Raw genomic sequence first — 72,089 nt, 5'->3', positions numbered from 1 at the left:
ACATTGATTTGTTAGGAAATATATAAGAAAGGAGGAAGGAAATTTGGTATTCCAAACTTGGAGCCAATGGGTTGTCTTCCATCGGCAAAAGCAGTAAATCCAAGCAACACAAGTGCATGCTTCCAGGCACTAAATGACCTAACACAATTACACAATAAAGCACTTTCAGAAGTCCTCCAGAAGCTAGCGAACGAGCTCGACGGGTTCAAGTATTCATTAGCCGATGCTTACACTGCTCTTAGTGACAAAATAAATAACCCTTTAAAATATGGTATGTCATAGCCATTTTCATAGCATACATTATACTTAATTATTCTTACAATTAATTTGTTTGTTATTTCTATCATAAACTGATAGGATTTTCGTTGTGATTATGTTATGAATAGGGTTCAAGGAAGCGAATATTGCATGCTGTGGAAGTGGTCCATTCAGGGGAACTAATAGTTGTGGAGGGAAGAGATTATCTAATAAGTATGAATTATGTGAAAATGTTAGTGAATATGTGTTTTTTGACGGTGGTCATACCACCGAAAAGGCTAATGAGCATTTCGCAAATCTAATGTGGAGTGGAACTCCCGATATTACTGGACCTTACAATCTCAAAGCATTGTTTGAACTTTGAACACAAATAAATGTAAAATTTAAAGAATTGAGTGAATAATATATGTTATTATTAAAATTAAAAAAAAAAAAAAAAAAAAAGTAAGCATAGATCTTATTTTTATAGAATGAATTTATGAACATATTTCATATTGTTGTATTATACTCCCCACACTCTCGAGTAAATTAAACGATTTCCCAAACTGAATATTTTGTACTTACTGGTTTAGAATTTCATATCTTCTTACAATGCATAGAAATTTTACTTCTAAAGATGTTTCCAATTTTATGATGATCCCTAAGGAGCGTTTAGATTGAAGTTGTAATTTATGATCAGAATTATTATCTCAAATGGATGCATCCATTTCAACTTGAGGTGCCATCTTTGTGTGTAAAGTTGCTCTAAACGACACATAAATAATTTAAAAAGTGTCTAGTTTATTAAACTACTGAATTCTTTAAGACATGATTGAATTGGTTTTTTTTTTTTTTTGGAATTTCAGTGTGTCAAAAAGCTCGTGAAAGACAATTTAAAAGGATCAAAATCTTAATAGTAAAATTATTACATACTTGGAAAGTATTGCTCTCTCCTTTAACGTGAAAGGAGCATTGCATCCTCCTCTCACGTGAGCTTTGTGAGTCTCACCTGTCAGGTGTGTGGCACATGTGGGTTCTAGCCCACATGTTGGACACAATGTGAAAGCTCATTTAATGAGCTTGTCCCTTGAGTGTTCAGGCTTCAAGCCAACCTAACGAGACTTGACATTAATTGCATGGGACACGTTGAAGTAAAGAAGAAAGTTGGCTAAAGCAAAGGGTACGACAATTTGGCCACAGTGAAAAAGCTGAAGAAAAAAGAGACACACACACAAGAAGAAAAAGCTTGAGAGCTTCAGTGAGTGAGTCTGAAACTGTGAGACAAACACAGCAAGAGGAGCAGTCTGAAATTGAGAGAGATACACAGTGAGAGAACGAGAGAGTGAAAAAGAAAAGGAGAAATTTTTCTTTACTTAAGTTACACAAGGAAGATAAATCGTAATTGTTTTTGAATGTCAATAAGTTTGAAATAATTTTGGGAAGGTCATTAATTGAGAGCTCAAAAGTGAAATGTTTAATTGGAAAGATTGGATTTCTAGCACAAAATCACCTTGAGGTGCCATCTTTGTGAGTACAGTTGCTCTAAACGGCACATAAATAATCTAAAAAGTATCTAGTTTATTAAACCACTGAATTCTCTAAGACATGATTGAACTGGTTTTATATTTTTTCATTCTTTATTTTTTTTGGATTTTAGTGTGTCAGAAAGCTCATGAAAGACCATTTTACAATGGTCAAAACCTTAATAGTAAAATTATTACGTACTCGGAGAGTATTGCTCTCTCCTTTAATGTGAGAGGAGCATTGCATCCTCCTCTCACGTGAGCTCTATACGTGAGTCTAGAGATGGCAATTTAAGCTCGATCTGCAGGTATTCGATCCAGCCCAACCCTAACGGATTGAATTTTACCTGGCCCAATAAATAATAGGGTCGAGTATGGGGTAAAAAAAAAAAAAAAAAACCCGAAACGGGTCTGGGTCAGATCCGGGTTTTAGTCATACCCGGCCCGAACCCGACCCGTATACATATAATATTAAAAAAAAAAATTAAAACCCTACTACCCTAATATAAATACTCTCTTTCATTGTTTTAGACTTCATTTTTTTTAAAAAAAATTCCTAGTCACCTCCTCTCTCTCTTTCTCAATCTCTCAAGATCTCTGCCACCCTCTCTCTCTCTCTCTCTCTCTCTCTCTCTCTCTCTCTCTCAAGTTCTCACCGCTGCCCACCCTTTCTCTCTCTCTCAAGCTCTCACCGCTGGCCACCCTCTCAGCCTTAGACGCTCCCCTCACGGCCTTGTTCAGCCTCACGCTCCTCACCTCGTTCAGCCCCATAGTCTCACACAGCCTCGCCACCTTTTACCTCTTGTCTCGGTCCTCTATCATTTTCTCTCAACCGACCCTCACCTAGTCACAGAGGAGCACAGATCTCGTGGTGGCAGCTGTTTGTCAAGGAGGAGTACGGGATTATTAAATCAAATCTGAGAGAGATGAGATGATCAGAGGACGAGATTGTGTTTTCTGTTTGTGATTTGTGTTTATTTTTTTTTTTGAGTAAAAAATTTGTATTAACAGAGAAGAGTAAAAAAAAAGAAAAAGAAGATGATTTGTGTTTCTGTTTATGTTTGGGATTGTGATTTGTATCTGTATTTTTTTTATGAGGGAAAAATTTGTATTAACAAAGAAGAGCCAAAAAAAGAAAAGAAAAAAAGAAGAAGCTAATTTGTGTTTCTATATATGTTTGACAATCCAGTATAAGTATATGTATCATGGGTTCTTAATTATGCCACAGTGTAAGTTTTTTTTTTTTTTTTCATATTTTAAGCTGATTGGGCCTATTTTTGGCATTTAGGCCTTAAAAAAAATAGATTGTGATTGGGCCATGATTGAGGCCGAGAATTAGGCCTAGATGGATGGGGCCCGTGGGGTCCACGGGGCTTGGTTGGGCAAATCTAGAGCCTGGATGAAAAATTCGTTTAATAAACGGACTAGGTTTAGGTCATAGGTTTCAGCCCACGGGTCAGGTCCGAATATAGTAAAACTCGGTCTGAACTCGACCCGTTGTCATTCCTACGTGAGTCTCACCTATTGGGTGTGTGGCACACGTGGGTTCTAGCCCACATGTTGGACATAATGTGAAAGCTCATTTAATGAGCATGTCCCTTGAGTCTTCAAGCCAACCTAATGAGACTTGACATTAAGAGCGTGGGACACGTTGAAGTAAAGAAGAATGTTGGCTGAAGCAAAGGGTAAGGCAATTTGGCCTAAGTGAAAAAGCTAAAGAAAAAGGAGACACACTGTGAGAGACCGCATAAGTGCCTCTCAAAAAAGAGAGATTTTTGAGTGCTTTTTAAGACACATCTCTTTTTGAGTAAGTGGTGTAAAGTCGCCACTTATTTTTTTTTATACAAAAAATAAGAAAAACTAAAAATACATGACTAAATTGTTTCTTTCATTGATTGAATAAAAAAATACATGTTTGAAAAATTGAAAATTACATGACTTTGGGTCCTAGTTACAATCTACCAAATAATTATATGACTTTTTGTCCAAGTTACAATCTACCCAAAATAAAACAACAATAAGGCTAGATCTACCTATCCAAAAGACTTAAATTTGGAGGTTAGGTTATGGAATGGGAAAGTGTTAAGCACCCATTCCACCCAGATAGAGTCTGGTCTTCTAGACTCTTGTAACCACTATACCCCTTTTATGCATGAGATGAATGATACGTTGCACATGTGAAATAAACTAATTCACACAAATTTATTTATGAATGTGTCCTCTTCTTTGTTAAAAAAAAAAAAAAAATCAAATTTGTTGTTGTGAGTAAAAAAAAAGTGATTTTGGTTTAGAAGAAAAATTAGATCTATTTTTGTTGTGTAAAAAAAAAAAAAAAAGTTTTTTTTGGAGAGAAATAAAAAAAAAAAAAAAAAAAAAAAAAAAAAGAAAGATTTGTATATTAAAAAAATCAGATCTATTTTTATATGTTCAAAAAATATGAAAGAGATTTTTGGGAAGAGGATTTCATTCATGAAATAAATTTATGCTACATGAATTAAATAAAACAAACACAAACATTCATGATCTTTTTGTTTATTTTAAAATCTGCTATGTTAAAAAAAAAAAAAAAAAAAAGATCTGTATCTAAGGAAGATAAAAATCAATTTTTCTTTAAGAAAAATTCAGATATGCATCTAATGAAGATACATATCCATTTTTATTTGAAGAAAAATTTAGATTTGCATCTAATGAAGATTCAGATCCGTTCTTATTTGAAGAAAAATTCAGACATGCAACTAATGAAGATGTAGATCCGTTCTTATTTGAGGAAAAATTCAGATTTGCATCTAATGATCGAAGATGCAGATCCTTTTTTTTTTTGAGAAAAAAAAAAAGATTACATGCAGATTTTTGGGTATATTTGGGTGATACAATCATAGAGTGTCGGAGTGTTTAGAGGAAGATCTTGATACTGGGTTTTGTGGTAATATTTTATTTACTCGAGATATATTTGTTGTATATCCAATTTATCGTGGACTCAAGTTTGACATAAACTTAAGAGTTGTAATCATTATTTTCACAATGGATATTTTTGGGAGTTGCCCTGTGGTTTTTTCCTTACATTGAAGGGTTTTCCAAGTAAGATTTGATATTCTTGTGTGGTTGTGTTTCTGTGGTGGTCGTTGATTTTTTTTTTTTTTTTCCATAATATTGTTATTGCCTGGTAGTCATTTATTTTAATTCACACATAGACATTGCTTAGGGCCACCCCTCATGTGAAAGGAGGGAGCAATGCTCCTAGAATATGTAATAATTTTCCACCAATCTGAGGTAGACCTGGCAAATGGTCGGGTTCGAGTCAGATCAATTGGGTTGCAGATTAAAAAAGGTCATTTTAAGCGGGTTAGAAAATAGGTTGGGTCAATCGGGTTGTGGGTTGATTTGTGTCGAGTTGACCCATATTTTTCACATGAATTTTTTTTTTTTTTTAAAGAAAACAACATGTATTTGCCATTCGAAAAATCACGCAACAAATTACTTGATGTAAAATACATTACTTTGAATTCCCCACTCATATCAAGAATGAGCTTAGAGAATAAGTAAAACAAATACACAAGTTTCATTTCTACACAATATCAACATCCTAAAACATAAAAAAAAATTACAAATGCATTATTGGATAACTAATTTGGCAAAGAATAAAATCATATGAGAAATTTATAATCTTGAAAATTAATTTTATAATCTATTATCAATTGTGGTTGACATTCTCTTTCAATTTAAGAGTATACATTAAAGTTTGATTACTTATTTATACATGGTCTCTTTTATGAATATCATGTCATTATTAAAAAACATACACTCTAGAAAATATCATAATTTATTTTGATGAAAAGCCATTTATTTTAGACATGAATTGTTAAAAAAAATAGGCCTAAGCATTCATAATTTATGCTAATTTCATCGATACTTTAGCTTCAGTCTTTTCACACTTATTAATGTTTATTATACATGTCTATAATTTTAAATATATGTTTTTAACTCTACCATAATTAGATTATCTCAGCCTCTGTTTTGTTATTTGATATATAAAAATCTGTACTCATTACAGAATGTCTCAACCATTCATTTTTCAATTCATTTGTATGCAGTTATGTAAAATGTCTTAATTGTTTACTTAAAACTCACAACAAACAATTAAACCAATATTGTCTTTTTTTTCTTTTTTTTTTTTACCAAAAACAAAAAAATTTTAAAACATTGTTCAAGTCACAGGCCAGGTTAAATTGACCTGCAAAAATCGAATTGAAGTCACGGGTCACCCCGTATTAAGTCAAAAAAATTGAGTTCAAGTTAAATATTTTTCGGGACAAGTCGGGTCAGGAAATCTTGACCCATTTTGCCATGTCTAATCTGAGGTACGAATTCTACATGTGAAGTTGCCACAACCATGCATTGATGGATGGTCAATAAAACATGTATTTTAAGAATGCATATTTTTATTACCAAAAATAAATAAAGAGTAATACATTTTTTTTATGGCACAGTAGTACATATGTATTAAATAAATAATTTTGAGAGATAATATCCTCAAAATAGGAAGTCTCTATGTTATTTAAAGTTTAAACTCTTAAATGATGTTGTCAATCGTATATGATAATTTCCTCTACCTTATCATTTGTTAATTTGAAAATAACGATCGAACAATATCCCACACAAGTTCAAAAAAAAAAAAAAAAAAAAATCCCACACAAGTTCTTATTGTAGTTACATTCAGAGGATTCAGTATCCTACACACAATTTTTTTGTCCGTAGCTTAGGAAATGACGGTTTGCACATTAGCTTGACGATAAGCGTGCATCCTGGTAAATGTCTGCATCAATTGCATTGTATGTTTATTCTTTGGCGGTACGATGGGAATAAAAAATAAAGCCGATGCCGTCGCTCCGTGCATGTGAGTGAGAGATCCCCCTAATTATGCACCACTGTCGTGGTAAGGAAAATAATGTTATACATAATACAAATTTTATGACGGTATATATTCACACACTGATTATGATAAATGTGAATTGATGTCATGAAAATTTGAAAAAAACATACACGATACTCTTTTAATGTAACAAAAACTAAATTGTTAGTTTCTGGATAGTAAACTTTGATTTCATGAGGGTTTTCCTGAATCCACAAGGTGATAAACTTGAATTCACCAGAGAAAGAATTCGACAAAAGTCTGTATTTTATTAATAATAATCTGATTTGCCTTTGACAGCTACAAAACATATAAATATTGAAAAAGTAAAATCCTAAGACAATTAGGAAACGTCTAAAACTTTAATTCACACTAATTACGCAATTAGGTGATAAAATACCGAAATTTATAAAAAAATGAAAAATTAAGTTAAATGCAGAATCATAAAATAATGACCTTAAGGGTCGTCCCAAAATAAGTGGGATCGTATTTTGACTTTTAAGTAAAAAGTTATTAAGGAAACAAAAATTACTATAAATGGCAAAATTGCATTTTTTAGGGCCTAAATGGAGGAATTCACCATTTTCAGGGGTACCTTATGGCAAAGCAACGACTATTGCTTAGAAGATTGTTTCGCTTCAACCTATCAAATTTCATGCGATTTTGACTCCGAGGCCCATGATTTCTTCTAGTGTCTTTTTGCCTTGCGTGATAATTTCAAGCGCGCGTGAGAGTCCAAAAAGGCCATGGCGATCTATTCTACATCATTGGTAACAATTCATAAGATGATTTACATGTATTAATTAAACAAGTCAAATGCATGACTCATTAAGAAGGTCACGTGATTGATTAAAAGAACATATAGATGGTTCTCTCAATGGTCACATGGTAAATTAGAGAAATTTTCTTTTAAACCCATGTGGAGGAATTAAATTTTTGTCTTACTTTTTTATGATTGGTAATACATCGGTTAATAAAAGTTATATAGTAAAAAACCTCATTAAAAAGAATATTATGTAGTAAAATGTGTGGTATTTAGGGGTGCGCATGGTTTAGGTTGGGTGGGTAAATGGCAATGTTTCAACCAATCTATAAATTCGACAGATTGGTTGAAAATATTAGCAATGTCAACTTGTCAAATTAAGTGGGTTGGCAAATTCATTTGATTAAATGAAATTATTTCAATTAAATTAAAATAGCTGAAATTTTATAACACTGAAAAGAAAAGCATATCAAACTCTAAAATTAGACGTGTACATAAAGTAAGAATAATAATAAAATCTTTGAGAAAGCAACTGGAGTTTATTAGCTAGGGAAGAGAAATGTGAAAATGAAAAAATAAAAATAAAAAGAAAGAGAAAGAGATGAGAGAAATAAAGTAGGTGTGTATGTGAGGCAGAGTTTTACAACATGACAAAGTATACTAGCCATTGAACATGCGCTACACACGTGTTTAAAGGATATTTTTTCATTAAAAAATTGTATTTCTATATGAAATATACACCAATTCTAGTGTAGAAGAGTGTTTCAAGTTTGAACACCTAAAGAATTAAAGTTAAAGAAAATCAATTCTGAACTATAAAGTTTTGTAAAATAAAGACAGACATTTATTTATGTTTTATTTTGGGCACTAGGTTGCAATTCAGAAAAAATGAAGATATATAGTAGTACCTAAATTGATGGATATTATGAAGTTATAATAATACAGTTTTATAGTTGAAGTATTTTTTTTTTTAATTCAAAATAAGGAAGAAGAGATTGATAAAATAAAAACAAAACACAAAAAAATAAAAACGAAAAAAACGTGAGACTAAGTAAGGAAACCGCACACAAAAAATAAAAAAATAAAAAGAAGAAAAAGAAAATGTGAGCTTAGTGATTGAAGGAATATGGGAAGTTAAAGTAGTTTAAATTTATGAACAAAGAATTGTCCTATTTTGTAAGCAACATTTTAGTAGGAGTTAAAAATGTACTTTCATTAGATTATTCTTTAGTTTTGTCTTTACTTAAACTTAGGAGAGTAGGAATATTTTTGAACCAACAAAATGTTCATCTCAAACAAGAGAAACCCCTTAAATAGTAATAATATATGTGTGTGTGTGTGTGTGTGTGTCGCACGCGCGTGTGGGGGGGGGGGGAGGGGAGAGGGGTGTGGATTGGGTTTAAGTTATAGTTTGTGTAATTCTAAGTAATCTTATATCACCAAATAACCTGTTATTGAATTCATATTTTGAAAATCTAACAATTGAATTACATATTCTATATGTTCTTAACATGCATGTCAATTTTCATATCAATCTGATGTAATTTATCATTCAATTCATAAACTCATTTTTAATGCATTATTTTAAACTACAAAAACTTGAATTTAAAAATCGATTGATGACATGACTATTGATCTTTATTCATCTTTAAATTTTGTAAGTATGAAGAATATACAAAGATAATGTAATCTAAAGATAGATTTATCAAAATTTACATCTAATTAAAAAATATTTGGTGATATAATATTACTTAAAGTTACATCAGGTGAAACTTAAATTAAACTAGAGAGAGATAGAGAGGTGAGCAGGTCGAACTGGGGCAGATTAGAAATATCCCAATATTCTAGTCAACCTGACCTACTATATAAAATTATTTATCTATCAACTTAACCCGACCTATCAACTTAACCCGACCGGCCTCACTTAATACACTTGCATGGATTGGATTGGGTCGGTTTGGACCGGGCAAGTTGGCGAGTAAGACGGTTTTTTCACAGCCCACTGGTATCATTAAAACCATTGGGTAAGAAAAATATCTGCACTAATTGCATGCTATCTTTAGAATGACAGGGAATCAAAAAAAGCCGAAACGAATGCCAGGTGCATAAAATCCTGTCTCTACAAAATATATAGGTAGTCATTTCCTCTGTTAAATCTCTCAATTTCCGACATGGGTGGGATTCGATATGAGATTTCTAGATAAGATGTTAAAAGACTATCAAGTTAAGATCTCCTCTGGTATTCACAGAATTTCCTTTGGCAACACATACATACTTTCTCCTCTGGCTCGATATTACCCTCAGAATATCAAAAAGAGCCCTTAATTAACACACTCTAAAGGTTGCAGATATCATGAAATGCCTGAGCTAAGCTGGGGCCAAGGCCTCCACTGCAATTAGCTAGCTATCAATCAAAGGCGAGCTCTAGTATGTTACGTGCACCACAAGCTTTTTGAAAGTTGGTCATGAACAAAGTGAGTTGACGTGCTTTTTGTAAAGGCAGCAATAATTAAAGCCAATAATAACAATCTTAAGTTATAATATATGCAAATACAGAAGTGTGTACACAAGTTGTGATCTTATGTGACAGCCAAAAAAGATTTAGATATTCAGGCATAAAGGTGTAGCTTTGTTGCGCTGGTCACTAAGTTTTTATATTGGTGAATCAGTGAGCAAAGCATATATAGTAGCACACCCTACTAGCTAGCTAGAGAGTTAGAGAGAATAAATATTATAAATTGTACTTCAATTCCCAGAAGTTTATACAATTCATTAGTCGAACTTCTAAAGTGTAAATCCATTAAATATCGTTTTCATGTTCACGAAGGGGTAGTGGTTTAGAGTTTAGACAATAAAAACAATAAATTAAAACGTAAAGATCAAGTGTAGAAAGTAGCTCCAAGTCAAAAAAGAAGGAAGAGAGTAACCTTAGGTTATTGTTGATTTGTAGAACGTTATTGTTGTTTTGTTTCTGCAACGCAAGTAGGGTTGTCCTTTCTTCTTTTTGGTCGAATATAAAAAGTCCTAATAACTCCAACATTAAACTGAGCTTATTAACACTGTGATTAAAGATTAATGGCAAGAACTGTGAATCATCATCGATGACTCATCCTTTTCTTTATAATAATAGAGTGAATGGTGAGGTCATCAGTTTAACATGTATTAAATAGAATAAAATGAATATCAGAATTACTTTTTTTGTTATTGGTTTATATTTTTTTTAAAATATATAATTCAATAATTGTAATTGGAAAAAAGAGATTTGAATCTTATATGTCTCTTTTGAAAAAAATAGAATGTGTTAATTAATTGAACTAGAAGGCTCATAAAACTGTACAAATCAATTTGCATAGGTTTTTGGAGTTATTAATTTGTTAAAAAAAAATAATGAATGAATTATATATATATATATGTATATATATTTATATTTATATAATTTAATTGTTACAATAAATAAGGGAAGAGGAAATTTGAATCTTAGTTCTCCTCATGTAGATAAAGCATCACATTAAATTATATAAAAAAAATAACAAGATCCATAACTTTGATATAATGATAGAAAGGAAAGACAAGATATAATGGTAATTAGGGATATGAAAAACATATATTATATATATAGAAAAATAAAACGCATGCAAAGAAAGAAAGAATTTAGGGAGATAAAATGGCTTGGCTTGGCTTAGTGGTCTACATTCAAAGTAGAAAGTTCTTGAAGATTATTATTTTACTCTTACTCTCTATTTTTTACAATGCAGTTGGATGGTATTTATAATATGCTAAATCCTAAACTAACCATTGACTAATAAGAAATTACGATATTTGCACTTCAAGTAAGATTATGATTATTTTTCTTGCATAATTTCGATACAACAAACGTATACTAGACTTATATCATAAACTTGAGTCTTCGCTAAGGTTGTACTTTGATATTTCAAATTTAATTAATATAGAATCTTGAAGACAACTTAAGTTTGGACAAAATGTGAGACTTTGAAGGAATGCGTAACTAAATTGGACGTAGAGTGGATCAAGCAAAACCATATTAAATGAAGCACAAATAACAAGTTGGAACGAAGGTCAGATGTTCGCAATGATTGTGGCTTGAATGTTGAGCATAGTGCATATCATTCTTGTGGAGCTACTAATCATAGACATGGTATGAAAAATTACGTTTGAAGACATCAGAGATGCATACCTAAAAGAAAGAAGAAAAAAAAGCTACCAATAAGAGATGCAATAGGATTAACGCAGCATAAAGATGATAAAGATACATGACTAAAAATTGGTTTTTAGAGGAGATCGATTAGTGTGGCTTGTGATACTCAATCAAGATGTTTGCAGATGCGTGATCAAAAGGAAATTTGAGGACGAGGTTTAGAAGAAATACGTCTTTCTTCAAAATGCGGTTTCATCACCATATGTTTTCAACGACAAAATAAGGACATATTGTGACAAAAAGTTTTGTCACCGTAGCCTACTTTCGTTGTAGTGGACGCATGCCTTGAATGTTGTTGAAATCAAAAAAATCATTTTGTCATGAAATATAATATTTGAGAAATACATTTATGAAGATTTTAGGATGCTATCCGCGACTGCAGGGATAAATCAAGACCGGGCCAATAAGTGTGGCTCACAACAAGGGTGAGAGAGGAAGAAACATCTACCATCTGCTCTCGGTGGTTTGACACTTGGCACACCTTGGTGAATATTGGACTGTAATTGTGATAGGCATACTAATGGAAGAGAGAATCTAGACATTATTCACCAAAAAAAGAAAAGAAAAAAGAAGACTATGATGAGCCCTACAAAATGGCTAGCAGCAATGGCAAGAAAAGAATCCCTAGATGTAACTATTAGAGATATGGATTAATAGAGACCACATAAACATAGATTTGATATCATATTATAAAAAGATAAAATATACCTCTAACACCGTGTTGATTAGAAAAAAGGTAAGTCACAGTTTTAATATGTTTGAAACAAAAGGAGGGATTTTGTTTGAATATGATGATAAAGTATATAAGAAAATATGGAAAAAAAGAAGAAGTAAAAAAGCAAACATAGAATTAGCGTGGTTCAACCTTAGAGCATATGTTTGCAGTAAATGAAAAATCCTTTATGGATAATTTTTTACTAATAAGCTCTAGACTTTACAACAAATTAGTTGAAGTATATTTTTAGTATATAGGCTAAATCTTAGAGAAACCCTAAACTAACTCAATTATATAATATTTGCACTACAAGTTGAATTTTAATCACTTCACTTGCATTCCAAGAACAATTATGATTATTTACCTTGCACTCTAAGTAGGATTAAATACAATGAACATATACTAAAGTTATATAATAACTTTCAACCTTGACTAGGATTGGACCTTAATATCTCAAACATATTTATTAAAAATTGTTCTAACATATGACCAAGCTCCAAGTGTCATCTTTTTGAGCTTTCTTAAATTAAAATACTTGTGTGACATTCACTTGAAATACTCTTTAGTTACCAAGTAGATCTCAAGCTTAGTTTAGGTAGGTTTCCGCTAATTTTAGTTATTGAAACCCATGGTTTGAAAGTGAGAATATTTCTTTTTAAAAGTTTTAATGAATTAATTTTATATATTTGTTAAACAGGCTTAGGTATGATCTTAGGTCTCCATACTTTCATTGTTGTGAAATGTTGTGTGAAGAGAGAATATATTCTTCACTGTAGTGTTTGTTATACACACCCTATTACGCGCACACACATTTTTGAATTAGTATCATGAGTTAAAAACATAATTTTAGTTTTGAAATTGTGTCTTTGGCTCACAATTTCAATTCAAAAAATGGGTGTGTAACAGTTTTTACTGTTTTCCTCACTTTCATCAAGCTCCTATTTATTAAATAGGCTTAGGTATGATCTTAGTTTTCCTCACTTTCATTGTCATGAAATGTTGTGTGAAGAGAGAATGTATTCTTTATGTTTGTTATATACACCCTATTACACACACAATTACACATATTTATTGAATTGATATCATGAGTTAAAAATACAATTTTAGTTTTGAAATTGTCTTTAACTCAAGATTTCACTTATATAAAATAAAATAAAAAAGATTGTGTAACAGTTTTTATTCAATTGTTCGCTTTCTTCTAGCTCCTATTTGTAATTGTAGTTATTTACCTTTGTTGGTAAAATCAACTTAGTGGGAACATGAGTCATCTATTTGTTAAATGGAATAGTGTAGGTGGAGCTATGAGCCTAATCAAAGAATCAACTTCGGTGGGAGCATACATTTTAGAAGCACAACACAAGCCCACAACCGTTAGTGTGTGTGTCAGTTTTTTCTTTTCTATATTTTTTGTAAGCATATTTAATTATAAAGAAGAAGTCATTCAAAAGCAATGAGTCAAGGTCTAAAACGAGGATTAAATTCCTCCAAACGATTGGCACACCAAAAGCCCAAAAAGCAAAGTAACACAAAGAATTCCCCCAAAAAGCGATCGATCCCTGAATTCTAATGGAAACCACCTTTTAGATTCGTTATCTTGTGTGTAACGGGAATCAATACTTTTACTTTTCCCTCATGCTCGCAAAGATTTGTACGATATTTTTCCACTAGTTCTCAACTTTATTTTTTTAAGTCATTTATAAACAGGAGATTTAAACTCTCTTCCTATCATCTAATTGATTTTGGATTAAAGTTGATGGAAATGATGGAGTTTCAATTTATGCTATTCGTTTCTGATGATTATTCTTTATCATTAAGCAAAAACAATTTATTTATAATGTAGTTAGGCCGGTGATTAAACTCTCAATATCTTATTTGAGAACAAAAATTTTTACCAATTGAGTTAATTGAAATTTATAATTGTATTGTTATCTAAACTTAAAAACTAACAATGTTCTATTAACTTTTAGTATTACTCAATTTCTATTGCATGTTTCAAGTTTTGTGCTCTCAATCTAAATAGAAACTGAAGCTCTTATTGATTGAAAGAATGAAATGAATACCACTTAATACATACAAGTTCTGATTCTATACTTATATACAGAGGTTAAGGCAGTTAGCAAAACTATCAAATAACTAACTCCCTAAAATAAAGGAAAATCTGTTACAGCAACATTCCAGCTCATGCTCACGTGTTCAATCACCTCCCAATATCCTTGCATACGTGGCATCATCTACTGCATTGAGTACAATACCTGATCATAGTGAGGCATTGCTTCAATCATGATCATAGCAGCTGTTTGATCGATGCCTTGGTTATCTTGGAGTTGTGAACTGATTTGATTAGCAGAATGAACTTCTCCTTGATGCAGGGAAGCATTTTGCTGAGCTGTTTTAACANCAATCAAATAGAAGATCAATGGATGAATGATTGTTTAACTGTGTGCATTGAAAAAGATGTAGTTCATAGGATTGATATTAATGAAGATATCATGCAACAATTTTATAATATGAAATATCGTAGAAAACAATTGTAAAACTTTACGTATTTCAGTTTTAGTTTTTAGTTTTTATATTATTTTTTCTAATGTATTCAAGTTCTCTTTTTTTAAATTTTGTATAATTTATGTTTCTTATTGACCCATCTAAAAAAAACCCTAGAGCGGCACTAATTTTAACAATTCAGAGTCCTACTCCACTATGTCCATTTGATTTAACTTGAAGCATCTTGAATCTTAGCATATTTCTATTCTTTGATTCAAGCGTGAAAAAAAAAAAAAAAAAAAAAGAAAAGAAAAAGAAGGAAGAAGAAGTTTCCTTTCCATGCTATATACAAGTAGAAATAAAATGGTATTGAATATGAAGGAGTGTGAAAGACACACGCCTCAGGGTTTTCTATTTATAGGAAGGAATGGCGCATTAGGGATATGGTGAAATTCACTTGGACATGTACGGAAAGATGGTGTCGTTGGAATCTAATGCATTCACACCTACATTTCAAACTCAAGATGCCGTTTTCTCCTTCTTCTTTTTATTTATTTATTTTATTTAATTTTTTTTATAATTGCAAAGTTAAATTTCGTACTTATTTTATAAATCAATTATCGATTTTTGTACAGCTATTACTCAAAGAAAGTCATGATACTAAGGTTAGATGTAAATAACAATCAAAATATTAAAATGTTCGCTAAAAAAAGAAATTTACATCTAACTTTTTTTAATTTGTAATTTTGAGACGACATATAATAAGAAGAAACCTTTTTTCCTATCAAAAAAAAAAGAAAAAAAAAGAAGAAGAAACCTTTGAAGAAAAAAAAAAATTAGAAGAAACTTAACAAAAAGGAAAAACGAACAACGCAAGCACAAAGATGATCACATTCATCTTATTCCATTTTGTTTCTTCAATTTAACTTTTTAATTCTTCATAAAAACTATGTTTATTTTATGCAACAAATATATTTGTTAGAGTTGGAAAAAAAGGTTAGAGATATTCCAGGTATTATACATGTTTTAACTGGCAGCAATATATAGTAATATGTACGACGCAAACAAGAACAACAACTTCATATCCAACATGCATGTAGATCGAATATCTCATTAGAAACCTTTAATCTTTTTTTTTTTTTTAATAAAAAAAATCTTTTAATCCTATAGTTATACAGATTTATCGTTGTGAGCTTTGACCATTCTTTTTAATTAGAAGTTTTCCAAGAAAATAGGTTGCTCACTCAATATGTGAATTTTTTTCAATGCACACAGTTAAACAATCATTCATCCATTGATCTTCTATTTGATTGGTTTATTTCAAATTTATTAAGATATAACTGGGTTTTTTCTAAGGTTTAAGATAAAAAAATTTCTACTTTTGTTGTTGGGCTTATTAATTTTTTTTTTCCAAATTTTAGATCAAATTGGTTTGTTACTGAGCATTTTTTGTGTTTAAAAAAACTAAGATATTGTTAACATGATTATATTCAAACTTATTTCAGCCGGGCTTAAAAAATATCTAGAGTTAGGGGTGTTCAAATTTTTATTTTAGGGGGTTAAAATGAAAAAAAAGAAAAAAAAAAAAGAGTAAAACATATTACTATTTTTTTTGGGCCAGTTCAGGGGTTCATTTGAACCCCCTAGGCTCCAAGTAGAGCCACCTTAAAATTGTTATGTAATTGTGTGTGATGATTGAATGATGAGTGGAAGCATAAAAGAGAAAATACACACAAAAGTTTAAGTCAAGCCTGCTCAACAAATTTTGAAGCCTAAGGCGAAAACTTTAAGTGGGCTTTTTATTTTATTTATTATATTTAAATATTAATTAATTAAATACTATTTATTTAATTAAAACTATATTCATTATTATCTTCTAAAAATTTTTAATGGATTTCTTGTTCATTTGTTATAGTTTCACCCAAAAAAAATTTTGTGTATTGTTTAATATTAATAACAAATTTATCTATAGATTCCTTTTGAGATTCAATTTGTTTTTCTATTTTTCTCTTCTTCTTTAAATATTTTCATATCTAAATGGATATTTTCTAGTAATCATTTATAATTTTAAAAAATATTTATAAATATATAAACATGATTTATAATTGAAAATTATAGTTTAACTAAAATAAAATTTTTAAGTATAAAACTGAACAGTTTTTAGACCCCTTAGCACAACCAGATTAACCTAGTTAATTAGCCAAGTGATTAACTTGGTCAAATTATGCAAATCTAGGTTATCACAATCAAACAATCATATCAAGTATATACCAGCGAAAATATAAATAACACAAAAATATGATGACCTAGGAAAACCAAATCGGTAAAAAACCTGGGGAGGATTTAACCTAGCTATCATCAAGGTAAACTTGAATCCACTATCTTGAAAGAATCAAAGTTCATACAATAAGACTTACAAGCCCCCACGCTCGACTTCTTATTACTACCCACCGGTAGAACTTACTGATACGATTTTTCAATAAAACATTCATTAAAAATGGACCCCACGACACTATTCACATATTTAAAAATTATTTTACTACAGTGTTTTCAGTTTTCAGCAAAATAAGCAATATCCAAACGCACACTTAAAATAATGAAGGGCTAGAGCTAAATCAAGCAATAGAGATCAAAAATACTTATGCGGGAAAAGCACAAAGGATGTGAAAGCAGCAAGAAATGCTGGAGTATAGAGTATGAGCATGCCTGTTCTACTAGAAAGTTTAATTTGCTTTATTGCAAATTTGGAAGAATCTACATTCCAAAATTTGGAGTAATTCAAGTGTTGTCCTGTAACTTCCGAGAACCTAAGATAAGCCAATGATGTTAAGCTCAAAAACTGACATGGCCATGATGAAAAGTGATGGAGGTGGTGAGTAAATAAATCTCAGCAACAGAGAGACCGCCATACTAACCCAAATTTGAGGCTTGTGCTCTCTAGCTCACTTCACTCCCTCTCCTATAGCCACATTTTGAAAATGCAATTGAAATATGTCCTATAGCCGTGTTTTCTAAAACGCAACTATAGGTCCCAACCTATAGTCGTATTTGAAAAAATGCGGCTACAGACCTGTCAAACCTATAGTTACAAGTTTTAGGCAATGGCTAAAAACGTGGCTATAAAAAACGCAATTGGAGACCAAATTGACCTATAGCCACATTTTTAGGAACTATAGCCACATTTTAAAAACACGGCTATAACTTGATTTTTTTTTACCCACACAAAAAAGGAAGAATTGCCCTTTCATTTTCTGTATGTCTGTCTACGTATTATATATAGTCTAATAACTTCCGAGAACCCATGATAAGCCAATGATGTTGAGCTCAAAACTGACATGGCCATTACGAAAAGTGATGGAGGTGGTGAGTAAATAAATCTCAACAATAGAGAGACCACCATACTAGCCCAAATTTGAGGCTTGTGCTCTCTAGCTCACTTCACTCCCTCTCCTATAGCCACATTTTGAAAACGTGGCTGAAATATGTCCTATGGCCACATTTTCTAAAACGCAACTATAGGTCCCAACCTATAGTCGTATTTGAAAAAACGCGGCTATAGACCTGTTAGACCTATAGTTATAGGTTTTAGGCAACGGATAAAAATGCAGCTATAAACCTATAGTTACAGGTTTTAGGCAATGGCTAAAAACGTGGCTATAAAAAACGCAATTGGAGACCAAATTGACCTATAGCCACATTTTTAGAAACTATAGCCACGTTTTAAAAACATGGCTATAGCCTGCTTTTTTTTTTTTACCCACACAAAAAAGGAAGAACTACCCTTTCATTTTCTGTATGTCTGTCTATGTATTATATATAGTCTAATAACTTCCGAGAACCCATGATAAGCCAATGATGTTGAGCTCAAAACTGACATGGCCATTACGAAAAGTGATGGAGGTGGTGAGTAAATAAATCTCAGCAACAGAGAGACCACCATACTGACCCAAATTTGAGGCTTGTGCTCTCTAACTCACTTCACTCCCTCTCTTGATTTCTGCAATGTTGAGGAGAATGTGGTTGGGGAGCTTAGCTTAATTAGTGCCAAATAAATGCCACGTATGATGCATTGCATTCACACACAAAAAAGGAAGAACTACCCCTTACATTTTCTGTATGTCTGTCTATATATTATATATAGTCTAATCACTTCACGGACATCTTCTTTCTGAAAAACAAAAGGTTTGGAACACATTACCATCATCTTCAATTTATATCTGCAGCCAAAATCAAAATCAAAATCAACATCTACCCTTTATTGTGTATTGATTCTATCACATATACTCTTTATCACATATAATCTTATATTATATTAATTAAAATCAAATAAGAAACTTTTTTTTTTTATTACATGGAGATTTATAAAATAAAACAAAGCAAAGGAGTGAATACAAAATAGCCATAAAAAAAGGAGAAAGAAATATTGTTTATAGGTGACGTTATTTGGTGGAAAGAGAAAAAAAGAAATAATTCGGTAAAACAATGTAATTGTTGAGTTATATTTGAGATGACAAAAGCAAAAATGATAGTGCAATTCGGCCTTATAAAAACCGAATTGACAATGTAATTCAATAGCAACTACTGCTTAAAAGAAAAGGCTAAATACCTAACGAGCCATTTTCTTTGAAGACAACTTAAGTTTGGACAAAATGTGAGACTTTGAAGGAATGCGTAACTAAATTGGACGTAGAGTGGATCAAGCAAAACCATATTAAATGAAGCACAAATAACAAGTTGGAACGAAGGTCAGATGTTCGCAATGATTGTGGCTTGAATGTTGAGCATAGTGCATATCATTCTTGTGGAGCTACTAATCATAGACATGGTATGAAAAATTACGTTTGAAGACATCAGAGATGCATACCTAAAAGAAAGAAGAAAAAAAAGCTACCAATAAGAGATGCAATAGGATTAACGCAGCATAAAGATGATAAAGATACATGACTAAAAATTGGTTTTTAGAGGAGATCGATTAGTGTGGCTTGTGATACTCAATCAAGATGTTTGCAGATGCGTGATCAAAAGGAAATTTGAGGACGAGGTTTAGAAGAAATACGTCTTTCTTCAAAATGCGGTTTCATCACCATATGTTTTCAACGACAAAATAAGGACATATTGTGACAAAAAGTTTTGTCACCGTAGCCTACTTTCGTTGTAGTGGACGCATGCCTTGAATGTTGTTGAAATCAAAAAAATCATTTTGTCATGAAATATAATATTTGAGAAATACATTTATGAAGATTTTAGGATGCTATCCGCGACTGCAGGGATAAATCAAGACCGGGCCAATAAGTGTGGCTCACAACAAGGGTGAGAGAGGAAGAAACATCTACCATCTGCTCTCGGTGGTTTGACACTTGGCACACCTTGGTGAATATTGGACTGTAATTGTGATAGGCATACTAATGGAAGAGAGAATCTAGACATTATTCACCAAAAAAAGAAAAGAAAAAAGAAGACTATGATGAGCCCTACAAAATGGCTAGCAGCAATGGCAAGAAAAGAATCCCTAGATGTAACTATTAGAGATATGGATTAATAGAGACCACATAAACATAGATTTGATATCATATTATAAAAAGATAAAATATACCTCTAACACCGTGTTGATTAGAAAAAAGGTAAGTCACAGTTTTAATATGTTTGAAACAAAAGGAGGGATTTTGTTTGAATATGATGATAAAGTATATAAGAAAATATGGAAAAAAAGAAGAAGTAAAAAAGCAAACATAGAATTAGCGTGGTTCAACCTTAGAGCATATGTTTGCAGTAAATGAAAAATCCTTTATGGATAATTTTTTACTAATAAGCTCTAGACTTTACAACAAATTAGTTGAAGTATATTTTTAGTATATAGGCTAAATCTTAGAGAAACCCTAAACTAACTCAATTATATAATATTTGCACTACAAGTTGAATTTTAATCACTTCACTTGCATTCCAAGAACAATTATGATTATTTACCTTGCACTCTAAGTAGGATTAAATACAATGAACATATACTAAAGTTATATAATAACTTTCAACCTTGACTAGGATTGGACCTTAATATCTCAAACATATTTATTAAAAATTGTTCTAACATATGACCAAGCTCCAAGTGTCATCTTTTTGAGCTTTCTTAAATTAAAATACTTGTGTGACATTCACTTGAAATACTCTTTAGTTACCAAGTAGATCTCAAGCTTAGTTTAGGTAGGTTTCCGCTAATTTTAGTTATTGAAACCCATGGTTTGAAAGTGAGAATATTTCTTTTTAAAAGTTTTAATGAATTAATTTTATATATTTGTTAAACAGGCTTAGGTATGATCTTAGGTCTCCATACTTTCATTGTTGTGAAATGTTGTGTGAAGAGAGAATATATTCTTCGCGGTAGTGTTTGTTATACACACCCTATTACGAACACACACATTTTTGAATTAGTATCATGAGTTAAAAACATAATTTTAGTTTTGAAATTGTGTCTTTGGCTCACAATTTCAGTTCAAAAAATGGGTGTGTAACAGTTTTTACTGTTTTCCTCACTTTCATCAAGCTCCTATTTATTAAATAGGCTTAGGTATGATCTTAGGTTTCCTCACTTTCATTGTCATGAAATGTTGTGTGAAGAGAGAATGTATTCTTTATGTTTGTTATATACACCCTATTACACACACAATTACACATATTTATTGAATTGATATCATGAGTTAAAAATACAATTTTAGTTTTGAAATTGTCTTTAACTCAAGATTTCACTTATATAAAATAAAATAAAAAAGATTGTGTAACAGTTTTTATTCAATTGTTCGCTTTCTTCTAGCTCCTATTTGTAATTGTAGTTATTTACCTTTGTTGGTAAAATCAACTTAGTGGGAACATGAGTCATCTATTTGTTAAATGGAATAGTGTAGGTGGAGCTATGAGCCTAATCAAAGAATCAACTTCGGTGGGAGCATACATTTTAGAAGCACAACACAAGCCCACAACCGTTAGTGTGTGTGTCAGTTTTTTCTTTTCTATATTTTTTGTAAGCATATTTAATTATAAAGAAGAAGTCATTCAAAAGCAATGAGTCAAGGTCTAAAACGAGGATTAAATTCCTCCAAACGATTGGCACACCAAAAGCCCAAAAAGCAAAGTAACACAAAGAATTCCCCCAAAAAGCGATCGATCCCTGAATTCTAATGGAAACCACCTTTTAGATTCGTTATCTTGTGTGTAACGGGAATCAATACTTTTACTTTTCCCTCATGCTCGCAAAGATTGTACGATATTTTTCCACTAGTTCTCAACTTTATTTTTTTAAGTCATTTATAAACAGGAGATTTAAACTCTCTTCCTATCATCTAATTGATTTTGGATTGAAGTTGATGGAAATGATAGAGTTTTAATTTATGCTATTCGTTTCTGATGATTATTCTTTATCATTAAGCAAAAGTAATTTATTTATAATGTAGTTAGGCTGATGATTAAACTCTCAATTTCTTATTTGAGAACAAAAATTTTTACCAATTGAGTTAACTGAAATTTATAATTGTATTGTTATCTAAACTTCAAAACTAACAATGTTCTATTAACTTTTAGTATTACTCAATTTCTATTGCATGCTTAAGATTCCATCAAATTAAAAAAAAAAAAAATATAGTTGTATTGTTATCTAAACTTCAAAACTAACAATGTTCTATTAACTTTTAGTACTACCCAATTTCTATCGCATGCTTAAGATTTCATCAAATTTAATATAAAAGTAAATAATAAAAAAAATTCAAAAGTGTGATTGAAACTTGAATTTCGATAAAATTTGATAGAAATCCTAACTGCAGTGATTAAATACTTATTATTAATAGTCTAAATGGTACTGTTTATTTTTGAATTTCAAAGGACTATTGCAATTGCTTCATAGCTTTTTTTTTTTTTTTAAGAAACACACACAAGGGAGAAACTCATATTTTTATTGGGAGGTTATGGAAGAAGACATTTCCTTGGGATTATATATTTGAACTTGATAGTTTACTAGGCAGGTAATGTTAAATTCCCTAATTTGTATTGTCTGCTTTGTTCCACAGATTCCAGCTGGCTGCAGTTCACCATGAGGACAATTTTTCTAATTCCCAACAAATGCAAGCCAGTTTGGATGGATATGACTTATGATCACCTCATCAGGTGATTTGGCCTAATAGGACCCACACCATTTTGAAAGCATCCTTCCTCCATTCGTGCCTGACAAATTTTTTGGTCTATTGCAATGCTAAAAGACATGGATTTATTTACGGGTTTACAAAGGTTAATTAGAATTACACACAGCTAATTACACAGTTGTATAAGCATGCGGGATTTCAGTTATAATTGAATGCGATTTTACAATTTTAGATAAAATCATATTTTCAAAACACGATTGCAATGTGTATAGGTACACACTGTGATTATCATTGCTCTTCTATGAAATGGTCCAAAAAACTCAATATATTGTCAATCCAGCTAGAGCTAACTCTAATCTTTACACATGTAACTATTTAAATTTTTAAGATTTCTACCGTGGAGGTAGGCCGGTTAAACCATTTACTCCCCTTGTGTTTGCTTTGCTCTGTTGCTTCTGCTTCTCTTTACACTCTTCGCCAATTTTATATGCTCTTTATTTTACAACATGCTAATTCTCAGGCTACTGTATAACCTTCACGAGCTCTCCCTGTAGAATGAAAAAACAGAACATCATATCTTACTACAATAATGATCCCAATTCCACTAGCTTTCTTCTGGCAGAGAAAAAACAAGGCTGCATGCTAGTCTTTTCTGCCAAATTCTGATTCCTTACGTTTTGTTTGGCTTATTCGCCCATTTACTTAAATATGTGTGATGTATCTTTGTCATGTCCATCCTATTCTTACTTTTATAAAGGTTAGAGCAATTACATCAATTTGTGCATAATTGTGCAAAATGAAAAAGTGGCTGATTTTACATAATTTGAGCAAAAAAACACCCACATATAAGTGAGACCCAACGAATTTCACTAACTCTTTTTTTACATCATATAGAGGTAGCACATTGTAATTAATTAATATACAATATTACTTTCATATGAAATCACTTTTAATATCATTTTTATTGTATATTAATCACAATGAGTCTTCACAAATTATTTAAAAAAATTTAAAAATTAACGAGGATCGTGATCTTTTTCTCTTGGAAGTATATATGTTATATAAATTTATTCAATGAAATATGATAATAACAGGTTTAGAAAAAGCTTGCTTCGTATAGGGTTTTTATTTTTAACACTTGTAATTTTGGGCCTTTGTTTAAACATGCGTTTAATAGAATGAAGTATATCTTTCTCATGCAGAGATATTTATTCATTTTTAAATTCTCAGTTGGGAGGCTAGTGCAAGTCCCATTAGGATGGCAAGCAATATATATGTATGCATGTGCATCACTGCTCTGGCGGCACTAACTGATTAGACCAAACAGTGATGAAATATATATATATATATAGGAAAATTATGAGTCAAAATCCATATATCTGATTTTGAGGATTAGTGGCCATCCCATTGATAGAGGTGGTCCACTTGGCTCCAGTATTTCAACTGATGCTGATGAACATGCATGCATTGGCCCAAATAAATTACTCCACAATTTATCTTCTGTGTGGTTGGAGGGGGAACTCGTACTCTTTCTTTAGGAGTTCATTTTTCTGGTACAGTACGTACCAGTCGGTTTGGTACTTTGGTCACGGCTGACATGATGCATTGGCACGTTTCTTCAACATACAAGTTATGGATAAGGAATTGGCATCACTATATTGAATTTTGCACATTCCATTTGTGAATAACTTTTTGTAGAAAATAAGTAACTATTCAGTAGGTCAAGAACAGTACCTCTTCCTCTCACATATTAAAGGATCCCAATGGGATTCACTGTTCATGTAAAAAAGCAAGCACGGAAAGGAAAGAAGAAAATAGGATATTGGAAGGTTTCTGTTAGGCTGTGTTTGTTTTGACTTCAAACTACTTCTGGAAAACAATTTCCGTAAAATTTGGGTGTTTGGCTGCTTAGGAAAATTGAGTCAACGGAAAATAATTACAGCCTTGACCAAAAATAACCCCTCCTCAGGCGGAAAACCATTTCACCTTTTATTTTCCCTTAAACCAATTTCCGGAAAAGAGAGCTCTCTCACACAGCAACTCTCCAAGCTCTCTCAACTCTCCAAGCTCTCTCACACAGCAACTCTCTCTCACACAGCTCACACAGCAACTCTCCAAGCTCTTTCACACGCATTCAGCAGCAAGTCTCCAAGCTCCAAGCTCCAAGCTCCGGTCCACACAAGCTCCGATCCGGTCCAGACCGACAGCTTAAGGTAAGGATCATACCGACGAGGAAGCTCCAAGCTCCAAGCTCCAAGCTCCGGTCCAGACCGACAACCTCCAAGCTCCGGTCTAGACCCACGAGTCGCACCGCGCCGACTAGACCCAGCGAGTCGCACCGCGCCGGCGAGACCAAGCGAGTCGCACCGCAACGATCCGATCGAACCCAGTGGCCGGCGAGACCAAGCGAGTCGCACCGCAACGATCCAATCAAACCCAGTGGCTTGACCGCAAGGATTGTTGCCGGAATTTGCGTTGTTGTTGCCGGAATTTGCGTTGTGTTGTTGTTGTTGTGTTGTTGTTGTTGTTGTTTTTTTTTTTTTTGGATAACCGATTGTTGTTGCCGGAATTTATTGTTGTTGTTGTTGTTGTTGCTGTGTTGTGTTTTTGTTGCCGGAATTTGTTGTTGAATTGGGTGTGATGTTGAAATTTTTTGTAATAAAATTTGTTTGGATGCTGAGAAAATGTGAAAAATTTTCCAGAAAATAGCATTTTTAGAATACATCCAAACACATGAAAATATTTTCCACAACAATTTTCATAATTTAACCAAACACTTAAAAATATTTTCCTTTTCCGGAAAATAGCATTTCCGGAAAATATATATTTTCCGGAAAACGTTTTACACGAAACAAACACAGCCTTAATTACATCATTTTTCTCTGGTCAGAGGACATACAAAGTAAGTGCAAAGTACCTTACAAGTTTTACTATATATACTTCAACTTCAAAAACTGATTTATCTACTTATAAACACAACATGAGAAAATAATATAAAAATTTATCTATTATGTAGGGCTGTCCAGTAGACCCGCCCATCCAACCAATCCGAGCCATCCGACCGACCTGAGCTGATTGCCACCTGATCCAACGATTCTAACGGGTCTCTGCCTTCAAAAACTAATGCGGTAGATCGATTAGCGGGTCTCTCTTTCCAAAATCCGACTCTACCCAATCCAATTATGAAAACCCTAAAATTTGATGAGTTCTACCAAGTCCAATGACTTTTCTAGTGAAATTCAACGAAGATCCCCCAATTCATGCTACAAATCTAATCAAACCTAGCAAAGGCCTCACTAGATCTGGTGAGATCTCCGTTGGATATGTTAAGATATTTGTCATTGCTCCGCCTCTCTCCATTGTTACCAGAACCATCTGAATTTGACCATCACTTAATGAGAATTTGATTTGTTCGATCCAGCCTCCCTTACTAGTTGACGGTGGTCTTTACAACCTGACCCATGGACATCCCTACTATTACGTTATTAACATAGTATACTAGGTGGCACCAATCATAATTATTGTTACATTCTTTAAGAATTTTATAAAAATTTTCTTATTTGTATTATTTAACGGGATTGACTATAAATTTAATTCTCTCCTGTCAGTTGGTCTGCCTTTTTAATGCTTTATTAGACAAACTCTCTTTTGTAAATGTCATTAGGGCCTGAAATTGATGGCTTGCGTTAAGATTTCAAAAGTTTCTGCCGTTGCCATTTGAGAATGTCTACCCCCATGTGGTTCTTGCCAACACTTTTAGTACCAGATTACCAGCAGTTGTATAACTTGTGCTATGTGTGGTTTGGTAACAACACTATAAAAAAACACCCACATATAAGTGAGACCCAACGAATTTCACTAACTCTTTTTTTACATCATATAGAGGTAGCACATTGTAATTAATTAATATACAATATTACTTTCATATGAAATCACTTTTAATATCATTTTTATTGTATATTAATCACAATGAGTCTTCACAAATTATTTAAAAAAATTTAAAAATTAACGAGGATCGTGATCTTTTTCTCTTGGAAGTATATATGTTATATAAATTTATTCAATGAAATATGATAATAACAGGTTTAGAAAAAGCTTGCTTCGTATAGGGTTTTTATTTTTAACACTTGTAATTTTGGGCCTTTGTTTAAACATGCGTTTAATAGAATGAAGTATATCTTTCTCATGCAGAGATATTTATTCATTTTTAAATTCTCAGTTGGGAGGCTAGTGCAAGTCCCATTAGGATGGCAAGCAATATATATGTATGCATGTGCATCACTGCTCTGGCGGCACTAACTGATTAGACCAAACAGTGATGAAATATATATATATATATATAGGAAAATTATGAGTCAAAATCCATATGTCTGATTTTGAGGATTAGTGGCCATCCCATTGATAGAGGTGGTCCACTTGGCTCCAGTATTTCAACTGATGCTGATGAACATGCATGCATTGGCCCAAATAAATTACTCCACAATTTATCTTCTGTGTGGTTGGAGGGGGAACTCGTACTCTTTCTTTAGGAGTTCATTTTTCTGGTACAGTACGTACCAGTCGGTTTGGTACTTTGGTCACGGCTGACATTATGCATTGGCACGTTTCTTCAACATACAAGTTATGGATAAGGAATTGGCATCACTATATTGAATTTTGCACATTCCATTTGTGAATAACTTTTTGTAGAAAATGAGTAACTATTCAGTAGGTCAAGAACAGTACCTCTTCCTCTCACATATTAAAGGATCCCAATGGGATTCACTGTTCATGTAAAAAAGCAAGCACGGAAAGGAAAGAAGAAAATAGGATATTGGAAGGTTTCTGTTAATTACATCATTTTTCTCTGGTCAGAGGACATACAAAGTAAGTGCAAAGTACCTTACAAGTTTTACTATATATACTTCAACTTCAAAAACTGATTTATCTACTTATAAACACAACATGAGAAAATAATATAAAAATTTATCTATTATGTAGGGCTGTCCAGTAGACCCGCCCATCCAACCAATCCGAGCCATCCGACCGACCTGAGCTGATTGCCACCTGATCCAACGATTCTAACGGGTCTCTGCCTTCAAAAACTAATGCGGTAGATCGATTAGCGGGTCTCTCTTTCCAAAATCCGACTCTACCCAATCCAATTATGAAAACCCTAAAATTTGATGAGTTCTACCAAGTCCAATGACTTTTCTAGTGAAATCCAACGAAGATCCCCCAATTCATGCTACAAATCTAATCAAACCTAGCAAAGACCTCACTAGATCTGGTGAGATCTCCGTTGGATATGTTAAGATATTTGTCATTGCTCTGCCTCTCTCCATTGTTACCAGAACCATCTGAATTTGACCATCACTTAATGAGAATTTGATTTGTTCGATCCAGCCTCCCTTACTAGCTGACGGTGGTCTTTACAACCTGACCCATGGACATCCTTACTATTACGTTATTAACATAGTATACTAGGTGGCACCAATCATAATTATTGTTACATTCTTTAAGAATTTTATAAAAATTTTCTTATTTGTATTATTTAACGGGATTGACTATAAATTTAATTCTCTCCTGTCAGTTGGTCTGCCTTTTTAATGCTTTATTAGACAAACTCTCTTTTGTAAATGTCATTAGGGCCTGAAATTGATGGCTTGCGTTAAGATTTCAAAAGTTTCTGCCGTTGCCATTTGAGAATGTCTACCCCCATGTGGTTCTTGCCAACACTTTTAGTACCAGATTACCAGCAGTTGTATAACTTGTGCTATGTGTGGTTTGGTAACAACACTACCAAAAACTTTTGGCCGGCCATGAATGAGTATTTTTGTTTGGACTTTGGAGTACAGTCAAAACTATCATGGTTTGGTCCTTCATTCTGTATGTTTTGCTGCACCTTTTCAAGGTTATTTTTGCTTTTCACGTAATTGCGCGCATTTAAAAAAGATGCATATACCATGGAATTGCTCCATTTGAAAGAGGGAACATTTGATTGACATTTGACCATTCAAAGTTAATTATGCATGAAACATGATTAGTTTTATTGTTAGTCACGTTTCCAACAGCCTACTCTCATTGCGTTCTGTCGTGGACCATGTGATACTAATGGGTCGCAGACTTATGGGCTGATGTTAGATGCCGTGATTTCAAGTTATAGTTTCAATTTTTTTTAAAAATGATGTATAAATTAGTTTGTGTGCAACACTTATTATCCTAGATTTATAGGAACAAACTTTTGATTTTCTTTTTGATATCTTTCTGTGACTAATACTTCAATTCATCAGGCCATAATGGTCAAAAAGTTGCCAAATAAATGGTCAAATATGATGTAGAGACTTGAGAGTTTTGTGCCGTTCATGGTGGAAAATTGAAAAAAAGCTAGGACCATAAACTTTTCTATAATTTCTTTGCCACAATTATGATGTTGTAGAGTGTGATTAGCGGAGAAAAATAATTGATCCATGTATAAGTAATAAACTATGACTCATAATCTATCACATCAAAATTATGACAAAAAAGTTGTTAAATAATTTGTAATCTAGATATACACTAGAAAATTTTAGAGCTGCATTTTACTCTTACGACTTCTATTGCAGTTATGTACTTGTTGTGGACTTAGCTCCTTGCTGGATTGTCGTAACAAAAACAGTAAAATACTATAAGACAGCTAAGCAATTGATTTTATTTTCACATTGTTTTTTATAATTTGATGATTCATTTAAGCGCTAGATCACTACTGGAAATACCAACTAACCATTTGAGCTATAAAACTTTTAACCTCGTTATTTTAATCTTAACTGGAAGGATCATGGCTCTTCCTTGCTTGACCCCATAAACTATTTTGTAGGCCATGTATTATTCCATATTCTTATATAAATACAGGTCATATATGGGGCTAACTCAACCCCTAAGCAATTTAGTCTATTGCTTAGGGCTCCCTAATTGAAAAAGGAACCATAATTGAGTCGTAAGTATAACGATATAATTTTTTTTTTTTAATTTTAAATAATTTGATAATTGGGGTGAGGAAATTTGAATCCTAGAGGTCTTTGTTAGCCAGTTGAGGTAGACTCTTGACAAGTATAATACAGTTAGATTAAATTATTAAATTTATTATTTCCTAATAGTTTAAGATTTTTGGACAATCAATAATTTATCAAATACCATACTTGTATAACAATTTAAAATAAAACATATTTCATTATGTCCAGTTAAAATTGAAGAAATCTAAATGCATTTCTCTCAATCTCACTTAAGAGTTATCATATTAGGCCTAAAATTTTATTGATTGTCCTGAATTCACTTCTCCATCTCACACTTTCACTCTTCTTTCCCAATTTCCTCGCACTCTTAATAGGAATTACTAGCAGTGTATATGGTACACTGTTATGGACCATATGGTTGTTGCTTGTTTAGCATTTTTGTGTTACAGGTTATATTTGTTTAACATATCTATTTGTGTATGGTTTATTGTCATGAATTATTCTTTTATTTTGAATATATTTGTGGTACTTTTAGTTTATTGTCAATCTGTCATGGATTTTTTTTTTCATGTACATATTTGTGTTAATTTTTTTGTTACAAAGGTTATATATTTTTTGAAACTTACTATTATATTGTCATGGTTATTAATAGTAAACTATTAATTAGCCATGACATCTTGAAAAATATACTAGTCCAAAATCGACAAAACCGTACCTTGTACACTACACCAAATCACACGGTACGGCACACATGACCACAAAATTGAGGCACGGTGCGGTTATGGTTTTGGCCAAACTGTATCATAAAGTGCAGTGCTAAAAATAATAAAAAAATCGCATTAAACCACACCATGAACACCTCTAATAGGCACTATATTTAGTTTAGCATTTTTTTTTTAAAGTAAGTATTTGGTTTAGCTTTTTTCCCCCTTCAAAATATTTGGTCTGTTATGGAAAACTCAAACAGATTAGAAAGTGTAAGCACGATATTAGATTTGAAGAAACAATTAATCTAAAGAATAAGATGCTTAAATATATATTTTTCTTATTTATTTCTATATAAATTCTCTTTATATCCAAATGAGGGAAATTATATGGTTCTTTTATTTCATTTCTTATTTGTATTTTATAACTTTTTTTTAGTATAAATTGTGAATCAATTGGAATCTAGGATTCTTTTTTTCATTTCTTATTTGTATTTTATAAAAAAAATTTCAATATAATTTGTGAGTCAATTGAAATCTTTCTTGTTTTTATTTTTATTTTGTGCAGACTAATTGTATACGGATACATAGGCCTTACATCATACAACATGAAATCTTTACCTACAATATGGATTATGAGGGTATTGGTGTCCGATTGTTAAGAATTTTAGGGGAAATCAATGAAAAACATAAAATTGAAGTAGGCAGAGGCACAAACCAATCATTTTTTTAGGATCATATATGCCCCTAGTTTGGTAATGGATTCTAGGAAAATTAACTCAAGGATACAACTAAGCATGGATTCTACAAGAAGTAATATTGAAGAATCCTATGAATTTCTCTTTAATGGTATGCAAAATTTATATGTGCTTTAAAAAGCATTAAAAAGTTTAAATAATTGAACATGGATGACCATTTAGAAACAACCAAGAGTTGCCTGGCACACTTACCACCGTGCACCTTGGTGCGGTGTTCACTCCACAAGTAAAAATGCTTGTGGGGTGTGGGGGGGGGGGGGCAAGAGCCGGTGGGCAAGAGCCGGGATTTAAGATTCTAAGAGAGAACTTTACCCACATTTACACACAAATAAGAAATTTTATCTTTTAAAAAAAAAAAAAAAAAAAAGTTGCCTGGCACACTTGAAAGGTCACTTTTCGTGATACATGCCCTATAAAGTCCTCTTAAGCATTACCTTGATTGTTACTAGCCCTTAAGAACACAAAAGGCTCCATTTTTCTGATTAGCACTGTGAAATATATTAAGCTCTTTTGAATCAATAGACGCTGACATGAGACTGCAATCCCAAAACCATAAGCTCAATTTGTTTATTCTTGTACTTTTGATTCTATTCCTCTCTCTTTTGATACATTTTTTTATAGGTTGGTTATAAGCTCTAACGTCATATTCGATTCTTTCTCCTCACAAATGGACGCACTCAATGCTCCAACCTTGAGATTTGGATAAATGAAACTAACCATATAAGAGATATTTGTCCAATACCACATCTGCTTCTTTGGATTTATCTCCTATTTCAACACCCTCCCCACCCCCACCCCCCTCTTTTAAGAGGGATTCTCTTGCCAAAAATAGGAAGAAGAACTTGGTTCCTCATCTTTAGATCAAATTGGATTGATAGCTTTGTGCTAATCTACGAATGACCTTCCAAAATAGTGGCTTTGCTCAAGCAAAAATGAAGCTCTCTCTGGCAAACGGCTAAAAAGAGAATGTTTGACGTTAGTCATGAGTTTAGCGTACTATATATACCCATGTTAGATTCATTGTAATACATGACTTGTACTTCACTCTTATAACAGGGATGTAACCTTTAGGATTCTCCTTCGTATGCATAGGTCGTTAGATTGAACCACATAACCCTCGTATTCTAGTGTTATTCTATTTTATATTTCCGCTTTCACATTTATTTTAGCATATTTAACAAAGGTAAAAATATGATATAGATTACAATGATTAAATATTGATAAATCTTATTTTTGGTAGCCGACAATAATCCAATCTAATTTTTTTGTGTACCTAAAATGTATGAGTTAAAATTAATTCTCTCATGATCACATGAATGATTCTATGCTTTCATTCAATAATGACAAGTTTCGTATGCTAAGAAATGCTTGAATTTTGCATAACATAAATAACGTACATTATCTCCTAAAAGATCGACAAGTTGAGCAAAATGGGTGCCTAATACTTGTTGGAAAACTCATTTGTATCACATACAAAGCATATGTAGTGGAAAAATCAACAAGATATACTTCTATTTGTCAAGATCACATGAAACATTGAATCTTAGTTAGAGATTTTCAAAATACATACATTGCAATAAATTTCAAAAGGAATTACAGAAAATACTTGATATTGAGAACACTTTAACCTCCACCTCAATGGCCAAAAGGATCTCAAGAGAGTGTGATCTCTTACTTGTCAATAACTCTTAAAGAAGAACATTTCTTCTTATGTTTCTACAAAAATACAATTGTCTAGAATGAAAGAGAACTTTTCTCTTTTAGTTTTTATGTACCTTAATGGTAGTAATAACATTTTTTTTCCTTTTACCATTAATGACTAATAACTAATATTTTATGATTGGATTAGCTTTGGGCTAGGCCAATTAAGCTTTAGTTATGTGACTTGAGATAAGACCAAAAGGATATTATGGTTCATGTTGGATGATAAAGTTTTCTTGTAGACTTACTCGATGGGTATACCACTTTGTGCACACCTTAATTTTTGTTCCATCGCCTACTCCCCACGGAACACCCTGTGCAATTAATGCATTGGTAGCCAGGATGCTCCTCCACACAAATGAGTATTCCCTCTAACCCATAGCTTCCAAGAATGATGTATAGGGGCTAGCATCTTCCTTTAAGTTATTTGCCTATTAAAGAGTCCTACTCTTGAATTTTGAATGATTAGATGTTTCGAAACCCTAATCCACTCTCTTTGTTGCGCAATGTGAGTTGGTCTTATCTTCCCTGATGAATCTTCCTTCCCGCATTCAAGTGTCCCTACCAAAATTTATTGCATAGTATACGGAGCTCATCAAAAAGATTCTTGGGTAGTCTAAATTTGGTCATTGTATAAGTTGGGATTACTTGTATGACCGCCTTTATAAAAACTTCCCTCCTTGCACATGACAACTATTTTTCTTTCCAATCTTGCAATTTCTTCCATACTCTTGTTATTGAAGAAGCAATTTTTTCTTATTTTCCCTTTCCCAATAATGGTGGTAATACCAGGATAGTTCTCAAATTTATGTGCTTCATTTACATTTTGTGTGTGTTTAGTTGGGGTGATCTGTGGGGGGAATAAAGAAGAGAAAATGTGAGAGATTTTGGGTGAAGGGGTTGTTTGGTGGGGAGTGGAAAGGGGAAGAAAAAAAATGGTGGGGCGTGGGTGTTTTCTTTCTAAACCCATCATTTCTTCCCTGAATTGGGGAGATAATAAGGGAGGGAGGGGGATTTAGATAGAAATTTACCCATTTGTCCCTCTCATCCCTCAATGTTAGTTTTTTTTTGGTTAGAAAATACTAATTTTTTTATACAATAAGGATATGAGAGTTTTATACCAAAAAAAAAAAAAAAAGGATATGAGAGAAAATTTATACAAATTATAAATTTTATCCTCTATTCCTCTCAATAGTAATGCTACAGATACAAACTATTTACAATATTTTTACAAATTGTAGATGTAGCAAATTCTTACTAGTTCTAATATAAAGCCATCACTAACATCACATCTTTACTTATAATAACTATTTAGAAAATACTAAAGTCACATTAGCAATTTGTAAAAATATTATAAAATAGTTTGTGTCTGTAGCATTATTCTTTCTCTCATTCTTTTTTTTTTAACCAAATATATATATTTTTTCATCTCTCCACTTTTTTATTTCCCAACAAAACATACATGAGAGAAAACTATCCCTTTTTTATTAACCGCCTTTCCACTGCTAGCCTTAACCCTTAAGACCACTTTAATGTCTCTTTTAACCCTAGGGATAGTGTTATTACTGAAGAAGATGGAGGACTTTTCAAGGTATATACTTTGCGCTGAAGCTCCCTTATAGATTTGTATGATATTTCTGATAGCTTTGTACTCTTTATTTTTGGCCGGACAGAGACTACCATTAGCGAGTAGCAAATGGATGACCATTGTGGCTTGTTATCAATGCTCTTGGACTGTGTAACAGTCACAATTATTGGGTAATTATTGGAAACTAAACAAGGACATAAAAAAAAAAAAATAGAAATTCCCTTTATAATAATGCAGTATAGATATTAGTATAGTTTAAGAATACACTCAATTATATATATATATATATATATCCTCATTCCTTCCAACCTTTGAAATTCTGTTCTTGGGATAACTTCCCTAATTCTGACATGATTTTAGACATCAACCTAACTTAACTGTGTAAAAATTAATCTTTTTTTATATATTATTTTTATTTATCTAGAAGAAACTTTTGTGCAAGAAAATGACCCCAAACATTCTTTGTCATGTCAAGTCCTTAATTTCTTATTATATACCACAAACATGATAATCATGAGCAGGTGTTCTCCATTTTTCTCTGCTTATCTTTGACTTCATTGTTAAGCAGACACATAACGATAAATATGCTACAATCTATCTTTGTGATGTATAAAATTATTTTATATTTTGAAAGTAATGTTCCTTCTATATACCTATGGTGAAATTAGTTAACAAAACTTAATATTTAGTAGCAAGTATTATTGTTGAAGTAATGGAAAATTACTCTCCAATTCCATTGCAAGGACCCATTAAACTTCTCTTAGGAGTTGGGACATCAAAATTTGAAGAGAAATTAAATAAAAGTCCTAGTTACATTACATATTAAGTCCCAAGTTTTTAATTTATCTAATTGAGCTCCCAAACTAATTATACTATTTGAATTTAAAGCCTCTATTCATCTTCATCAAGCCATGACAAAGCAGAAAAAAATAGAAAAATTGTTGATAAATCTCTATATTTCACCTTGCACATATATTTATTTTCAATTTCTCACTCAAAGCAAATCCTTTTTTTTTTTTTACTCCAAGTGAAGTTTTCTCTCTCTAATCCTTTATATTTCAACTTATGATGTCTGCTTATGATGATTGTGGTCATTATATTCAACCTATGAAGTTCGAAGTCCGCTTCTGATGATTGTGATCATTATCATTATACTAAGACACTAATTGAGCTCCCAAACTAATTATACTATTTGAATTTGAAGCCTCTATTCATCTTCATCGAGCCATAACAAAGCAGGAAAAAATAGAAAAACTATTAATAAATCTCTATATTTCACCTTGCACATATATTTATTTTCAATTTCTCACTCAAAGAAAATCCTTTTTTTTTTTTTTTTTTTTACTTCAAGTGAAGTTTTCTCTCTCTAATCCTTCATATTTTAACTTATGATGTCTGCTTATGATGATTGTGGTCATTATATTCAACCTATGAAGTCCGAAGTCCGCTTCTGATGATTGTGATAATTATCATTATACTAAGACACTAATTGAGCTCTCAAACTAATTATACTATTTGAATTTGAAGCCTCTATTCATCTTCATCGAGCCATAACAAAGCAGGAAAAAATAGAAAAACTGTTGATAAATCTCTATATTTCACCTTGCACATATATTTATTTTCAATTTCTCACTCAAAGCAAACCCTTTTTTTACTCTAAGTGAAGTTTTCTCTCTCTAATCCTTTATATTTCAACTTATGATGTTTGCTTATGATGATTGTGGTCATTATATTCACCCTATGAAGTCCGCTTCTGATGATTGTGATAATTATCATTATACTAAGACACTAATTGGTTTTTGGTGCAGGTGAAGATTGAATTTTAGATCTTTTATTCAACCATGTGAGAACTATAGCTGAGCTAACCGAACCCACTAAAAATCTAAAATTTAGTACTCGTTTGGATCATGTCTAGTTTGTCCACTTTTGGCATTTTTGGTTTTTTTTTTTTTTTTTTTTTCTTTTAGACAAGTGCTGGTGCACTGTTCATTCTCATGAACAGTGTAAATAAAAAAATAAACAGTATTTTTGGTATGAGCAGTAATTCAGGCATTATTATTATTATTTTTTTAATTTTAATTTTCAGCAAAATAAACGAAATTTAAATGCACTCTTAATATAAAATGTGAGGGGTATATGGGTAATTTCAGCCGATCTGTCACTGCTAACTTTTCAGTTTAAGTTACTGGGGGACGGAGTGGTAGTTCTGCTTCCTAGTACTTTTTTAGATGTTCTGAAGGACACCAAAAATGAAAAAAGAAAAAAGAAATAAACGAGAGAGTACTTTTTTAGATGAATCATGAATGGTTCCTAGTGCTTGTAGCAGTATTGATGAGTTTCTTTTTATCAATTTTCATATTTTTGGGTAAAACGAATTTCTTTGCAAAACGGATTTCTTTCTTTTTGGAGTGGCGTAACCACTTGCACTCACTTACCCACTGGGATACTGCATGGCTGTAAGGCTTTAAGATGAATATGAATATGTACTTTACACGGGGAATCCATTGTTCCCCTCTCCTTTTATCTCCCTACTTTCATTCTCTGCCATAGCCATTCAGATTGTTGAGATTTCATTCCCCCCCATTCTCTCTCTTCCTTCCTTGTGGCTTATATAAAAAAAAAAAGGAAAATAAAGACTCATACTTCACAAACCAATCTGCAAATATTGAATTTTGGGATTACAAATAGGTGAAACCCCTTGAGACCCTTTTCTTTTCTCTCTTTTTGGCTGCTAGTTTCATGGATTCTGTGGGTTTATTTTGCGTTTTTGGGTGTTTTCTGAAGTGGGTTTTTTTCATTCTATTCTTGTTCTTGTATTATAGGAGTGACTTTGTTCTAACTTCAAGTTACTCAAAGTTTCAGAATTTTCTTTCTTGCAATGTGTTTGTTGGTTTATCAGAGTGAAAATGTGTTCCTTTGAAGTTGGAATTTCGGACTGAATGAACAACAATAAGGCTGCTGGTGCTTTTAGTTTTTCAGTTTGTGAAAACGGGGTTTTTTCAAATTGATACAGTGGTAGACCCCATTTGCTTGCCTCGTTCAATTCTGTGGATCCCATTACCCTGAGTTATCTTTTCGTGCCTGTCTTACTGTTCTTCTGTTTTGTTTTTAATTTTATTCTTACTTGATGTGTCGTCTATTTCTACAGCTGCCAATCCTTATTTTATTCATTAATTTTTACTTTGTGTTGATTAGCGAAATTCATACAGTAGTAGAGATGCTTAGTGCTCTTGATTTAGACCCAATGTTCTTTCTTGGTGCCTCAATTGGGGAATATTCAATGCTTCTGAGTTATGATGCTTATCCAAGACTTAATTCACATTGAACAAAATGTAGGACACAATTTTTCCGAGGAAAACATCTGGTGCTGGTAGATTTTTTTGGTGTCGAAGGTTTGTTTCTAGAGTGATCGCATGCCTGGGAACAAGTACGTCAGCAGTCCAAACCATGTCGGCAGTTCAAACCACATTCCGGGTCGTGTAGAGCGGCTTTTGAGAGACAGAGAGCTAAGGAAAAACAACAGGACTTGTCATTCGAGTGAATTGAATGATAATATCAGCAGGTTGAGTGAATCATTTGAGCATGAATTGCGGTTAAGAGAAGTCGAGAACGGGCATGCTCGCCAGTACTTGGAAGGGCCTGAAAACGAGAGGTCGCATCTGGAGGGACGTGAAAGGCTTGATGGGAGGCCGTGTAGACAACGACTGTTGGTGGTGGCTAACAGGCTGCCAGTGTCTGCAGTTAGGAGAGGTGAAGACTCGTGGTCATTGGAGATAAGTGCTGGTGGTCTGGTCAGTGCACTTCTTGGTAAGTCAATTTAATGTTTCATCTTGAACCCACAACCTGACCTGGAAGTGCCAATTGAGCTATAGCTTATTGGCTAGTTTTCCTTATTATGGTTTATTTTATTTTTTTCTTTTTGTTTAAGAAGGCTGGTTTCCAAAGTGACAGCTTTATTTTTATTTTTATTTTTTATTTTTTCACCCACAAAGAGGAAGCTAATGTATACTGACGATCTTTCTAAAGGTGTGAAGGAGTTTGAGGCACGATGGATTGGTTGGGCTGGTGTGAATGTGCCAGATGAGGTTGGACAGAAGGCGCTTACGAAGGCCTTGGCTGAAAAGGTACAAATTTCTGTATTTAGATTCTCTGTTTAGTTTGCCTTTTGTATATTTATGTATTGGTTCATCTTTATTTCAATAAAGGATTACACATGAGGTTCTGGTTTGTGATGATTTATTAATCCTGCTAATGCTTTGTTCTGTGTTGCAGAGGTGTATTCCTGTATTCCTTGATGAGGAGATTGTTCACCAATATTATAATGGCTATTGCAACAACATTTTATGGCCTCTTTTTCATTACCTTGGCCTTCCGCAAGAAGATCGCCTTGCCACTACCCGAAGCTTCCAGTCTCAATTTGCTGCATATAAGAAGGCAAATCAAATGTTTGCTGATGTGGTCAACGATAACTATGAAGAAGGTGATGTTGTTTGGTGCCATGATTACCATCTCATGTTTCTCCCGAAATGCTTAAAGGAATATAACATCAAGATGAAAGTTGGTTGGTTTCTTCACACCCCATTTCCCTCTTCTGAAATTCATAGGACACTGCCATCTCGGTCAGAGCTCCTGCGTTCTGTTCTTGCTGCTGATTTAGTTGGGTAAGTTTTTGCGGTATTCTGCGTCAATATTCAATAGCATGGTATAACATTTGTGGTCAGTAAAGTTGTGCCACTGTAGATTTGGCTAATCTCTTAAAATTGTCAAATATAATATTTTTTATATCTAATCTGCCATGGGAAAGCATATCTTGTATCCACTGATAAGCGTTATGCATTTGCTATTATTTTAACTTGCTTTGTATTTCTTTCTTTTGTGGCTGCCTGCACCTACATTTTTCTCTTTCTACTAAAGTCTTAGTATAAATAAAAAAAATATTTGATGCTTGATTTATGCAGAAGAAATGAGTTTTAAATCTGAGATGTGAGGGAGGAGGGAATCTGGTTAGGATTATCATATGAAATGGTTTCACGGTTTGTAGTTGTTTCACTTATGAAATTTTAAGCTTTGGATTGATTTTATATATATACACTCAAATGTGGATGTTAATCATGTTATTGATACACTCAAAAGTTTCTACTTAGTGATATATATATATATATATATTATATCTTTGTTTTCTCAAGTTATTCATGTAGTTGAAGATGTTGAAATTTCAGTTGGAGTACAATATTTCAACTTCAACTTTGGCTGCTCTACCTGATCTTATATATTCTTGTGAGTCCAATTGCAATCAATATGGGGAGGATGCAACAAAATCTAGAGCAGAATTGGGATTGCCTTATCATTGATTTTTATTCATTGGCTGCTTCATGCTCCCCATCCATTTGATTACAGATCAATTGTTCTTGCTCTGTTGAACCAATCTCTAAATTTTATAAAGGCGGAGATTCTAAAAGCTCTGGTAGTGTAAAAATTTTTCCTATCCGCTAAATATGTTTATAAATGTTTTTCTTTTCAGCCTGAATATTTCTTAAGTTAGGATAATGTCATTAGAAACCAGGACAAAATAGTTTAGTGACAAAATCAGAAAGAAAAAGAAAAAAGAAAAACATAGCAATGGATTTTAAAATGGCATCACCTTATTATAATCTTTAGTATGAAGTACTGCTCATGTTTGGACAACTGTTTGGGTTTAAGATTACATTCCTTGGCATCTTTTCTTTATTGGTACTTCACATTTTTTGTGATCTGATGTCTATATGAAAATTTATATGTTCCCTGTAATATATATATTTTTTTACTCTTTTTGTATCTTGATTTTTAACATGCATAGCCAAGATGAAAATTTTCTTTTTCCCAGTTTTCACACCTACGATTATGCGAGGCATTTTGTTAGTGCTTGTACTCGTATTCTTGGACTTGAGGGTACACCTGAGGGAGTTGAGGATCAAGGGAGGCTGACTCGAGTGGCTGCTGTATGTTCTTCTAAATCTTCCAGTTGCTTCCCCACACCCCCCCCCCCCCCCCCCCCCCCCCCCCCTCCGCCCCCCCCCTCTCTTGCCTTAATAAGTAAAAACTATATTTGATTTATTAAAGCTACTTGCTTTTGTTGCTCAAATATTTTTCAAAGTGAGTATTTACATGTTCTAACCTTGATATGCTTATTTTATTTCTCTGTGTTTCTTCAGTTTCCAATTGGGATAGATTCAGATAGGTTTATACGTGCACTTGACGCCTCTCCGGTCCAGGATAACATCAGAGAATTAGCAGAAAGATTTAAAGGCCGAAAGGTACATTTTATCTTTACTTTACATTGATGCTAAAAATAAATTACTTGGAAGTTAATTTGACCATTTGATATTTGAATATGCTCATATTATTATTATTATTATTATTATTATTATTATTATTATTATTATTATTATTTTTAAATAATAATAAAATTTTATTAGATAGAATCTGTTAAGTGTACATGATGTATACAGAAAGATATGTGTGAAGAGTACATGCAATATCCAGCTGATCTGTGGAATCTAAAAGAGAAGGGAACTGGATGCATCCAATTACATCCACTCGCACAATGATCTCAAAAATAAAAACCTAAGCTGCATTGCAGACAGTTCAATGTCCTATTGTTTCTCTCCCTCCAAATGGTACTCATGATATATAAAGGAATAGCATTCCATATCAATGCATTGTTATGCCTTCCAAACAAACCTTTCCAATAGAAAAACACGTCGATAACCTTCACAGGCATTACCTACATACTCCAAATAGAGAGAAGGCGGAAGACATTAATTTCCTAGCAATAGGACAATGGAGTAAAACATGTTCAGTTGATTCTCCATTAGAATTACATATACAGCATAAATGCCTTTACCACTCATTAGGGCAGGGTGGCTCGAGCTGGCATGAGTTCAAGCATTGAATAGGATAGCAAATGTCTTGCCCACTCATTGATTTGGTGGTTATGGAGTCATTAGATTAAGGATACCGTATGCTGGATTACAGTTGAGAATATTTCTTCCAAGTTCACCCTTTATGCATTGTCTAATATCACACAGTCGTATCTCTTCCCTCTATAGGAATATATTATAGAAGTTTTGCTTCTCTTAAAGTTGCTTGTGTGTTTGTGTGTTCATAGAAATGCATTGACAATCTTGTTGGACATGACTTACTTAGCCATCAGGTTATCAGCTGACTCTTTTAGGGCTGGTTTTGAATAACAATGTTAGAGAATTTGTGACCCAATTGTGCCAAATTTCTAATTTTTAGAAAATTGATTAATTCATCCAATTATGCTCAGGTCTTTATTGGTATGATCATGCACCATATCATGTAAATAAATAAACATAAAATCACATGATATGGTTATGAAAGGAGAACCAATAGAACAATTGTCCCACAGTAAAAACTATTGTGAGGGCTTAACCTTCAAATCCCAGGGGCAATAACCGATCCACTATGTAAAATTGAAGTTTTACAAGTAGAATAACCCTATTCTAATTTGTTACCTCTTGTGATACCTGTTGACGTGACCACATGCAGCTTTGAATCCACGAACTCTTCTATTAGTGAACTTTGCTGCACGTAAATACTCCTCTCACCACTTCAATTACCTGCTTGAATGTTTACTCCAGCAACTTTGTCATAACCGGACTGCAACAACTTCTCTTTGATCATTGGATCTCCAGTTGGTGCTTCAAGAGACCTTGGAAGAACTTCTATTTTTGTGTACACCACATGGCTCTCTAAAAGTCTTGAAAAATGTGCCCTAGGGTTGCTGCTATACCTTGGCTTGAAAACCTCATAACCCTAGTTCTTGACGGCTACTAGAAACAAACCAGAAATCTGAATCTGCATGAATCTGAAGGGTCAAGATCCTTTCTCGATGGGTTAAGATGAATGAATCTTGTTCGGTTGAGTTGGAATCGATTAGGAATTGAGGTTGCAGAAACTTAAGTCTTCTTTGAGCTTGAATGTTTGACTTGTCTCGGACTTGAATTTGACTTCAAGCACAGTCAAGACTCATTAAGGTTCCTAAACTCAATTACATTTGATCACAGTTTGCCAACCAAGTCGCATGGACTCAACAAACAAGTTCTTGCTTATGATTGAAGTGTAAATGTTGGTTTTACTTGTGCTCTCTAGTGGGCTCATCACGTGGGATTTTTAATATTTTAAATAAGAGGTAGAGTACAGACAAAGATCGTACTTAGGATATCTTACTTTGATACCATGTTAAATTACCGATTGTCTCAAAAGCTCAAGCTATTAGGAAATTGTGAATTTAATCACTTAACTATAATTCTAACAACATAATTTAAATATAATTGGTGGTTCTCTATTCCATACCTTCATAAGAGCCATGTGTCAATTTCTTGATCAGATTCTTTTACTGATTAATATAATTTAGAAATTCTTTTGTGTTTGATGTTGCTCCCATGAAGGAAATAAACTTTGATATTTCTTTATTGTTCATGGTGGAAGAATTTGTATCAAATACTTAGGGATGTAACACAAAAGATGTCATAGTTATTTTAAGGAGGGGAAAAAATTTTGGGCTGTGAGTAAGAGTGGCAATTCGTGTTTACATGTTTTTTTTGTCGTATTGATGTATGAATATTCAATTATATAGGTCGAAACAAACACTACAAGTTTATTAATCATGTCAGGATTGCTCGACTCTAACCTGACTTATTTATTAAACAAGTTGACATGACATGACTTGCATAACTTGTTTAATAAACAAGTTGTATTAGGGTCCACATGACCCATTTGATAAATAGGTCATGTAGTCAAATTAATAGGTTACTTGACATGAATAACATGTTTGCAATTCTCATATTTTAGAGAATGTATAAATATACGATTGGATTTTAAGCAAAGTCACAACAATTAAAACATAATTGCAACCATAAATTTTGAAGGTTAAATTTGTAAAATTGTCCTTCAATTAAACGGGTCAATTGGGTTTCACATGTCAGACTTGAATTGACCAGTTTATTAAATGGGCCAATTCAAGCTGACTTGAATCTGACATGAACTTGTTAAACCTAAGACCTAACCTACTAACTTTGTGTCGTGATTGCGGGTTTCAAATATTCCTTAATATAAGGGAGGAATATAGAAATGCTAGGATGATATGGATTCTACTTGTCAAGTGGTTGTTTGGAAATTGAGTTGCACCTCATCAGAGTCAAATTTAATAGTTTTACATCAAAGCCTCTATGTAATATATGATACACTTATGTCATTAAAACAGAAAATAGCATAAAAAAAAGGAACGAAAAAAAAAAAAAATCAATTTTCCCTTTCTGTTTCATTTCTTCTCCTCATTTTTGCAAGTGATGTCTCATTATTTTCGTAGTTGGAATACTTGTATTGTATGTGTAGGGTGGTAATTTTCTGTAGATTTGTTTGTTATCACCTTTTTCAAAGAAAAGATTGTTTACACGTTTGATTAATAATGCTTTTACCTTACATTCAATTATCTAATCTATATGATTGTTACGACACAGGTAATGTTAGGTGTTGATCGTCTTGATATGATCAAAGGGATTCCTCAAAAGATATTAGCCTTTGATGTATCTCTTCCCTCTATAGGAATATATTATAGAAGTTTTGCTTCTCTTAAAGTTGCTTGTGTGTTTGTGTGTTCATAGAAATGCATTGACAATCTTGTTGGACATGACTTACTTAGCCATCAGGTTATCAGCTGACTCTTTTAGGGCTGGTTTTGAATAACAATGTTAGAGAATTTATGACCCAATTGTGCCAAATTTCTAATTTTTAGAAAATTGATTAATTCGTCCAATTATGCTCAGGTCTTTATTGGTATGATCATGCACCATATCATGTAAATAAATAAACATAAAATCACATGATATGGTTATGAAAGGAGAACCAATAGAACAATTGTCCCACAGTAAAAACTATTGTGAGGGCTTAACCTTCAAATCCCAGGGGCAATAACCGATCCACTATGTAAAATTGAAGTTTTACAAGTAGAATAACCCTATTCTAATTTGTTACCTCTTGTGATACCTGTTGACGTGACCACATGCAGCTTTGAATCCACGAACTCTTCTATTAGTGAACTTTGCTGCACGTAAATACTCCTCTCACCACTTCAATTACCTGCTTGAATGTTTACTCCAGCAACTTTGTCATAACCGGACTGCAACAACTTCTCTTTGATCATTGGATCTCCAGTTGGTGCTTCAAGAGACCTTGGAAGAACTTCTATTTTTGTGTACACCACATGGCTCTCTAAAAGTCTTGAAAAATGTGCCCTAGGGTTGCTGCTATACCTTGGCTTGAAAACCTCATAACCCTAGTTCTTGACGGCTACTAGAAACAAACCAGAAATCTGAATCTGCATGAATCTGAAGGGTCAAGATCCTTTCTCGATGGGTTAAGATGAATGAATCTTGTTCGGTTGAGTTGGAATCGATTAGGAATTGAGGTTGCAGAAACTTAAGTCTTCTTTGAGCTTGAATGTTTGACTTGTCTCGGACTTGAATTTGACTTCAAGCATAGTCGAGACTCATTAAGGTTCCTAAACTCAATTACATTTGATCACAGTTTGCCAACCAAGTCGCATGGACTCAACAAACAAGTTCTTGCTTATGATTGAAGTGTAAATGTTGGTTTTACTTGTGCTCTCTAGTGGGCTCATCACGTGGAATTTTTAACATTTTAAATAAGAGGTAGAGTACAGACAAAGATCGTACTTAGGATATCTTACTTTGATACCATGTTAAATTACCGATTGTCTCAAAAGCTCAAGCTATTAGGAAATTGTGAATTTAATCACTTAACTATAATTCTAACAACATAATTTAAATATAATTGGTGGTTCTCTATTCCATACCTTCATAAGAGCCATGTGTCAATTTCTTGATCAGATTCTTTTACTGATTAATATAATTTAGAAATTCTTTTGTGTTTGATGTTGCTCCCATGAAGGAAATAAACTTTGATATTTCTTTATTGTTCATGGTGGAAGAATTTGTATCAAATACTTAGGGATGTAACACAAAAGATGTCATAGTTATTTTAAGGAGGGGAAAAAATTTTGGGCTGTGAGTAAGAGTGGCAATTCGTGTTTACATGTTTTTTTTGTCGTATTGATGTATGAATATTCAATTATATAGGTCGAAACAAACACTACAAGTTTATTAATCATGTCAGGATTGCTCGACTCTAACCTGACTTATTTATTAAACAAGTTGACATGACATGACTTGCATAACTTGTTTAATAAACGAGTTGTATTAGGGTCCACATGACCCATTTGATAAATAGGTCATGTAGTCAAATTAACAGGTTACTTGACATGAATAACATGTTTGCAATTCTCATATTTTAGAGAATGTATAAATATACGATTGGATTTTAAGCAAAGTCACAACAATTAAAACATAATTGCAACCATAAATTTTGAAGGTTAAATTTGTAAAATTGTCCTTCAATTAAACGGGTCAATTGGGTTTCACATGTCAGACTTGAATTGACCAGTTTATTAAATGGGCCAATTCAAGCTGACTTGAATCTGACATGAACTTGTTAAACCTAAGACCTAACCTACTAACTTTGTGTCGTGATTGCGGGTTTCAAATATTCCTTAATATAAGGGAGGAATATAGAAATACCAGGATGATATGGATTCTACTTGTCAAGTGGTTGTTTGGAAATTGAGTTGCACCTCATCAGAGTCAAATTTAATAGTTTTACATCAAAGCCTCTATGTAATATATGATACACTTATGTCATTAAAACAGAAAATAGCATAAAAAAAAGGAACGAAAAAAAAAAAAAATCAATTTTCCCTTTCTGTTTCATTTCTTCTCCTCATTTTTGCAAGTGATGTCTCATTATTTTCGTAGTTGGAATACTTGTATTGTATGTGTAGGGTGGTAATTTTCTGTAGATTTGTTTGTTATCACCTTTTTCAAAGAAAAGATTGTTTACACGTTTGATTAATAATGCTTTTACCTTACATTCAATTATCTAATCTATATGATTGTTACGACACAGGTAATGTTAGGTGTTGATCGTCTTGATATGATCAAAGGGATTCCTCAAAAGATATTAGCCTTTGAAAAATTTCTTGAGGAAAACCCAGATTGGCGTGATAAAGTAGTGTTGCTGCAAATTGCTGTGCCAACGAGAACAGATGTTCCAGAGTGTATGCTTCTTCCATAACTTTCTTTTGTTTTGTTCCTATTGCTTCTTAAATACTGGTGGTTGAGTGCGATATATGCTACTCTGATTTATTTTCAAGATGGAAGTGGTGAACTTGCGTAAGCTGCTATTTAGTTTAATAATAAAATCCCCATAAGTCATAAAGGAGGAGGGCAGTTTGAATGTCATATTTTGATAATGGCAGCCCTGCCATAGAAACAAGAAAAATTACAGACCATCACTTACACGTCAGTGCATTTTGTGATATGGAAAAATGATTTTGTTCTTTCCCATTCTGAGATGCATTATCATGGACCATGGTTGTGATCAAGTCCGTTCCAAATTGTTGCTCAACTAAGATGGGAACCTGGTGGCAATAGAGATTTGTTTGAGTTCTTATTGAACTAAGATGGGATTACAAGTTGTTTGCTACATAGCCTAAGTTTTTCATAACTTTTATGAACCTTGTAGCTAATGTTTCACTCTTATCTATTGGTTAACCTTTGATCAATTCTTTACAAGTGACATTCTCTAGTTTGTGCCTTACAATTGTTTAGAGGTCCTATATTTCAGATTTGGTCATGAGAGTCCATAATTTATGAAGTGAGGTTTTTATATTTTCCAGAATTCACAGAGGCTACTATATTTATCTGACAGATGCAGTCTATGTGAGAATGCACATTATTGCAATAGTGTCAACTTCTCTTTAGTTCATTTCATTTTTATGCACATTTTTTGAAAAATTCAAAGTTCCATAGATTACTTATAAATTAGTGGGAGCTAATCAATGCAGGTTTCTTCCTCCCAATTCTTATACTGTCACTGTGGAATTTATCTTAGATTTAAATAGGTAATGTTGGCGGGTTGAGCCTTTGGCAATGTGGTTAAAGAAAAAAGGTAGCCTCAGGGTACTAGGTCTCGTTATCACTTGAGGCTCTATGCACCAAAAAAGAAGAAGATCTTGTTGGCTCTTTCTGAGTTGTTTTGGATATACATCCTATGTACTTAAGTTGTAGTCTCTTTGGCACCTCCTGATAATCCTTTTAATTTTTTTTTAAACAAAAGTTCTGGCCCCAAGAGAGGGAGTGAGGGGGGGGGGGTGTGAGAAGGCTTTGAACTAGTTACCTTTGCTTCATGAGGCATGGCCCCAGCCGTTATAAGAAAGTTTTAGTTATTACCAAAAAGAAAGAAGGAAACAAAAGAAGGTGCTCACCCAGTCAATTGTTGCATCAATTTCTAAAATAATTGACAATATTAGAACTCAAAAAGTATATATTTCCAAAATAACATTGACATCATCATAATTATCATCTCTAGTCTATAGATTTAAAAGTTTACAATGAAAGATTTTTTTTCATATCAAATTTACCTATATAAAAATACAAATACATGTGATATTGTGTTATCTCATTCAATCAGTATCATTTTTAATTGCTTTTATAATCAGGCATGATTGCTGCATTTTTTCCCTCTTTAATTATTTAAACATTTTTTTCTTTTTGAAAATGTACCTAAGTCTATATATAATATGTCAGTGTATTCTGTTCTGCATTTTCACAGATCAAAAACTTACAAGCCAGGTTCATGAAATAGTTGGACGCATAAATGGCAGATTTGGAACGTTGTCAGCAGTTCCCATACATCACCTGGTCTGTCCCAAACTGAGTGATGAATCCATGATATTCAGTATGCATGCTTTTATGTATGCATTTATGTATATATGTATGTGTAGATCCTTTATTGAGCTCAGTTGATGATAAGTGAAGGTTGCGTATATAAGATGGTGTGGAGCTCTATATCCTTTTTGTGCAGTAAGCAATAAATATCTGTTGGAAACGATAGATTAACAGCTGTAATGGATATGTCGTAGGTGAAAGGGCAAGTGAGGGGAGTCTCTTGACCAAAGGAGAGATGAAAGAAGTTCTAAAATTTTTTATATTAGTAATGATAAATATATCCTGTATCCTCATAACATGAATAGGTTGTACGATGGTGGGGTATTATAAATTTGAATGTATTCAAAGTTAGGTGTTCCCCGCGCCACCCCCCCCCCCCCCCCCTCCCTGGCGGATAGTGTGTATTCTTTTGCTACTTCGGTTGTTTGTGTCATCATAGAGCAACAATATATTCTTCTAGTGGTACTAAAGTTTTACTTGAACATATTCACTAATGTGGAGAACTAATTCAACAAAAGAAGGAGAAGAATATTTTTTGATTATGAGAGTTGAGTAGAAAATTTATGAAAGATTAGGGTTAGGAGAGAGAGAGAGAGAGAGAGAGAGAGCTGTTAGAGAATAGGTTTAGGTTTTAATCAATCAATTCTTCACCTTAGCACATATATTTATATTAAAATAATATGATAAGATTACAAGAAAACACTTAGGCTAATATAAAATTGAGTTAATATAAAAAAATAACAGGAGTATAGCACTTCCCCTCAAGTTGGATCATATAGATCAAACATGCATAGCTTGAAATACAAGAATTGAAAGGAGTCATGAGCTAACAGTTTCGTGAGAATGTCACTCAGTTGATCATCCAAACTAAAATAGGGAGCATATTGAAGTAGAAAACTGTAGGCAAGGACCAACGACAAGAGCTGTATGGTGTACTTTCATGTATATTATGATCTAACATTCCATTCATTTAATTTTTAATTTTTATGAAGTTTGGCTCCAAACATCTTTGGAGCTATCTTGCTCCAACCTATTATATAGTGACTAAAGAGACCATCCATGTGTAGAGCCACATGACTTTTTTTGAAATAATACACATGAATAATCTTATAAATCTCCACATAGGGAGTTGGAAAAGATAAATCCAAACATGTTTGAAGCTAAACTTTGTCCTTAAGATTATTTTAGACTGTTGTTACATAAAGGCAATGTAATACCTTCTTATACGGTACTTTCTTTGTTTATACTTTTTTTGTCTACAGGATCGTTCTTTGGACTTTCATGCATTATGTGCTCTGTATGCTATTACAGGTACTATTTTATGCAGTGCTATTTTTCTCTGAGTCTTTTCTTGACCTGTCTCTTTCTTGATATTGAACATTTCAACATTGATCACAATAGGTTATCATTTTTGCAATTTACTCCGTCTCTCGATATTGATGGATCTTTTTGGGTTCTCTCTAAATATATCATATTTCTTGAAGTGGAACCTCAGTCTCCTATATTATCCTCACTTTTTTGTTAAAAAAAAAAAAAAAAAAAAAAAAACACAAATTCTTTATCAAAAGTTGTGCAACTTCAAAAATTAATTAAAGGAAATTTTAGGAGGATCGCTATATTTTTGCCCTTCCAATGACGGCTGTTAAGCTCCCTATCACAGGCAGATAGTGGGAACAGTGAGCAGCTATAGCTTAATTGTTAATCTTCCCCTTGCTACGGATAATCGTTCCTAATGAATTGCTAGTTCTCCCAAAAGCTTAAGTTTTTAGAAATGATGAATTCAATAATTTAATTATTATTCGAACACTCCTCAATTGTGGGCACAAACTCCCCTTCAATAAGTGGAGCCCAGCATGAGGGATTCTTTGACTTTTAAAAATGGGAGGTAGAGTGGAGACATGGTTCGAACTTGAAACCACATGCTCTGATATTATGATAATTTACCGATTCTTTTAAAATTTTAAGCTATTAGGAAATGATGAATTTAATTAATTAATTTTTGATATTCTAACAGTGCCATTTGAAAATTAACATTGAGAGGCAGAGGGAGTACTTTCTAAATAGTTTTAGTTCATTAATTGAACTAAATTCTTATAAAAAATTTCTGATATGGTTCACATATATACATTTTCAAAAATTTCTTGATTCTAGATATGCAAGCAATATTCACTTATTACATTCTTAGTAATTTCCCATTCTAGAGATGCAAGCAATATTTTAGGAATATGTTGCACAACGGTTGACTTTGGCACCACAGTATTGATCGCCTGTCTTATGAATTAAAGGGGATAATATATTTCTGAATAGTAAGTATCCTTGAAAAATTAATGTAAAGAACATAAGGATTTGTGAGTTTTGTGTCTAGAAGCTCTCTCAATGTAAAAGAATTGATGTCAAAATAAAAAATTGGACTTGGCATGTGTATAAGGACCAATGCACTTAGCTAATAAACATTGGTGCATAACCTGTTTACTAGATCATGCTAGAGAAATTTCTTAAACCTGTAGCTAGCAGCTCATTTTTACAGGCACAAAATTAGTTTCAGACGGCTATAGAACTACACCCCCCCCCCCCCCTCCTCCCTGCCCCCCTTTTTTTTTGTTTTGGGGGGGGGGAGTGGTGTGGCGGTGGTCATATTGTCTAATCAGGAAAATCATGCTCAGCTGTGGCTTTTCTGCCTATTGCTTCACTTTTGAGGGAGGAGTTAATGTTAGGTTCAAATAATTCTGGGTATAAATATGCCAATGTATCTTGGACAGTGCAAGGGCATGGAATTGGCTTCTTTTGGAAAAGCTTTACACTAATCTAACGTAGTTTTCTAGGCTACAACGAAGGTGGGCTTAAAAGATGCCCAATGTGTTATTCACTTACTCTGTCTTGTTGGCCAATGTTCCAATTAACAAGCAGGCTCTAACTGGAACGAATTCTTGAAAAATTTATAAATGCTTTTGGAATTTGAATTTATAATGCTAGTTTCATGTGAGCATCATCACATATTCTGAATTGTCACTGGGAGATTAAAGTTTGTAGCTAATTACCTGAATTATGTCGATGTAAATTTTCAATTGAAGATTTTTCTTTCCCTCTTCTTTCCTGTGCAGATGTAGCACTAGTCACATCTCTAAGGGATGGAATGAACCTTGTCAGCTATGAGTTTGTGGCATGCCAAGATACAAAGAAAGGGGTTCTTATTCTTAGTGAAGTAATTACTAAATACTTGCATGTTTGGTTATGCTTGATCATTATTTTTGCAGATTATTCATTGTGTTAAAACTTTTATTTTGTGGAGGTTGAGATCAGATAAAAAGTAGAGTATTGAAAAATCTTTTAACTCAAAAACCCTTGAGACAATGAATTTTGGTCATTGGCTTGCCTAGTAGCTGCTCTACCTTATTTCCAGATTTTGTGAACCAAATTGATCAAATTCTAAGGATAGCGTACTCCCCCTCCCTCTAAAGCCTTCAAAGTTCAAGCTATCTTTTTTTTGCTGAGTTTAATTCTTGTACTTGCTGTTTATTATTGTATGCGTTTGTTTGATGGACTACATCTGTCCCTCCCTCTCCCTCCTTTTTTGTTTTAACTGTTATTATTAAGGTTATTGGCTGGGATCTTGTACTTGAATGTAAGATTGTAAATGAACCGATTTGTATATAAACAACTTGTTTATGTTGGTTTATTTAATAAATGAGTTAGAATCAAGCCCCTATTTATGCTTGATTATTAAATGAGCCAAGGTTAAACATAATAATGTATTTGTGCACAAGCTATGGAATATGAAGCTGTTTTGAGTATATATAATATTATATTTTTTCGTGTATACCTTTATTTACCTAGAGAATGCATTTGGTAGGGTCCAAGGTCCCTATAAAGGTTGTGGTGGGTTTTGGAAAAGGAGTTACCTTAAAATATATGAAGTTGCTTAAGGATATGTATTACAAAGCTATAACTAGTGTGAGAACAAGTGGAGGTATCACAAGTGAGTTTCCTATCACTAAAGGTTTGCATTAATATTAGTATTAAGTCCACATCTCTTTGCACTAGTAATGGATGAGCTCATTAAATTGATTAAAGAGGAAGTTCTTTGGTTTATACTTTTGTAAATTATTTATCTTTAGTGGTTAATGCCAAGTTAAAAATTTGGTGAGATGCTCTAGAATCTAAAGGCTTTTGATTAAGTAAGACTAGCATGGACTACATGTAATGTGTGTTTAGTAAAAGTAGAAAGAGTTTGAGTTTAAGGGTTGGTAAGACTTAGTGGTCTAGAGATACTAAAGAGCGAGAGTTCCCAATATCTTGGATCAATTAGTCATAAAATTGGAGAGATTGAAGAAGATGTGAATTGTAGGATTAGAGAATGATGGATGAAGTGAAAAAGCGTATTATTATTATTGTGTGATTGTAGAATACCTACTAAGTTAAAGGGAAAATTATATAAATTTGCTATAAGATCAGCTTTGCTCTATGTTACTGAATGTTGGGATGTTAAGAAACAACATATTGATAACATGAGTAGCTGAAATGAGAATGTAAAGATAAGTGGAAATATATGGAAAGATAGGATTTGAAATGAGGAAATTTGCTTTAAGATAGGGGTGGGACCCATTGATGAAAAGATGAGGAGAGCCGTTTTAGATGGTTTGGTCATATTCAGAGGAGATCAACTTATGCATTGATAATGATTGAGTTGATTTAAGTTGAGGGAATGAAGAAGGGTAGAAGAAGGTCAAAATTAACATTAGTAGAAGTAATAAAAAGACATGTCAAATTAAAGAGGTAACAGAGAGTATAAATTTGGATAAAATATAATGGAGGAAAGGAATACATGTGATTGACCCTAACTAATCTGTTGAGGATCTATACTTGACCCTTTGAGACAAGGGCTTTGTTGTTGTTGTTGTTGTTATGCATTACTTTATAAAAATATACATGTATAGCCTTGACATTGGATTGAGTAAGTTTGGAATTTAGAATTTAGTCATGACATATCAAATTATTATAATTTATATATAAATAGTTCATATTGTAGTAATAGTTTATATATATATATATATATAAATAATTCAAGGTTGGTGATTCTTATTTTTATTAGTTCATAAATTGAAAATCATTATTAACTCAAAAAGTGTATATTCAAATATCAAGCTTGGCCTGTAGTCAAAATAAAATAAAATGAACCAATCATGATCATTTAATGCTCAACTAAGCTTGGTTCATTTATAGCCGCCTGACGTGAATGTATGTCTTACAAAAGAGAACATTTTTTTTTTTTGATGGACAAAAGAAGAAAACATTTTGGATACATATTTAACCAGAAAAAAAAAAAAAAATCAAAATTCAGTTCATTTTATGTTTCTCTAATGTTATTGTTGGCTAGGAACTTCAATTTGGCAAATGGTATGCAATTGGTTGCTTAAGCAATTGGTTAGACTTATCGAAAACCAAGCCATATAATTTCCTTTGTTATTTCATTAACATTGTGATTGTGCTTAACTGAAGATATAACAAAATTACATCTTGTGCAAGAAGACTGTATGATTTTGACTCTGCTGTTTGATGGTCATATCTCACTTCAAATCCTTAAATTCAAGTATGAATCTTTTGTGAAGAAGCATACAAGATTTTAGAAATCACAGTGTTTAAAATCTTAATCTTCTTTGCTGCAACAGAAACAGAACATCACAGTTTAGATTGCGAAACACATTTTTTTGTAAGACTTTAGATTTCAAATCACATATTTTCAAATGCATGTAAGTCTAAATATATTCTAAGCCTAATCTAAATTTTAATACTTTTTCTGCATTTTGTAGTTTGCTGGTGCTGCACAATCTCTGGGTGCTGGGGCAATACTAGTGAATCCCTGGAACATTACGGAAGTTGCAGCTTCTATTGCCCAAGCTTTGAATATGCCAGCTGATGAAAGAGAGAAACGACATAAACATAACTTTGCACATGTGACCAGCCATACTGCTCAAGAATGGGCAGAAACTTTTGTGAGGTATACCTGCATTACTGTTTTAACATTTTTGTGATGTGACACTGACAGTTTCTAAGTATATTTGTTTGCTGTGATGATTTAATTATTTGTATGAAATAATATGCTATTTATTGCAATACAACCCTGACAAACATTGATTTTACTTCCAATTTTCCTATAAAAATGTTAAAGTTACATTTGGTCTATGAGCTCTACGTTGATTGGCTCCTCCTCCCCTTATAAGTTCTAGGTGGAGGGTGTGGTTGTAAGTTCAAGCCCCATTGGGTGCATGTGTAATTTATCAATAAAAAAAGAAGTTTCATCTGATGCTACCATCTAGAGTATGTATTTTTTATTCGGGGTAGAGAGAATTACTTAGAGAAAAAGTCTGGTAAAATGATAGTTGTATTTCATCTAGATTTCAGAAATGATTCAAAACAGAAAAACATAAATTATGGTTTGCTCTCAATCCAGACCAGAATTTTAGCGCTTATTTTAAACATGGTCATGCACAATACTTCAAGTGTGCTATGATGGCATTAATATGCACTTGTGTTTATCAACAATATCAACAGTAAGTCCCAAATTTTTAGGGTCGACTATTGATCCTACAACAAATTAGTCATCCACATATATTTTTTCCCTTCATTCTATTCTATATATTAATGTTAAATGTATCCTAACTAGTAATTAATTAAAAATACGTAATTTGGGGAATGTATTAATTACATTGCTTGTGTTTTCCTAGTAGTTGTGTGTTATTAGAAGTGGCATGAAACAATTTTTGGAGATGGGGTTAATTCTAGGAATAAAATCTGTGAATAGAATGAATATGTGGCCATGCTTTTAGTTTGTTGAATTAAATTTGAGTTTGGTGTCATTACTTCACAGTGAACTAAACGATACTGTGGTAGAGGCAAAACTAAGGACACGACAAGTTCCACCTTCTCTACCAAACAAGGATGCAATCAATCGTTATTTACATTCTAATAATCGATTGCTTATATTGGTATGTACTTTCTGATTTAGATACTTTGTGTAATTGAAATGTACTGTAGTTAAGAAATGACATTGAAATATATCATATGGCAGTTCTCATTAATTACTATGTAACTGCACTGTATTTAGGTGTACGGATGTCAATTATGGAAAGTCAGTTGAACATCCATTGTTAGTTATTGAAAAAAACTCAATTTGTGATGATTAAACGTAATCCCTTAATGCTACTTTGAGGATCTTTAGATTCATATAGTTTAAGATGGTTGCCCAGTTTTTGCTCTTTGTAGTCAGCATGTTTCTTATGAATGATTTTGCTTTGGAAAAAGTGTCAGTGAATCAATGAAAGTGTAAATTTTCTTTTACTTTTTTAACTTCTGTCATCTACCTATTGCTTCCTGCTCTTATGTTTACAAAGCCCTTGACCCCATGACAGAGGTTCTTGATTAATGTTTGCATTGTCCTACTTACTATTGTTTTAAAAACTACACCTATATTTGGTTAATAAAAAGTTAATGCAGAATGATATGGTCAACATTTTGAATCTGCATTACATGATACATCAAGTTTATATCAAACCATTCCCTTTCTTCCAATTGATTATCATTGAGAAATCTTATATTTTTCTATTCATGAATGTTTGTAATCAATCTGAAAGCCTTTTTTATTTATTTATTTATTTTCCTCCTGTATCTCAGAAATGAGGAAAATGTAGCTGTTCAATTCTTTTTTGGGTTAAATACTATTTTGGTCCCTAAACATTATGAAAAGTTTGTTTTTCATCCCTAAATTTTATGAAGTTCATTTTTCGTCCCTAAACTATTGAAAAATTCGTCTCATCCCTAAACTATTGAAAATGTTTTTATTTGTCCTTAAACTTTAAAAAAGGTCTTTTTTCATCCCTATTTTTGTCCCTAAACTATTGAAAAAACTATTTACAAAGTTTAGGGATGAAAAACAAACTTTTGGTAAAGTTTAGGGACCAAAATAGTTTTTTACTCATTTTATATATATATATATATATACACATACATATACATATACGTGTGTGTGTAATTTCATTTCCTCATCTTGCTAATGGTTTGAACTTAGGGATTCAATGCAACATTAACTGAACCAGTGGACACTCCTGGGAGGAGAGGTGATCAAATTAAAGAAATGGATCTTAAAGTGCATCCAGGTCTAAAAGAACCCTTGAAGGTGCTTTGCAGTGATCCAAATACAACAATTGTTGTACTCAGTGGGAGCGACAGAACTGTCTTAGATGATGTAATTTATATATTTTTGCTTTAATTTCTTTTCCAGCCTTACTGTATCCACTTCTTGACATACTTCTTTGACAGAACTTTGGAGAGTATGACATGTGGTTGGCAGCAGAGCATGGGATGTTTCTACGCCTTACAAAGGGGGAATGGATGACAACAATGCCAGAGCATTTGAATATGGAATGGGTTGAAAGTGTCATGGTAAGTGCTGAAACTGTATTTCTGTTTAATTTTGTTCAAACTCAAAACTTATGATGCTTATGTCATGTTTTCAGCACGTATTGGAATACTTCACAGAAAGAACTCCCCGATCACATTTTGAACGTCGTGCAACTTCACTTGTATGGAATTACAAATATGCAGGTACCCTTTTTTTGGTTTGCACCTTTCTCTTTCTAAATCTTTTGAAGACTTATATTTTTCTGCTCTCCCTTTATATTTGTATTCTCATATTTTAATAATGGTAGATGTTGAGTTTGGAAGACTTCAAGCAAGGGATATGCTGCAGCATCTCTGGACAGGCCCAATTTCAAATGCATCTGTTGATGTTGTTCAAGGTGGCCGATCTGTTGAGGTGCGAGCAGTTGGTGTCACAAAGGTGATTGCATGTTTGAATAGTTAAAATTTCTAATATTATGTGATTATTTTTAGTTTATGGGTATTTAGCGTTTTTGTTGCTATCTAATGATATTCTATACAATCAGGGTGCAGCAATTGACCGCATACTTGGAGAGATAGTTCACAGTAAATCCATGACAACACCAATAGACTATGTCCTGTGTATCGGACATTTTCTGACAAAGGTATCATTCGTTTGTCTCTTAATGAATGCATCTGGAGTTTATTTTGTTCTGGAAGCTTCATGTTTGTTATGAGTAATGTTATTTAGCTGCTATCCGAACTTCTTTTCCAGGAAATAGGATTTGGTAATTCCCTTGATATGACTATTATTGATAGAATTAATTTTTCTATCTTTATAATTTTTAGCTTGGATCCTATTTTGCACTTATGAAGTAATAAGTGCTGGATCCTATTTAATATTTCATTTGAGAGATTGAAACTTCAGAAAGACAGCTGAAAACTGTGAATTCCAAGAAAATTTAGAAAAGGTTTGAAGACATCAGATATGTGCTTTAACCTAGACATCTTTGCAAATGTACTTCACAGTTTAATGAGCCTGTCAAGTGTCTGAGTTTGATTTCTTTCGGCTTGTTATATAAACTTATACAAATCAACTGCTATGTGTAAGCACAGTCCAATTTGAAGTCGATGCATTAAATATTTTTAAAATTTTTTTTTAACAGAAATAAAATAAAATTGATCATTGTCAAAGTTGTTTCACTCTTTATTTCAAGTGGACTAGTCAATTTTGAATATTTAGCATATGTATTTATGGTGATGATTGAGTGAGAGAAAAACTTGAAACTTTGATGGCTGTGAGAAGTTTACTGGGGACTTGAAACTACACTTTATGAGAACGTTGTTTGAGTGGTCAATGGTGTCAGGGAAGTTTTCTTGTTCAACTTTTCTGAGTTTCTTGGTTTTAGTTCTTTCAAAGCCTGGGTACGAACTACATCTTGTTTACTACCTGTGTACTTGATGATTTTTTATTCGAATAAAATTTGTTGCGTAAAAAAAAAAAAAAAAAAAAAAATCTGCAGAGGAAAATTGGAGTCATACAAAAATTTGAATCCTTACTACTAAACATGTGAAACATGAGTATTTATACATATTACTTCGTAGATGTTTAGCATATTTACAAATCATACAACAACAAAAATAACGAAGCCTTAGTCCCAAAACCCTACTAAAGGTTATTCACCCATGTTATGTTAGACTTGGATGCTGGCTAGGTATTAATTCTAGGTGTTAGATTAATCTAATAAATGTATTTTAATCAGGATAAGGCCTGACTGAATGAAGCTTTTAATTATCCACAAGGAATCTCTTAAAGAAGTTAAGGTAATTAATGGTGAATTTGTGACACCTTTCTCTCATCTTCTGTCTGATCATCTATTTGATGTGTGTATGGTGGCATGCATATTGAACATCAATCCCTTGTTAGGTGTCTCATTGGTACTTCACCACATTTTAGGGTATATTTGGAATGGAGGGAGATGAGGTTTGAATAGAGGGGAAGGGTGGCCAGAATATTATATTAAACATCCTTCTCCTGGCCTTGCATCCAATCATAGGCTTAAAGCTTTTGTAATACACCTTTTACAATAATCAGCTTTACAGAACTGGTGTGAACCAAATGTTGTGACTTGAGACAACTTCTGTAGGCTTCTTGTTCACTGCTCAAGCTTCCTTTTTTTTTTTTTTTTTGCCAAAAAAGGATGCACGGAACTCCCAATCAACTTTAGCTCAGATGGCACTTTCTCCTCCCTTTAATAACTACGTAACTTCCTAATTAAAAATAGAAAAGGATGCACTAAACTCAAATATCAGGCAGTCCTAAATCATCTTTATCATTCTTTTTGATTCAGCTGGTAAAACCTCTTATCTTTGCAGTCTGGTTTCATTTGGATTTTGCTACCCTCAAACCTATGCTACATCATAATTTAGTCCAGTGTACATGTTTTGGGTGGGACCTATCAAATGATGAATGGTTCCTATATACTTCAAGCCTACTATAAGATTTACCTTATGAGATATAGGCTGATTTAGCCTTGACAACTTAGGATGAATGGGGAAAAATCACCACTTAGTTTTCCATATCTTGCGTTGCCTCATTTTTAATCATATAATTAATAAGCATAGGAAATGAACAATAGTGGACTCAAGCTTCCACTTAATTGTTTTTGGTTAAAGTATGCTTGCTTTTGAGTGGAAAATGGAGAACATGAACTGACATCTGCATTTTGTGTCTTAAAATCCTGATTAAACATCTTTTGTTGCTACAGGATGAAGATGTGTACACCTTTTTTGAGCCAGAGCTTCCTTCTGATGCCAGTGCTATTGCAAGAGCCAAGGCAAATGATGGACTCAAGCTACCTAGTGAGAGAAGATCTTCTTTGAAGCTTCCAGCCAACAGAAGTGGGTCAAAATCATCTTCATCTCAAAGTAAGACTCAACGACCTTTGCTGAATTCTGACAAGAGAATTACCAGTCATACCTGTGGGAGTGGGCGGCGGCCATCACCAGAAAAGGTTTCATGGAATGTGCTTGATCTAAAGGGAGAGAACTATTTCTCTTGTGCTGTGGGACGAACTCGTACAAATGCTCGGTATACACTTGGATCATCAGATGATGTTGTCTCCTTTCTGAAAGAACTGGCTGATGCATCTTAATTTGTTATGTTCATTAAGTTGAGCAATGTTATGCTTTCCTATCTTGTAGTGCATCCGCTTCAAAATTCAACGCCCAACTTAGTTGGGCAATGAGAAGGTTCATTGACGATAATAGTTTTATTTAGTTGTGATATTCTTTCCTCCAAGAAATCTAACCCCTTTGTTCCAAAGAACTTAGTTTGTTTATAACTCCTACTAAAAAAAAAAAATAATATAATTACATATTGGGTGAATTGTAAAGTGGGTTGTTAAAATAGATAAAGTTGCTTTTTAAGTTATTAAAAGCTATGATTTTTAACTTATTGTGAATGCTCTAAAACGTGTGAATTTAACTTTTTGAAAACATTTGAAGTATAGTAATGATGACCAAATCAATGCTTGGGGGGAAGGGTCAGGGTTCAAGTCTTCAGAAGAGAGCTTCACACACATATACACTTAAATTAAGATAGGGTAGAAATTCTATTTTGTTTTAAAAAAAAAAAAAAATTTATTTAGCATCAGTTATTTTGTTTCTTTTTGTGTTGGACTTTCCCAACCCTTGAGAAAAATAGTGACAATTTTCGTCCTAAAGCCCCAAGTGGAGGGATTCAGCTCAAACATTTCGGCCCCCTAAAGCAATTTCAGTTGTGGATAATCCCTTTTTCGTTAGTGCTTCTTTATTTGAAGCAAAGTAATAAATAAGAGCAAATTTAGCTAGTTCCTTAATCATTCTGTCAAGAAAAGAATATGGTTGGACTTTTATGCAAATCCCAACAATCCAGCAGCAAGTTAAATATTTAAATGATATTTTATTAAATAGTTTTTTTTTTTGGCCGATTTCTGAATGGGATTCGGTTATGATGGATTATTATGGATCTCTCCCATTTTTTTTTTTTTTGGTTATTTGTTTTTACGGACGGTGGTTTGTTTTTACAAGCAGTATTTGTGAAAAATTGGATCAGATTTGATATGTGTTTCTGATGAGCTTAGTTTGGTTTGAGTTGGGGGTTGTGGGTTCGTGATTTGGTGAACAGGGTTGTCAGTAAAAAATGACTTGTTCTTCTCTAACGGGTTTGATATGGATGCTTCGGGCGATGAAGTTGGAAAAAGAAAGACCATATGGAGGGACAAGGATGCAGGGATATGGAGAGACAAGGTTGTTGGGTTTTTTGAGCCTTTGGATTGTTTTTTTGCCAAGTGTCATCTATCTATATTAAAATAGGAGAGGATAAGAGGGTTTTAATGACAACACAATTTTTTGAATAACAATATCATATCATATATTATAGTGACAAGTACGGTCGGTACAGCTAATATTTAAACATAAATACAATTTCGATTAAAATTTTTTTATTATTATTATTTTTTTAAATTTTAAAATAAAATAAAATAAATTATTTACTTTAAATTATTTTATTCATCCATAATTTTTAGTTTTGATAAAATAAATGATCCTACATGAAGGGTTTCTCTCATATGTTGTAAGTTATAACCAAATTGTAGCATTACATATAACTATAACACTTTATACAATGCCAATTCTTATAAGAGCATTAGCATTCATTGTGCTACAATACTCAAGATGCTATTTTAGCAGACCTCAAAGTACAAATTTAGCACACCAAAGAACAAATAACCCTCCGTCCAGTGTGTTACTAGAGCAAAAATTTGCTAATTTTTTTTAGCATTGCAATAGTGATGCTAACACTTATTTTTGTATTCATTTTTTTTCTCTATCCTTTTAGACCTCTCTCTCTCCAACCCGAACCACACTCCTTTCTCTTACTCTTACACCATCTCTCCCCTCTCTCAAGTCGTTGCACATGGATCTAGGTCGTTTAAGGTTGTGGCAGTGATGATGGTGGACCGATGATGACATCAATGATCGTTGTGGATCGTGGGGGTTCTAGTAATTGTGGCAATGGTTTTGGTTTGCTGTGGGTTTCAAATGGTGGAGGGTTTGTTGTAGGTTCCAATGTGGTGGTAAGTTTGTAGTAGTGGTGGGATTGTGCGTTTGCAGTGTTGGTGGATTGTGGGGTTGGGTTTGTAGTTTATTTGGTGAGTATTATTATTGTTGAACGGTAGGAATTATTTTAAGTTATTTTAATGTGTGATATGCTAAATTAAGAGATGAATTGTATGGTGAATTAATTGTAAAATTGTGTGTAAAAGAAACGAAAGTAGCATTTTGGTTAACTAAACAAAGCATATTTTAGCACATTGGATGCTAATGCATATGTATATTCTTCAATTCTGAAATAATAATAATAATAATAATAATAATAATAATAATAATAATTATTATTATTATTATGTAACTTGTTCGAGGAAAATTGTATTTATGATTGAAAAGGTGGGTGTAACCCAGCTTAGAAAAGTTGCTTCTTGACATCTTGTTGTATGATAGGCTTGGATTGAATTGGATTAAATCACATCAATGGAACTATGAATAATAATAAGATATAAAAGGCTGTGATAAATTCAAACGGTTTTATATAATTAAAAATAGTTGATTTATAAGTGGGTTCCCATGATATGCATTATTGCGTCGGACAAAATTAGAAAGGAACTTAGTCGTAGGCATGATTTCACTATCGGGATTTCAAAAAGTTTTAACTGATGAATTCAAAAATCTTAGTTGTAAGCATTTATTGATTGTAACGTGGCTTCACCAGGACTTATATCATGCCAATAAGGAAATGAATGAAAATGAATTAAAATTAACTAATTCGAGGGGAAAAAAAAAAAGAAAAAGAAAAAAAAAAGTTGAAAGAGACCGAGAGGTGAGAAAATTGTGTCTAATTTCTTTAATGATGAAATGATATTGATTAAAAGCACTAATACAAATTACTTGCAAGACTGGCCAAAATAACCAAATAGAAACTTCTTTATACGAGTTACTTGCAAGAGTAATTGGCTAAAACAACCAACTAAAAACTTGTAAGTTGTATCTAAATCGGCTTCACTTCTTGAATACTTCTTGCAATCTTACAACCAACTAACTAACGAACCAATCTTGTAACTAACAAGCTAAATGCTTCTTGATTCTTTACAAGAATTACACCCATACTACTACACATCTTGGCTCTCCTGCCTCCACATATTTGATGTACTGTCAAAGATTATCATCAACAACAGAAACTACTCGGCATGAATGGCGAGGGGGGAGGTCACGAATTCTTATCTTGTAGATTGTCATCAAATCTACACTATAAGCATGCAAACTCTTTGGGAGATATTGCAACTCGATCAAAATGTTGCGATTTGGCAGTACACATAGAGGTCGACTAGGTCCTATCAAACGTTCAAAAGGCATCACGGTGTATTCTTTAATCCAGGACTCCTTTACACCATAAATCTTCATTGACCATATGTCAGCCCTTTTGTGGTCATTATAATCAACCATACAGAGACACCCTCCTAGTACTACAACGCGCCAATCTTTCCTATCCAGTCTAGATTTACAATTATCTGGAGTTGGAATCTGTTGAAAATTTTCCGACTCCAAATCGAATGAAACTATAATTGTTGAACCATTTTGCTTATCTTGGCCTAACCAGTGTAGTGCTCCATTAAACCAAGCTGCATAGGGTTGCATCCGAAGCAAGAACGGGTTCTTTCTGTTGATCATCCACATGGGTTTGCCAAGAGTGAACACCTCAATTCGTTGTTCCAAACCCGTATGCTGTTCTTGTTCCACTATTCTGACCACCTTGTACTCATTGGTTCCGGGATGGAAACCAAACCCAAAAGCCAACCTGCTTTCATTAGTCATGGCGGGCCGTGAAGGAAACCTGTCAAAACTTGCTGCGTGAATATAGTACACGAAAAAGTTGTGTTCCGAGACTTGATCCTTTACTTCAACATAGGAAAAGAACAAGATCCCACGGCAGTACAGAACAGTAGTAAACTTCTTGCTATATTCCAAGGGCAAGTTGATATATTTGAGGTCACCTTTCAAGCCTTTATTATTCCAGGGTTCGCTCATACAAATATTACAATGATAAAGTTGGTCATGATGGTCAGAAGGGAAATCACTTGAGCAAAGAAGGATGAGAGGACAGGTGTAGGATTGATTAAAAGCTGGTTGAGAATAATCCATAGTATTTGTTTTCGATGAACTGTGTTATGTTCTATAGGGAGATCAAAAAGCAGAAAGGGATTGTGAAGAATTGAATTCTCCAAGGAAAGAGAGGAAAAGAAGAAAAAGAAGAAGAAGAAAGGGATTATGAAGAATTTGCGGAGCTGGTTTTCTTTGTTTACAACGTGTCTCGTGTGTGTGTATATGTACATATAACATTCCCATATGAGATAAGAATGCATATATATATATATATATTTGGATGATATCTGAATTATAATAACAATAATAATAATAATTATTACCTCAAGAATTTGGGCTGATTGTCTGAGGGAAGTCGGTGAAGATAAAAAGAACACTTGTTTGGCCCTAACAATGCATGCGGGGTATAGCATAAAATGAACTAGTTTGTTATGCATGCCGGGTGTAAAGATAAAGTTTGGTTATAAATTTAATTGTAAATATTGACTACAAACTTATTTAGTATCTTTTTATTGAATGTGAATTTTAACAAATCCACTGTTAGAGGTTGGGGGCCATGACTTTCTAAAATTTTCATTAGAGGTTAGGATAAATTCAAAATTCAAAATTTAGTTCTATCACAAAAGGAAATAAAAAATAGACCTTAAATATTTTATAATTGATCCCTAAAATTTTTGAACCAATTAATCCATAAAAACTCCTTAAAAAAATTAAATTCTTATACACACAACAACCCAAAAGAGAATACAAGAATACAAGGGCCCTAATAACCCAAAAAAATGTCTTCATTTACAAATCCCTAATACCCATTATAAAAGGAAAAAATAAAAGGAAAAGTAAAAACCTAGATGTCTCTTATGGTTGCTAAGCACACCAGTCCCAATTGCGTTGCCAGTCGCCACCTTGCTTCGTGCCTTGAGCAGCAACAACCATAGCCATGGACAGGGTCCTTGACAGGATCGTCATGACCCAAATCCATGGTACATGAATTTAGATGCATGACTAACTTGTTGATTTTTATATAACTCAATAAACATAATTTATTTCAAATTTAAATAAACTCCAAATAAGCAATGCTCTTAATAAACCTCTTACAATATCTAAAATCCACAATTTAAAAATAATTTCCAAATACTATAAAATCTTAAGCGAAATAAAAATAACTAAAAATCCTATAAGACTTCAAGCATTATTGAAGTCGACTAAAAACTCTTATGCTCTACCTTGCTCCTTACGAAGCGATCCAAATGTTCTGCTCTCCAACTAAACTTTAATCTAAAAATTATAATTATGGGGTAAGCCACACATTTAGTAATCAATTATACATAATACACATCAGAATAGAGTCAAGAAAAGCAAGAGTATTTTGATTTCACAAATTCACTCAATGATATCAAATATAGTTTTCCAAATATATAATGAACCACTTAATACATATGTAATCAAATCTTAAAATCATTCGAAAACACATAAAAATAATTGATCAGAGCACAGTGTCACATATACACATATCATACATTCTCACATGTAATCATGTGAGCGGATACCAACATCTAACCACTGTTAGTGAGGGATCAACACTTATTCTCACATACAACCCTGTGAGTGGGCTTACACATATATTTGATCAATTTTAAAAACATTTAATGAGTCCATATCACGAAAGCAAGGTTTATACAAGGTAGAACAATTTACTTAATAGTAACAATCATTAGGAGCAAAATAACAGTGATAATTAGTGAGATAAGATAGAGGAGCATATACTTGAGTAGAGCAACAAAAATTGGGACTAATAGGAGGTTCAAGAGATGCTGGTGCAACGGGATCCATGATTGTGAGAGGCTACGCCTCTAGGATCTCACGTGAATGGGGTAGAGTCGTGTTAATTGTGTTCCAAGAAACAGTGGAGAGGAACCTACTGTTGTTATTCTCCCTCCTAGGTCAAGAGTTTTACAATGGAGTTGCCACTTATTTAATTAAAATAATAACAAAAATAAATCGAAAAGTACATTGTTTTATTAATTAATTAAGAAAGATATATCTCTTGAAAATAAATATATATTACATTGCTTTCGTCCTAGATACAATCTAAAACAAACTACAACACTTGATACCTAGTTACAATCTAAAAAGAGAAGATTTCAAGGGAAAAGTCTAATCTACTACCCTTGATCAAATTTGGAGGCTAGGTTACAAAATTGGGAAGGTGTTAGACATTCAACGGGCCTAGTAAAACTAGTCTTCTAGACTATAGTAGCCAATGATCATATCACATCATGGAGATATCACTATATAGGTTTGGGGATGATCTATGGCCTAACCAAATGAACTCTTTAGTTGAAGGGTGTTTTTGGGAGAGCAAAGCCTTGCATAAACCCTAAGGATGTGTACAGAGTCTTGAGCATGCACACGTATACTTAAGTCATGCGTACGCATACTTAAGTAATACAACCGAATCCACTTAGTTCATAGAGTAGATTCGGGCGATGAAGTTGGAAAAAGAAAGACCATATGGAGGGACAAGGATGCAGGGATATGGAGAGACAAGGTTGTTGGGTTTTTTGAGCCTTTGGATTGTTTTTTTGCCAAGTGTCATCTATCTATATTAAAATAGGAGAGGATAAGAGGGTTTTAATGACAACACAATTTTTTGAATAACAATATCATATCATATATTATAGTGACAAGTACGGTCGGTACAGCTAATATTTAAACATGTGCGAAATGTTGGAGTTTTGGTACTGGTGCACATATCGATATACCCAGTATGGTATCCTCTTCCTTACCTCAAATACATTGCAACTATTAAACTGGTTCTATTCTAGAAAAAAATTTATTCTATATAAATCTATATTATCAAAATCAGCTAAGTTTAAAATACAATTTCGATTAAAATTTTATTATTATTATTTTTTAAAATTTTAAAATAAAATAAAATAAATTATTTACTTTAAATTATTTTATTCATCCATAATTTTTAGTTTCGATAAAATAAATGATCCTACATGAAGGGTTTCTCTCATATGTTGTAAGTTATAACCAAATTGTAGCATTACATATAACTATAACACTTTATACAATGCCAATTCTTATAAGAGCATTAGCATTCATTGTGCTACAATACTCAAGATGCTATTTTAGCAGACCTCAAAGTACAAATTTAGCACACCAAAGAACAAATAACCCTCCGTCCAGTGTGTTACTTGAGCAAAAATTTGCTAATTTTTTTTAGCATTGCAATAGTGATGCTAACACTTATTTTTGTATTCATTTTTTTTCTCTATCCTTTTAGACCTCTCTCTCTCCAACCCGAACCACACTCCTTTCTCTTACTCTTACACCATCTCTCCCCTCTCTCAAGTCGTTGCACATGGATCTAGGTCGTTTAAGGTTGTGGCAGTGATGATGGTGGACCGATGATGACATCAATGATCGTTGTGGATCGTGGGGGTTCTAGTAATTGTGGCAATGGTTTTGGTTTGCTGTGGGTTTCAAATGGTGGAGGGTTTGTTGTAGGTTCCAATGTGGTGGTAAGTTTGTAGTAGTGGTGGGATTGTGCGTTTGCAGTGTTGGTGGATTGTGGGGTTGGGTTTGTAGTTTATTTGGTGAGTATTATTATTGTTAAACGGTAGGAATTATTTTAAGTTATTTTAATGTGTGATATGCTAAATTAAGAGATGAATTGTATGGTGAATTAATTGTAAAATTGTGTGTAAAAGAAACGAAAGTAGCATTTTGGTTAACTAAACAAAGCATATTTTAGCACATTGGATGCTAATTAATAATAATAATAATAATAATAATAATAATAATTATTATTATTATGTAACTTGTTCGAGGAAAATTGTATTTATGATTGAAAAGGTGGGTGTAACCCAGCTTAGAAAAGTTGCTTCTTGACATCTTGTTGTATGATAGGCTTGGATTGAATTGGATTAAATCACATCAATGGAACTATGAATAATAATAAGATATAAAAGGCTGTGATAAATTCAAACGGTTTTATATAATTAAAAATAGTTGATTTATAAGTGGGTTCCCATTATATGCATTATTGCGTCTAGTCGTAGGCATGATTTCACTATCGGGATTTCAAAAAGTTTTAACTGATGAATTCAAAAATCTTAGTTGTAAGCATTTATTGATTGTAACGTGGCTTCACCAGGACTTATATCATGCCAATAAGGAAATGAATGAAAATGAATTAAAATTAACTAATTCGAGGGGAAAAAAAAAAAGAAAAAGAAAAAAAAAAGTTGAAAGAGACCGAGAGGTGAGAAAATTGTGTCTAATTTCTTTAATGATGAAATGATATTGATTAAAAGCACTAATACAAATTACTTGCAAGACTGGCCAAAATAACCAAATAGAAACTTCTTTATACGAGTTACTTGCAAGAGTAATTGGCTAAAACAACCAACTAAAAACTTGTAAGTTGTATCTAAATCGGCTTCACTTCTTGAATACTTCTTGCAATCTTACAACCAACTAACTAACGAACCAATCTTGTAACTAACAAGCTAAATGCTTCTTGATTCTTTACAAGAATTACACCCATACTACTACACATCTTGGCTCTCCTGCCTCCACATATTTGATGTACTGTCAAAGATTATCATCAACAACAGAAACTACTCGGCATGAATGGCGAGGGGGGAGGTCACGAATTCTTATCTTGTAGATTGTCATCAAATCTACACTATAAGCATGCAAACTCTTTGGGAGATATTGCAACTCGATCAAAATGTTGCGATTTGGCAGTACACATAGAGGTCGACTAGGTCCTATCAAACGTTCAAAAGGCATCACGGTGTATTCTTTAATCCAAGACTCCTTTACACCATAAATCTTCATTGACCATATGTCAGCCCTTTTGTGGTCATTATAATCAACCATACAGAGACACCCTCCTAGCACTACAACGCGCCAATCTTTCCTATCCAGTCTAGATTTACAATTATCTGGAGTTGGAATCTGTTGAAAATTTTCCGACTCCAAATCGAATGAAACTATAATTGTTGAACCATTTTGCTTATCTTGGCCTAACCAGTGTAGTGCTCCATTAAACCAAGCTGCATAGGGTTGCATCCGAAGCAAGAACGGGTTCTTTCTGTTGATCATCCACATGGGTTTGCCAAGAGTGAACACCTCAATTCGTTGTTCCAAACCCGTAGGCTGTTCTTGTTCCACTATTCTGACCACCTTGTACTCATTGGTTCCGGGATGGAAACCAAACCCAAAAGCCAACCTGCTTTCATTAGTCATGGCGGGCCGTGAAGGAAACCTGTCAAAACTTGCTGCGTGAATATAGTACACGAAAAAGTTGTGTTCCGAGACTTGATCCTTTACTTCAACATAGGAAAAGAACAAGATCCCACGGCAGTACAGAACAGTAGTAAACTTCTTGCTATATTCCAAGGGCAAGTTGATATATTTGAGGTCACCTTTCAAGCCTTTATTATTCCAGGGTTCGCTCATACAAATATTACAATGATAAAGTTGGTCATGACGGTCAGAAGGGAAATCACTTGAGCAAAGAAGGATGAGAGAACAGGTGTAGGATTGATTAAAAGCTGGTTGAGAATAATCCATAGTATTTGCTTTCGATGAACTGTGTTATGTTCTACAGGGAGATCAAGAAGCAGAAAGGGATTGTGAAGAATTGAATTCTCCAAGGAAAGAGAGGAAAAGAAGAAAAAGAAGAAGAAGAAAGGGATTATGAAGAATTTGCGGAGCTGGTTTTCTTTGTTTACAACGTGTCTCGTGTGTGTGTGTATATATACATATAACATTCCCATATGAGATAAGAATGCATATATATATATATATATATTTGGATGATATCTGAATTATAATAATAATAATAATTATTACCTCAAGAATTTGGGCTGATTGTCTGAGGGAAGTCGGTGAAGATAAAAAGAACACTTGTTTGGCCCTAACAATGCATGCGGGATATAGCATAAGATGAACTAGTCTGTTATGCATGCCGAGTGTAAAGATAAAGTTTGGCTATAAATTTAATTGTAAATATTGACTACAAACTTATTTAATATCTTTTTATTGAATGTGAATTTTAAAAAATCCGCTATTAGAGGTTGGGGGGCCATGACTTTCTAAAATTTTCGTTAGAGGTTAGGATAAATTCAAAATTCAAAATTCAAAATTTAGTTCTATCACAAAAGGAAATAAAAAATAGACCTTAAATATTTTATAATTGATCCCTAAAATTTTTGAACCAATTAATCTATAAAAACTCCTTAAAAAAATTAAATTCTTATATACACAACAACCCAAAAGAGAATACAAGAATACAAGGGCCCTAATAACCCAAAAAAATGTCTTCATTTACAAATCCCTAATACCCATTATAAAAGGAAAAAATAAAAGGAAAAGTAAAAACCTAGATGTCTCTTATGGTTGCTAAGCACACCGGTCCCAATTGCGTTGCCAGTCGCCACCTTGCTTCGTGCCTTGAGCAACAGCAACCATAGCCATGGATAGGGTCCTTGACAGGATCATCATGACCCAAATCCATCATACATGAATTTAGATGCATGACTAACTTGTTGATTTTATATAACTCAATAAACATAATTTATTTCAAATTTAAATAAACTCCAAATAAGCAATGCTCTTAATAAACCTCTTACAATATCTAAAATCCACAATTTAAAAATAATCTCCAAATACTATAAAATCTTAAGTGAAATAAAAATAACTAAAAATCCTATAAGACTTTAAGCATTATTGAAGTCGCCTAAAAACTCTTATGCTCTACCTTGCACCTTACGAAGCGATCCAAATGTTCTGTTTTCCAACTAAACTTTAATTTAAAAATTATAATTATGGGGTAAGCCACACATCTAGTAATCAATTATACATAATACACATAAGAATAAAGTTAAGAAAAGCACGAGTATTTTGATTTCACAAATTCACTCAATGATATCAAATATAGTTTTCCAAATATATAATGAACCACTTAATACATATGTAATCAAATCTTAAAATCATTCGAAAACACATAAAAATAATTGATCAGAGTACAGTATCACATATACACATATCATATATTCTGACATGTAATCATGTGAGCGGATACCAACATCTAATCATTGTTAGTGAGGGATCAACACTTATTCTTACATACAACCCTATGAGTGGGCTTACACATATATCTGATCAATTTTAAAAACATTTAATGAGTCCATATCACAAAAGCAAGGTTTATACAAGGTAGAACAATTTATTTAATAGTAACAATCATTAGGAGCAAAATAACAATGATAATTAGTGAGATAAGATAGAGGAGCACATACTTGAGTAGAGTAACAAAAATTGGGACTAATAGGAGGTTCAAGAGATGTTGGTGCAACGGGATCCATGATTGTGAGAGGCTACGCCTCTAGGATCTCACGTGAATGGGGTAGAGTTGTGTTAATTGTGTTCCAAGAAATAGTGGAGAGGAACTTATTGTTGTTATTCTCCCTCCTAGGTCAAGAGTTTTACAATGGAGTTGCCACTTATTTAATTAAAATAATAACAAAAATAAATCGAAAAGTACATTGTTTTGTTAATTAATTAAGAAAGATATATCTCTTGAAAATAAATATATATTACATTGCTTTCGTCCTAGATACAATCTAAAACAAACTACAACACTTGATACCTAGTTACAATCTAAAAAGAGAAGATTTCAAGGGAAAAGTCTAATCTACTACCCTTGATCAAATTTGGAGGCTAGGTTACAAAATTGGGAAGGTGTTAGACATTCAACCGGCCTAGTAAAACCAGTCTTCTAGACTATAGTAGCCAATGATTATATCACATCATGGAGATATCACTATATAGGTTTGGGGATGATCTATGGCCTAACCAAAGGAACTCTTTAGTTGAAGGGTGTTTTTGGGAGAGAAAAGCCTTGCATAAACCCTAAGGATGTGTACAGAGTCTTGAGCATGC

The 72,089-nt window shown here is 33.0% G+C and overlaps 4 protein-coding genes across 5 annotated transcripts in view; 2 read left to right on the top strand and 2 right to left on the bottom strand.

The window, feature by feature from the left end:
• LOC112022326 (GDSL esterase/lipase 1) overlaps window positions 1-763 on the top strand; it is a 2,086-nt gene extending 1,323 nt beyond the window's left edge. Inside the window, exons 4-5 of the mRNA XM_024054891.2 lie at window positions 16-271; window positions 387-763. Of these exons, the coding sequence (XP_023910659.1) occupies window positions 16-271; window positions 387-622 (492 nt within the window). The 3' untranslated portion in view covers window positions 623-763. The remainder of the gene's footprint in view (window positions 1-15; window positions 272-386) is intronic.
• Window positions 764-36,920: 36,157 nt separating this feature from the next.
• On the top strand, window positions 36,921-60,255 carry LOC112038929 (alpha,alpha-trehalose-phosphate synthase [UDP-forming] 1). 2 transcript variants are annotated; one of them, XM_065775050.1, is made up of 18 exons: window positions 36,921-37,374; window positions 38,023-38,493; window positions 38,713-38,810; window positions 38,959-39,347; window positions 40,550-40,664; window positions 40,878-40,979; window positions 46,732-46,882; window positions 48,439-48,527; window positions 49,817-49,865; window positions 51,656-51,756; window positions 54,362-54,549; window positions 55,420-55,537; window positions 56,617-56,793; window positions 56,868-56,990; window positions 57,065-57,152; window positions 57,257-57,387; window positions 57,494-57,592; window positions 59,696-60,255. In XM_065775050.1, the coding sequence occupies exons 2-18, from the start codon at window positions 38,100-38,102 to the stop codon at window positions 60,080-60,082; spliced, it is 2,799 nt and encodes a 932-aa protein (XP_065631122.1). In that variant the 5' UTR covers window positions 36,921-37,374; window positions 38,023-38,099; the 3' UTR covers window positions 60,083-60,255. The 2 variants fall into 2 exon arrangements, with proteins under 2 accessions (XP_065631122.1, XP_065631123.1); XM_065775051.1 differs by lacking the exon at window positions 36,921-37,374 and having other exon boundaries at window positions 37,511-38,493.
• A 2,921-nt stretch (window positions 60,256-63,176) lies between these two features.
• On the bottom strand, window positions 63,177-63,836 carry LOC112038932 (F-box protein At3g07870). The gene has a single exon (XM_024071767.2). The coding sequence runs from the start codon at window positions 63,834-63,836 to the stop codon at window positions 63,177-63,179; it is 660 nt and encodes a 219-aa protein (XP_023927535.2).
• A 4,893-nt stretch (window positions 63,837-68,729) lies between these two features.
• Window positions 68,730-69,389, bottom strand: LOC136068202 (F-box protein At3g07870-like). The gene has a single exon (XM_065775043.1). The coding sequence runs from the start codon at window positions 69,387-69,389 to the stop codon at window positions 68,730-68,732; it is 660 nt and encodes a 219-aa protein (XP_065631115.1).
• Window positions 69,390-72,089: the final 2,700 nt, after the last annotated feature.

Source organism: Quercus suber, unplaced genomic scaffold, assembly GCF_002906115.3.
Source record: "Quercus suber isolate HL8 unplaced genomic scaffold, Cork oak 2.0 scaffold_104, whole genome shotgun sequence".
Lineage (NCBI taxonomy): Eukaryota > Viridiplantae > Streptophyta > Magnoliopsida > Fagales > Fagaceae > Quercus > Quercus suber.
The sequence above is the reverse complement of the archived record's forward strand: the minus strand, read 5'-3'. Positions and strand labels throughout refer to the sequence as shown.

Coding starts and splice junctions, on each gene's coding strand:
- LOC112038929 (XM_065775050.1), top strand. CDS start 38,100: ATGCCTGGGAACAAGTACGTCAGCAGTCCAAACCATGTCGGCAGTTCA. Junction 56,794..56,867: donor ACAGAACTGTCTTAGATGAT/GTAATTTATATA, acceptor CTTCTTTGACAG/AACTTTGGAGAGTATGACAT. Junction 57,388..57,493: donor GAGCAGTTGGTGTCACAAAG/GTGATTGCATGT, acceptor CTATACAATCAG/GGTGCAGCAATTGACCGCAT.
- LOC112038932 (XM_024071767.2), bottom strand. CDS start 63,836: ATGACTAATGAAAGCAGGTTGGCTTTTGGGTTTGGTTTCCATCCCGGA.
- LOC136068202 (XM_065775043.1), bottom strand. CDS start 69,389: ATGACTAATGAAAGCAGGTTGGCTTTTGGGTTTGGTTTCCATCCCGGA.